The following is a 68305-nucleotide window of genomic DNA, read 5'->3' as shown; positions in this document are numbered from 1 at the left end:
ACTACTGGCACTGGACACACTTGAACATGCTGATTTTTCGTTTATGGACTGAGCATTTGTGGGTGTGGCTAGTGAAGCTTGAGGTGTGGATATCGAAGTAGGTGAGTTTGGCTCAGCCCCCCTTCTCTAGATTCACCAGTTTACTTTGATGTATAATTCTTCTGAATAAAATGACCGTCCATGTCTGTTTGAGAATCTGATGTAGTCTCTCAGTCCCATGGCTTACTTTCATTGAACACCACGTCTCTACTAACATGAATGGTACTTGTGTTTGGATTGTACAGGCGAAAAGCCGTCGTCCCTGGTTCTCTACCGAAATGCACCATCACTTGACTTCTGTCATCGAGCTTTTGGTATGTGCAGTGGGAATCTTCATGTAGGATGTACATCCAAAAAATTTCAAACAGTCTACATTTGGTTTCTTTCCAAATCAGGCCTCTTGAGGAGTGATGGTTGACAATGCTCGGGTTGACAGCTTGTTTAAAACATAGACGGCATGAGTGACAGCCTCCCCCCCAGTACTGTGCTGGTACGTTTCTCTCTTTAAGCATGCTCCTGGCCATGGCCACTACAATGCGATTACGGCGCTCTACGACACCATTTTGTTGTGGTGTGTAGGGCGCAGTGTAATGTCACAATATGCCATGTCCCTCACAAAATGAATTGAAATCTTTAGAGTAAAATTCTCCTCCGCGATCTGTTCTTAAAACTTGAATACCCTGTGGTGCACCATTCTCAACAAGTAATTTAAATTTCTTAAAATGATTCAAAGCTTCATCCTTCGTTCTATATAAACCCATATCATACGGCTATAATCGTCAACTAACAACATATAATACCGGCTTCCCGCTGGGGTAAGAGGGGATATAGGGCCACATAAATCCAAATGAATTAATTCTAAAGTAGCTTTTGCAGAAAAATTTGACTGAGTTGGAAAAGGCTTACGTGTTTGCTTTGACAGGAGGCAACCATCACAAATTTTATTTGGTTGGTTGACATGAGGCATTCCATGAGCCATGTGGTTCTTAGACATCAACTGCATTGCCTTGAAGTTTATATGCCCGAGACATTTATGCCACAACCAAGCTTTCTCCTCGCTCTTGGTTAACAAACAATGGCGTTCAGCTTCTCTAATATGAATTTTGTAAAGTCGGTTGACAGACCTTTTGACATAAATCAGTAATCTCCCACAACTGTCATAGACCACAAACTTTCACTATTCATAACCACTCGATTACCTTCTTCTGATAATTGTCCTAAACTTATGATGTTACTTCGAAGTGTAGATATATAGTATACTCTGTGAAACATCCTGGTGTGACGCCCTCAATCTCGGGGTTAGGAAATGAGGACTCACACACCTCTAATCTAATAATTAAATATGCATAAACCCCGATTAACTACTAACAGGATCAACAGGATAAAGTATGAGACAAGATTACAACTACCAATCACAAAATATAACTTACAAACCCAAAATATTATTAAATAAACAATATCAATTCCGGCCGGGAACCGACAGATAACCCATTATATCTTTAAACACTTCTTTCTAGGCGTGAGCTCACTCATAAATACCGCTACCTGCTCTGGCAACCGGAAGCCCTCAACACGGTAGGGACCACCAGGTACGCTCTTACGAGCAGTGTGCCTAAGTCTGGCCATCTTCTTGCTTAACTGTCATGGTTAGATTAAAACAAAACACATGAGTATAAAACTCATCAAGTAACTATATAGCAGTTCTACAATATCAAATCACAATATGCTTTACCAAACTCAGGGCATTTTACTTTATTTAATCTAGGTGGCAGATTTCCAGCTTTTGGGTTAAGGAAAGGTTTTTGAAGGATAATGTGGGGCTTTCAAGGAACAATGTTCAAGCAGGACGAAAGCCGACATTCATCATAAATCAATAAAGGATCGGAATAGATCTTTTCAATAGAGGAAAGCAACAGTATCTCATTACATGGAATCAATCATATGATCAACAAAATTCAAGAATCAGGGTTCTCGAGCTTTAAGCTTCACAATAACATAATCAACTATTTTCAAAGCAATATAAACCATTTCCATTTTCAAGAATCAATTTACTGAACAGAAAGTTTCAGTTCCCTTTTTAAATAATCATTTAGAACCCTTGATTGGATCACTTTATTTTTCCATTTCATTATATACGGGTGATCAGCTCGTATCGACCTCCATTCCGGTCTTTAAGGTACCAATCGGCATAATTTCAGCCTTAAGTTGGACTAGCCCCGCTAGCCTCTTACCATGACTGGACTAGTCCCACTAGCCTCTTACGTCCCAATCCAATCCATCAGGAATTTATTTGGAAAACCTTGAGTTGGAAAAACAAATAGGTTTTCTAAAATTCATTTTATCATTACCAAGCATTTGAAATCATTCGGACTCTTTCAAGTCGAAACTCATTCTTAATTCAGATTTTAAGGAAACAAAGTTCAGGGAGTGATTCAAAGATAAACAAGGAACAATTCACAAGGATTATGTATCAAGGATAACAAGGCACCAAATTAAAAGGATCAACATCTGTGTATGGATCAATAGGGTGATCGGGAAAATAGGGTATCATTAAACAGGGTTAACAAGGATAATAAGTGGGTTCAATATATTTCATGGCTCAATACATAATTTGAACAGGAAGGACATATTATCAAAGGGTGGAATCAATAAGCTTATCAATAACATATTATCAAGAACAAGGGTACTTCAAATCAATATCAGGGTTTCATAATTAAACAGTTCAATACTCTACATGGTATGAACAACATTCTCTTTATAACCATTTACACAAGTAATCAGAATTACTTTCCTGAATTTGCTTTCCTGAAGGTTGAACTACTGCCACCTAGTAAACCCTTTCCTTTCCTAGCCTGAATGCCCTCACGCTCCGAATCTACAATTAAACCAAACCTTAATTAGATTCTCAACTCTCGTTCCCGGAACGATCACTCTATACGATAACTCGATTATATCCTTGACTCGAGTATACGAATATAGCTTATACACATAAGCACATAACACATAACACATTCCTTCTCGTAACCTTTATATCTTTATATACTTAATAATCGAAGCGCACTTGCTTAATCTTAGCTATTTCTCAAATCACACTAATATAACTCTTACGAGTACATGATTTATTCACAACCAAACATTTACGACCATAGGTATCACCTATAGCTCTTTTTAATATCAAACGATTTAATTCCTCTTAATTCGAACCAAACATACAAAACACATCCACATATATTCAATTTCAATCTCACACATTCATGCACAACTAATGCAATTTACAAGATTCATTTACTCACTTTATTCTTATCCCTTTTAATCAAAAATCTGAATCATAAACACATTAAGGGTCAAAATCAACAACTTCTTTTAATCATCAAAATTCGAACACAAACACTACTTAATCTTTATCATGCAATCAAGCTCTCACTAGCCATTAAACCAACTTAATTCCACCTTTTTACTCCTAAGAACCCATTCGGGTTTTCCATAAGTCAAACATGCAAGAATGGATTTTGACATGCAAGGTTATATATCACATTTCCCACTTGTTTTAGTCCTTAACTAGATCATTCCATTTACTTAAACACCAAACCCTAGCATTACCTAGTGACTTTAGCTTTAATCAATTCATTTAGTCAACATGCATCCACTTAATCACCAAATTATCCCCTTTTTAGTTTATTTTCCATTCGGCAAGAACATGATTTACAACTCAAGGACTAATCAATGACATGCACATCTTGATCTTCTTTAAAACTAACATGCAATCACTTTTTAGGCCATATAAACTTAGTGTTCACCAAGATTAACTCACAAAATCAAATTCCTCTTCTTAATTAGCATAAAGCCGAATGATAAACTCACATGCAAACCTTAATTTTTGATTTTCTAAGCAACAATCATTTACACACATCCATTTACTTCCTAACACAATCAATACAACCATTTTATCAACCACATACTCAATTTTCAACAAAAGAAACAAAACCCTTTTTCAAGCTTTCAAGAAACCATAACATGCAAAGATAAAATCAAATGATCATATCATGGAAACTCCACCGGCTCTCCTTTGGATCATGGCCGGTGGTGGTCGAACTTGAGAGAGCCCATAACGGGTCTCTTCTCGAGTTTATGACCCCCAAAATGCTTGAATTCACTCTCATGGTTATGCATCAAGAAATGGTTTTCCTTGAACACCACCATAGTGATTAACCAATCAAACTTCTATACATACTTACATGCAAATAGGAATCGAAGAGTCTACCGAAAATAAAGACTAAAGGTAGCAATATCTTTGAGTTTGAGTAGGTTTTGAAGGTTGCATGCAAGTGAGAGAGATGAGAGATGGAGAGAGCCGAGAGAGAGAGTGAGAGAAAATGTTCGAGAGAAAGAAAAGAAAAGAGAAGAGAGGGGAGAGTGGGTGCACGGGAAAAGAAAGGAAAAAGGGAGGGGGAGAATGAATTTATACTCCACCAAAACAAGGGCAAATTTGTAATCTATTAATTCCCTTTTAGCTCATTTGTTCCTTTTCTTTTTACTCAAATGTAACAAAAATCAAATATAAAGTATATCTCTCTCGGGAAGTCCAGAATTATCGAAAAATGAAAATTTTAATACGTAGGTCTCGAAATTAGCTTTTTAACCATTACTCATAATAGATTTTTGAGCAGACGGTTGATTTTATATAAATTTCGCAAGCTTGCTTTAATAATAACATTTTTCACATAAAATCAATTAAAAAACACAAAGACCATCAAATAAATTCACTCATCATTTTTAAAAAGTCTTTGGGACTACTAAGAAGATATCAGAACAAATCCCATATTTTTATCTTGGATGATTTTATAAAAATGCGCGAAGATTAATTAAACCTTTATTTAAATCATATAATCCCTTTTACATTCATAGAAATGTCACAGAACACATAGCCATGTACACAGATAACAATCTCACATATATAATCACATAACGACTCGGGTCTGATCATAGAATTTATCCCTCTTTAATCTTTACCCTCCAGCCTGACGGCCCGACGCTCAGCGTTTCGATTACGCTTCTCATTATCTTTACCAATCAACACGTCACTTAGGACGAAATACTTTATTTATACATTCATTTCATTCACTCATACATAATTCACATTATATATTTCTTAATTCCTTATTAGGACGGGTTCCGTTCTACCTGACGGCCCGACACCACAGCTTAACTTCTAAGCTGACTCTTTAAATTGGAACATTTTTATTCACGCTCCTATATTCTAATATACAGAAAAAACAATTAATCAGCACTTAGTCACATAATTATAATCGCATTACATAACACATACTTTATTGACTTAATTACGTCACAAAATTCTCAGTCGTCACACCTGGTCTCCTTGTTCTTGCAAATAATCCTGATTGATCCCTTTCCTTCGATTTTCACCAACGAGCCATCACCAAACTTCACCTCCCCTTTCACTGTTTTGTCTAGTTTTTCGAACTTTTCTCGGCGTCCAGTCATATGATTACTTGCACCGTTGTCAAGGTACCAAGTGCTTTCTTCGACTTCTTTAATACTTCTTGTAGCCTTGTCTTCAGTAAGCAGAATTACATCATCTGCAACATTCTCACACAGAGCCATTAATAATGCTGGTTCGACATCATTCAATTATGCCAAATTTGCTTCTCTCATCTACTGTCTATTCTTCCTTGCTTTACGACACTCAGCTGCGAAGTGTCTGTATGTGCCACAATTGAAATATTTTACTTGGCTTATATCACGAACAATACGATTATCTTTTACCCGATAATCGCCTCCACTACTTTGTCTGCTTCTCCCAGACCTTTTCAGCCATTCTTCTCGCGTGAGAAGAAGTTTTCCCTCGTTATTTTCTCTCTTAAGCCATTCATCCTCTGTTAACAGAAGTTGTTGTCCCTCATTGTTCTCCGTTTGTCCATGTAAGTGCTCTTCGTGGGCCTTGAGTGAAGCCATCACTTCCTCTACTGACATGGTTTCTAAATTCCCAAATTGCTCTATAGTAGATGTAATTTGAAGAAATTTAGTTGGGACTGCCGGTAATAAATTTTTAACGACATACTCTTCTCCAATCGTTTCACCCAACGCCCTGATATTCGTGACCAGACCATTTAGTCTCATACAGAAATCATCCAACTGCTCTGAATTTTTTATCTTTAGTGACTCGAACTCTGATTTAAGGGTTTGAGCCTTGGCCTTTTTCACCTTATCTGCACCCAGACATAGTGTTTTAATCTCCCCCCAAGCCTCCTTGGACGTTTTCTTTTCTGCAATTGTCAACAACATTTCATCAGCGATGCCTTTGTAGATGATGTCTAGTGCACGCTTATCCATCTTATCCTCGACAGCGTCCTTAGAATCCTTAGGTTCAATCGCCTCCCATATCCCATGAGCTTGCATAAAAACTCTCATCTTTATAGCCCAAGTGGTGTAATCTGTTTTTGTCAGCATTGGGTAACTTAGCCCAAACGATCCCTCCTTATTTTTGTTCATCTCCATTTGCTGTTAACCCTAGATGTATTTCATAGGTGATTATGCTCTGATATCAGATGTTAAGATATAATGTGAATAAGCAAAACACAGCGTAGTTGATTACTGGTATGGAAACTCGTGATTGGATTGAAGTTTACAAGGATGGAATAACCGGTACATATAGTTGAACTAACAGAACATCAATAAATCAGGAAATCACGTCCTAATTTATCTCCCACTTATTTGTTTTCTAAACACACGTAACAACCTCAATCACCAAGTATGCATCACAACGTTCACTATGGCCAATATTGATTTATTTAGAAATAACCAAAATAGATAAATAAATATGTTTAGATTAATAATAATCCAACGAGGAGTGTCAGTTCTCTATAGTTTTGAAAAACAACAAGCCATTAGGTTTATTGTTTTTTGTCTTTAAAATAACAAGGCCTGGCCGCTGGGCAGCTAGTTAGGCCTGGTGATGAAATGCTTGTAGTGTAAAAATATAGTGCAACACTGCAGTACTTGTTGGGCTAAATAAATGAAACACAACAGCGAGTGAATACTCTCTACTCATCCTGCCATCTGACGGTGCCCGTGGATCGCCTGTATGTATCATAAATCTGACCCCTTGTGATGTGGAAAAAAGCACAGAGTACTGTGTGTTTTTGTGTGTGTTTTTTCACACACTTAAGATTTTTGTTTGTGTGTGTTTGTATTTTTATACGATTGAGAGAGACGAGTCGATGTCCCCCTTCACCATTCAACTATGGGCACTGAAAATCATGGCGTCTTTATAATCAGGCATTTATAGCCAACAGAAAATTTTTCATTACATATCTCTGTACACAGAATATATGTATGTCCATGTGTATGTATTATTTTATTTATATGCTTCGTTATGGTAACTTTGTAATAATGCAGCTGCTGTGCTTGCTGACCCTACATTTCCTCTTAAGATTACACTCTCATCTTTTCTCATTATCCTTATTTAAGATGACAAAAGTAGGTTTCAGATTTCACATGAGGATGTTCTTTTACTTTTCTTTTATTCCCCTTCCGACCATTTTTTTAATCACCCCTAATATGTATCTATAATTAATTATAGGGTCGCCTATCCATGTTCATCCCTAACATAAAAAGACGAATTGAATACAGAATAATGCAATCATGTAATAATATTGATACTATTCATGAAAATTTTTCGCTGATAGATGGTCTCGAGACATACACGCCTACTCTTTTAATTTTTGTCTTTATTTTATCAATGAAGTACAAGCTATATGCTAATTACTATGATTATTATGCTAAATATAGTTATGCATGGTAATTAACCTTGAGCTGCATGCATGCATGTGGCTCTACATATATACAATTGGGCAGGTCAAATTAATGTATGTGTGGCCAGTTTGAACAAGAGTCACAGATTTTGTTTGAATTTGTGATTGACTCGATTCCACACTGTTCTATACTGCATAAGCCTGAGACAAATCTTATTTAAATGTAATAGTATTTTGTTTTATTAATGAAACCCCAAAGGCTCATTCATTATGGTCAATTTCATTTCTTTTCTGATTTTTTTCTTGGGAAAATATAGCAGTCTGCATGGGGGTGATAGTTTCGCAGGATGTCGCAGGAGGAATCCGTTTGACATAATTATATGGATGCCTTTTTAATAATGATATATGAGTCCTGCAGAATGTTGGTATATGTATCTCTTTGAATAATCTCACTTCCCAATTGTTATCGTTTTTAAAATAGTATATCCAACACACATTTTAACATAAATAGAAAGTATAATTCTATAATATTTTTTAAACTTTTTTAATAGAATAAAGTTTAAACATTCTATTTTTATTCAGAAAAAGAAAAATTCTTTTAAAAAAATTATAGAACTATAATTTATATTCATCTTAAAATACGTGTCGAACACTCTGTCACAAACGATAACAATCTGCTAGAGCGAAATCAGGAATTTATTTTAGGGGATCGAATAATACAAATATCAAGAAATAGATTAAGTGCCCGTTTTAAAAATATTAAAATAAGTAATTTATTATTTAAAATAAATAAGTGACCTACAAATAATAAATAGATAAATACTTATAAGTTATATAAGTGTTTGGATAATTTTACTTACAAGTCGGATATTTTTTTTATTTAAATAAATCAAAATAAATAATTTTTAAATTTAATTATCTTATTTTGTGAATTTTAGATTAGATTAATATTTAAATTTTTTTTTAAAATTAAAGTTAATAAAAAAACGAAAAAGTACGTTGTAACCAACATTTAACTTATCTTATAATAAAATTCGACTTATATATTAAGTCGGACAAACACTCCATAAATACTGGTTTATAACTCAATAAACCACATATATGACTGTTGACAAACAGACCCTAATACTGTATATTTATCCCAATAAAGACAATAATCAAGAAACTAGTTACAACCCTCCACCATTCATCAAGGTATGGTTTGCAAATCAATCAAGGCAAGATACATTACTTACAATTTAACAAAAAGATGCAGAAAGAAATGAAGAACAACTCTTTCAGAAAAGTTAAAACAAAATGACATATTGATAATACTAACACTACAAATGGCCTTCACCTTCTGTGATAGCTGATGACATATAGCTCATACCAAGAGAAGTTTGATCATCAGCAACATTATTAACTGCAGTCCCATTATTTCTTGGTATTGCTGCTTGAAACTGTTGCTTACAAGCATGACAAGTTATTTCCAACAGAGTTGAGCTAATTTTCTTTGTAGCTTGCTCTTTCAAAATCTGAGCCTTTTCTAGCTCAGCCTGTGCTGCTTGTCTTATTCTTTTAGCATTAGCAAACTCCATTTCCGCCAATTCAATCTGTCTCTTCCCTTGTTTCCTTGCTTCTTCCGCTAATGCCTTCTCGGCCATCGCCTTCTTCAATTCCTCATTTCCACTTACTTCATCATTCTTCGTGTTCTCATTGGTTCTAGTACTGCATGATGATGTTCCTATAGAGAGTTTTAAATGCGTAGAATCGTTTTCATTGCGGTTACTGTAAAACGAACACGGCTGCACGTTTGATGATGATGGTAATAGTTGTAGTTCTAAGTTGTGTTGATGATCATGATCGGGAGGGGAACGGTCAAGATTTTCTCGATCTGACCGTGGGCTAACATTGTTTCTTGGAATTGAGAATGATCTCGACAATGCCGCGAAATTCGTAAAATTCGTGTCACTAGAAGGGCTTGTGCTGGAAGCTGTACGAGATGAGCAGGCCTGTTGCTGCTGCTGCTGCAATGTTACCTGTAGGTGATCAGGTCGGATTCTCCGAATATTGCAGGCATCTTGGTGCTCAATGAAACTCTCAACTCTAACATAAGACACAATTCAAAAAAATGTACCGAATCAAATTAATGTAATAATTCACAGTCTTGATTATAATGATGACAAGTAACTCATGACTTGACCTCTTTTTGGTATCTTTTAATGATGAATTTGTAGAATTAGTACAGTACTATTGCAAGTAGCTTAGTCAAATTATAATCAAAGCTTTCTTGTGTAGGGCTACTAATTAACTAACAAACAAATATAGTACTATAGAACAAGATATGATTCGGATTATGACTAATGTATAGAGTAATATTTTACTTAACAAACTTAACTGAATATAAAGATTTATACTAGCTAGATGCTAGCTACTAACTTTAACAAATTAATTACAATTGATACCCCTAGTACCAATCATAATAAGCATGAGGTCGTAGAATTATGTTAGTAGTTAGCACTAATTAATATAGGAATTTTGTTGTTGGGTTCATCCCAATCTGTACATAAACATCTTGAAAAAGTCTAAGAAAGCTGAAAAAAATTAATGCTTAAAGATGTAAGCTTTCAACCAGATGTAGTGTATTTCATAGGTATTTCCTGGGTTTCAGTGGTAATATATAGCAAATAAATAATTTACTTATTATAATTCGTTTAATTTCGGGAATGAGAATAAGATTTTAATACGAACGAGGAGGAGGATTAAGGTAGGAATTAACCTGGAAAAGACACGACCACAGTCACAAGAATGGCCTCGGGTGCCACAAGTTTTAAGATGGGCCTTATAATCAGATTGAACAGCATAGCCTTTAGAACACTTCTCACAAACCCACTGTTTGTTATTGCTGTGTTTTCTTCTAAAGTGCTTTTTAATCCCCACAAGATCTCCAAGTGCGTGGCATGGATCATGGTGTAAGCAACTTGGTTCAGGGCAAACAAACACTCTTTTTCTCACCTCTGGCGACTCTCTTTTTAGTAACTTCCACGGTACCTTGTGCCTCCTCCGGTGCATCTGAAGATTCTGGTCTCTTTGAAATCCTTGGTTGCAGATCTCACACACATATCTGTCTGATTCCAATAGTGTCTTTGGTGATAAGGAAACCACCTCAGCATCAGGATCTGCTATCATTAACATGTAAACCTAATTAACAATATACTTATGTATATGGTGCATATACGGATAAGGTACACCAATAGTCAAACGGACGAATATTTTACCCTGCACAGACCCTGCGACATGCTATGTCTGATTAAATAAATCAACAATATGTATTAGAGAGAATAGTAATACGAATTACCTGGAGTACCAGCAGGTCTTCTTTTTCTACGGGCATTTTCGGAGGAATTGGTGAAAGCATAAGAAGAAGAAGATGGGCCGGTAGAAGCAGTGGGGTTATTTTCTAACATGGAGGCTAAGATAGGTATTTACTTATTTTTGAAGTGGTCTGAAATAAACCTGAAAAGCAAGAGGAGGGGGATGGTGGAAGAACAATCAAATCTGAAGAAGTGGGAGAGGCTGTAGTTTGTACCAGCTTTATTCACATAAGGCCAGGAGGCACTAATGGTATATTGAGAGAGAGAGAGAGAGAGAGAGAGAGAGAATAGTTGAGGAGAAAGGGGGAGGAGGGGGAGTCAGCTTTCTTTTAAGGCTTAATTAGCTTAGGGCTGCTTTAAAGCTTTTAGCTTTTTCCTCTAAACTTTCTTGCTTTCTTTCATTTGACCCCCACCCCTTGAGCAGGTAAGGTTGAGGCAAGTCTTCTTCTGTATAAAGCTTATTAGCCTAGCTCATCAAAATTTGTGTAGTTGTGTTGTGTTAGATTACACTGTGTATATATGCTAGCCAGCCTTTCCTGCTCATCCAATCACCTTTCTTTCAACTACGACCCCACTTCCCATTCGCCTACTTTCTCATTTCAAACACTTCTTCTTTTTTTCTTGAATTTTCTATCCATTTAAACTTTGTCATTTATTTGTGTAATTGAGGCTCTGTTATAAAAATTGACCGATTTTTAAAAAATTGCCAATAAATCGTTCAAAAATCGGTCAAAAATATTTGTCCGATTTCCGATAAATCATCCGATTTTTTAAAAATCGTCCGATAAATCGTAAATCGTAAATCGGTACCTTAACCGAATAATTTCGATTTTCAAAATCTATAACACTGTATATGGGGTTACTCATTTTGGAAATCAGAATTAATCATTTTTATTTGTCAAAATCAGTCTAAGAGCATGTCCAATGGTAAAAATTGAAATGATTAGTTATAATGATTGACTATTATTATTTTTTAAAGTTTAGCTAAGAATTTTGATATGTAGTCCAATGGTATTATCTATAATTTTAAATATGTAAAATATAACTAAGGATTTTTTGATTGGCTAAATATAGCCGACGAAAAATGATTTTCTATATTTTTTGTTAAGGGCATCGAAGGTTGGATGGTTAGAAATTTTACATATTCTCAATAAGTGCCATTTACACAACACTTAGATGTCACCTAAATTATTTAGCTAAAATTTTTTTCCTAGGTCGGAGATACTCTTGGTTATCTATTGCTAGTACTAGTACTATCTTTCCTTGTTTATTAATCTAACTTGCAAATGTAATAAAGTAACGGTGGAAGCACATAAATATTTACAGAAAATTGTTACTCCTTCAGTTTCATTTATTATGTCCTAATTTTATTTTTATTGTCAAATTGAAATTTTTTTGATCTCAACTAATAATTTTACTTTTCGTGCTTTTATAAATTTTACAAAATTGAATCTGATAGTATAATAAGTATAATTCACGAAAGTAATTTTTAAAAATTTATAATTATCATATGACATAAATAATTTTATTTACAAAATTAGTCAATTTGGCCATAATTTGGTTAAAATGATAAAATGAGTGAGATGGAGGGAGTATAAACTAAATAACACTACGTGAAAAACTGGAATAGACATCACACTTTTTACATCAGTTACAAAACAATCGATGTAAAAACAATTTTTGACATCAGTTTCTCTCAAACTGATGTGAAACAGCATTATTCACATCAGTTTCATGGCCGACCGTTGTATATAACTGCTTTTTAAAAAATTAAAAAAACACGGAACAAATTGTTCCCCCTTTACAATTAAAAAAACACGGGGGAAATTTTTACTTAAACAAAATTCATTTCCCCCTTCTCTCTCACTGCTCTCCCTCCCCGACCTCTCTCTCGGTACACTCTCCCTCCCCGACTTCTCTCTCTCTCCGTCTCCGTCTCTCCCCTCTCAACTATCACTCCCCCCTCTCTTCCACCTCTACCCGTTACAAGCCCTAAAACAAAGTTAAACCCTCTAATTACAGATCGAGCAAGAAGGTTGACATGTAGCCCTGAGAAGTGTTCATACAACGCGAATCAAGCAAGTTTTACACAAATCGAGCTCTGTTTCACCGAAATCGAACCCTAATTTGTAAGTGTATTTTCAATTAAATTTGATTTTTTGGGACTTTTGATTGGTGTGTGTGTCTTACAGTCAGATTATTACTGAATTTGTGTATCTTTGTGAATTGATGTGTATGCATTATTTTTACTTGTGTGAAATGGGGCTTTGTTGATATATTTGTGCTAATGTTATTTAAAATGATTGTAATCCTCTTTCTTTTTTGATTGTAGGTTTTAAAATGTGTATGCATTTTAGTAATCCTCTTTCTGTTTTGATTGTCTGTTTGTGCTGATATGGGGCTTTACAATTTTTTTTATTTATATAAACTGTGCAATTTATGGAAGGCAGTTGTGTTGTGTATGAGCTTGTGAACAAGTTCACAAGCTTAATTAGATATTTGTTAAAAAAGGTATAAAATTAGTGAAATACAGAAGAGATGTTAATGATTTTGCGGAGAACTAGTCGTAATTGTAATTTAGGTATTCATTTTAAAAAAAGGTATAAAATTAGTGAAACGCAATGTAATTTAGGTAACCGTTTATATCCGGAAGGTTGTATAGCTGAAAGCTATCTCGGAGAAGAATCTGTAGAATTTTGCAGCGAGTTTATTCGGCAGAGTTGCACAACTACAGGTCTTCCGAAGGACAAAGCCAAACTTGATGGTCCAATATCTCCTGCAATAATAAAGTCAGTCGAAGAAAAAGAGCGAGATGAGGCACACCTACATGTTCTTCAAAACAACTCGGAAGTGTATCCATACATCACGTAAGTTAAATTAATTAACCCTTATCTCAATCTTCTTTTAGCGAGTATTTATGGTATTTCCTTATCAATACTTTTATTTCTAGGATGCACAAGGAATTATTAGAAGAAACCTATCGAGGGAAAAAAAAGACCGTGCAATGGCTAATCGGAGAGCACAATCGGTTATTTTCTAGTTGGTTTGAAAAAAAGGTAATTGAAATGATAAGGAATGGAGAAGATGTTCCTGAAACGATAAGATGGCTTGCAGGAAAACCGTCTTTTTCCGTATTGACTTATGAAGGCTTTCTCGTTGATGGGGTTCGATATTTCACAAAAGACCGAGATAATGCGCGGGTGGTCCAAAACAGCGGCGTGTCTTTAGTTGCTAAGACTGTCCAAGTGAGTAGTGCCAAGGATTTAAATCTCGTGGAGAGCGATATGACATTTTATGGCATTATTGAAGAAATTTGGGAGTTGGATTACCGTGCATTTAAGGCTCTGCTGTTCTTGTGTAGATGGGCAGATAGCGATAGGGGTGTCAAGGTCGACGATCTCGACTTCACACCTGTGGACCTTAGTCGACAAGGTCACAAAAATGATAAGTACGTATCGGTTGACCAGGACAAGCAAGTTTTCTATGTCGACGATCCAGTCGATATTACCTGGTCAGTTGTATTAACTTCCACAAATCGAGATTACCATGAGGTGTATAATGACGACGATTTAGGGGACACAACACTGGAAAATCCTCCACTGCTCTCAAATCCCTAAAGTAGATGTCCCGGTAGATGTAGATGATGCAGATGAGCCTAGTCTTGGAAATCAACGAGAGGATGTCGAGGGAATTTGGATTAGAAAATGATTACATTTTGAATTTGGATGTCGATGTATTTTTAATTAATTTCGATATTTGTATTATTGTGAGAGACAGAAGTATGTTTTTGGGACATGTTTAAAATTGTACTTTTGCTAAACCCTGGATAATTTGTCTTTGATTTTCAGTTGTTTCATAGTTACAATGCATTTTACATTTGTTACATTCGCGTTATTTCTATATAATTGTCTGCTCTTTATTTTATTTATTTTTTTATTTTTTTTACTATAATGCATTTAGAACGCTTATTCCCACTGTTAATTATTATATATAGCTAATTATGTACACCATGTATTTCAGGAATTGCAAGCACAAGAATGGGGAAGAAGCAACCCAGAACACTGATATCTAAAAAAGCAGTGACAGAGGAGGGCGATGAGAAAAATGAAGAAAAGCAACTGGAAGTGAAGTAATTGACACCTGAAAAGCAAACTGATGTGAAGCAATTGACACCAGAAAAGAAACTGGATGCCGCACATCCTACAGATGACCCTGGAGAAGATGGAAAAAAGGCAGACTCTGATGTTCCACAAGAGACGGTTACAATTACAGAATCTAGGAAAAGAAAAACTAGAGCAGCACGTGGTGTTTGTGCTATGCACAAGGTCGTGGCGAAGAAAGCTCAAGGGAAAAACTTCAAAATCAGATACAACAGAATCGGAATTCCCATTGGTGACACAAGGCACGCCTTGCTGTCTTATATTGGCATGCTGGCGATGACGATGGTGCCAATTGATCTTGAAAATTGGCTAACAGTGGATGAGGAGTTAAAAGCAAAGATATGGAGTGATGTGCAGGTAAAATAAATCATGTTTATTTTACCTAAATATTGTAACTTGTTTAGTATATGAGTTTTTACCCTGTACATGGTTATGTTTTCCTCTAAGGATACTTTCAAAGTAGCTCTCGAAAGTGATGGGTTGGTCTTAAAGTCAGCGGGTACGAAGTGGAGACAATTCAAGTCTGAATTAACCAGAAAATTTGTGAAGCCGTATATTGGAAAGAAGAAGAAGCTAAGCAAGCCCCCTCCAAAATATGTGTATGTTGGCAAGGACTGTTGGAGAAGATTTGTGGCTGTGAGGACCGATAAAAGCTGGGAGGTATATCTTTCATATTTATATCTTTCACATTTATCGTGGTATATTTGAATTAGTATTGAATTTAATATATCTTGTGTGCATGAGATTAGTAAAGTGCAAAGCGAGCGAGTTAGCTCAATGACGATTTTGAAGCTTATATTGCCGAACAGATGAATACAGGAGATTCTCGCATATTTCTCATGCCTCATAATGAGAAGTAAGTTTTAGCGTTTGCAAAATTATAAAAACTTATAAACTGTCTCTATATTTTATAATTTCTTGTTGATTTATTTAACATTAAACAGTTATCACTGAATTTTGATTATGATTTGGGAATCGGAAATCTTCATTCTCAACCCTTTGGCCCATCCGACAAATTTTCCAAAATTGGAAGCAGCATTAACGCGGTAGTGTTAATTGAACTTTTTTTTTATATATGTTTGCTGTCTATTTTTTTTAGATTTTTTTTATGTATACTGCATGTTTACTCTGTACAGAGCGGTGAGATCTTATAATGCTCAGAAAGGATTGGTAAACAAAAACCCCAAGATTAAGAACCTTAGCGTAAGTATTCATTTGTGCACATTTGACTATAGTAGGGTTTTTTTTATAAATACTTTCTTTTTTGGGATTGATTGATTGTTAATTTTTTGTTGGATTAGGGATCCCCGAAACAACCGGGTGAATACGAGTGTGGGTACGTTGTCATGCGTTACATGAAAGACATATTCGAATATTAAGAAATGAAATTCATTACCAAGGTAATAAATGTACATTTAGCACAATCTGCAAACACCTAGAATAAATGTACATTTATCAGGGCATATTTATATTTATAGTATAGTATGATAATTCGCTGTTTTTGCACTCTGTAAATTTCACAGTGGGCAGCTAAGACTCGAAAGTGCTATATAAGGGAGGAACTTGATGCAGTGCGATTCGAGACTCTTCAATATGTCCAAGAGTTTGTTTAGTTTTCATGTTACCAGGGAACAATATTTAGTTTGATCAGTACACTATCATCTAGTTGGTCATTCGTTCGTTTGGTTGGTCTTGTAATCTGCTTAAGTAGTCTGCTACCATGCTAGTACCACGCTTTGCTGGAAATGACTTGCGTAATTAGACTAGTTATGGCATATCATGAATTGTGGATATTCGGTCTGACTTGTTTAAATGATTGTTATAACTTTTGTTGGATGATTTTCAAGTTATTATATAACTTTTGTTACATTTTCGTGCTTGTTTGGTGCTTGATATATAGCTAAAAAACTTTTAGTATTTCAGTTTTGGTTTGCGATTAGTCAATTTCAGTTTTGATAGTTTTGGTTTGCGATTGGTTTGGTTTGTGATTGGTTTGCGATTGGTAATTTTTGGCTAGTTGAATATGTGAATAATACACATCACTGAAAATGTAAAAACCGAAGTCTATGCTAATCAAAAACAACAGGCATATTGTGTTCTTTTGTACCCAAAACTGATGTATATACAACTCAATAACATCAGGCAAAGCAATTCCAAACTGATGTTAAATCAAATAAACAACGGTTTTGAACCGATGTCTTTGATTTTAACATAAATTATATACTTTAGACAACGGTTCAAAACCGATGTCTTTGACCTTAAGAAAAATTATATATTTTTACATCGGTTACTAACTGATGTGTAAAATGTGTTTTAACATCGGTTGAATGAACAACCGTTGTAAAGTATAGACATCGGCTAAAAACTGATGTCTATGTTAATCTTTAACATCAGTTTTTAAACGAGGGTGATATTAATAGTCATAATAAACATCATTTTTTAGAAAAAAACTGATGTAACAGGTTATAATCACACTCTGTGTGATATCTTTAAATTGATTATAATCTCTTAGTTTGCAAAATTAAAATGCTGCTAGGTACTTATATAAGATAAAGGACATCAGTTTATTGCCAAAAACGATGTGGAAAGCTATGTTTTACATCGGCTAGAAACCGATGTCAAAGGGGGGACCTTTCTCTACACCGACGAAGACATCGGTCAGGATTATTTTTTACATCGGCTAATAACCGATATTTATTCTAGTTTTTCACGTTGTGTAACCTGACAAGTTTTGCACTATGAAATAATTTAATTTGTTTTATTTGTGTAAATGTGGGGTTCATTTTTATTTAATAAATAAATAATTTGACACATGATATTTTGTAACTAGTTTGATAAATTATTTTGTATTCAGAATTTTTCAATGTAATTTGCAATTTTGCATGAACAAATGCATCCTACTTTGGACTTCACGTGACATACACCGCTAACTCACGTGAGTTACCATCATCAACTTTACCTTTGTCTCTGTAAAGTAAAAGTCGAACTGGTTAAAAAATGAGATTTTTAAATAAATCTACCACGTAGCTAAGTACTGCACAGTGTATGTACATGATATGATATGATGACCCTCAAAGTGAATTTATGCATGATTAGTGTTTTTTGAGCAGCTTTTGTAAAGATACATGAACTGTATTGAACAAACCACGATTATTATATGAAACAAAGCTTAATATAATCATGATTTCAACTTGTTTAATCCACTACAGCTAGCTTCATCCTACAATGCATGCATCGCCGTGCCACCTCCAGCTCGCAATCCTCGCATATATGTTTGTGTGCTTGTATTGCTTGCTTGCGTTGCGTGTGTAAGGTTATGGTTCGGTTTATTTGTATTTCGACTAAATCGAACAAATGTTTAACATTTGATTAAAAACAATATTCATAAACGAACCAAATTGACCGACTCTACTTCTTAATTCCGTTATCATCTGATCATTCTTAATAGCATGTATTTGTTCGTCAATTATTTGAGTTTAACTTATGAAATATTCAAATTCGGATCTGAAATAATGTAATTGTGCTCGTGCTCGAGCCAGAGTTTGAGTTTTGAATTATTCGGCTCGTAATCGAGCTAGCTTCCATAATTTTTAATATTTTAAAATTATAAATTTTTTTTACATAAATATTCAATAATTAAAGAAGATTCATATATTTAATCGAGTCAAGTTCTATCGCAGCAACAGCTCATATTCGAGCTGTCAAACTTTTTAGCTAAAATTAAACTCAAGTTTAATAATGTTCAACTCGGCTCAACTTGCATTACTGTTCTAAAGATTACGGACTGCAAATTGCAACCAGCTACTTTGTAATGTCGTGCTGCCCATATTTAATTACCTTAATTGTTGTGTTATGCTGAACTCCGATGAGGCTGCAGTAATCACGCGCACTGCTCCTCTTCATTGTAACTCATAAGTATCTGTGTGTGTATAGTTTTACACCCACCAATTTAGTGTGTATAGACACACTCAAGGTAAAAGTAATTAAAGGTGAAAGAAAATGATGGTTTACCCCATTTAAGTGTGTTGGATCATTACATGATTTTATGATCATCTGCAAGGTAAAGCCATGCATTGTTTAACCGTTTTTATTTGCTGCAGAATTAGTTACCTGATTTGGTTTAATTTGTTCATATGCACAAACAAGATACATTATTTTTCTTGAACCCTAATAGAGAAATTAATTTACAACAAAATGAAAAAAATGGTATGGCCGAACTAGGAAAAAATAATTCTAATGAAGTTTGATTGTTTTAAATCACTTACTACCAATTATTTTCAAGACCTGACATGTCATATCTAATTTGATTAAATAATATAAAATATATCCTCACATATAAATATACGCTCTGATCCTTCGATATGATCTTCAAAGAATCACGTTTTATATCCATGATCAATTTATTGTTTTTAGAATTTTTGTTTATATACAAATAATTATTACGAACATATGATTAGTTAAGAATCGTCAAGTTTGACGGCAAAATATATTTGACATATACAAATATCTTACGTGAATAGGAATATTGTTTATAAAATTAGAAAAGACCCGGAGCCTGGTACTTAATTAATTGTTAATTGTATTCGCATGGGAGAAGTTGGATTCTCGACACATGACAGCATCAACAAAAAGGGACCTCATCTCTCTCAAATCTCGCCACTTCGAATCTAATCATTCGCAGTACTGCTTGCTTAATTATACTCTTTCAACTCAACCCTCACCATTAAGTATGTTTATATCACATTAATTAGTTAATTAATTCAAATGGTTTAATATATAAAGTTTACTTTTGACTTTACCATAAGTCCACATGCTAAGATACCTTATTACCTTTATAATTTGGCTTAGTTTGAGAACCTCACGCTAGTAATAACTAACTATAAATAGCTAGCTTTTAAATAGGATCGTTTATGTACACCTAGCCTCGACTAGAAACTTCCCGCGAAACTAGAAATTAGTGAAGTAACTATTTGTCTAAGCGTTTGTTTAGTGGGTGAACATAGAAACATTCTATAATAATGATTTTTGTTGTGTTTACTGTTCCATCGGTTCCTTCAAATTCCTTATAATTAGAATCTATCGGCACATATTTTAAGATCTATGTAAAATTTGATTTTTTATATTATTTTAAATATATTTTTTTAATAAAATATGTATTTTTAATTTTTATACAGAAACATAAAATTTAAAAATAAATTATAAAGTTATACTTTATAATAATTTTAAAATACATGTTGAGAAAAAATATGTAAAAAAATAAATGGGACGGAGTGAGTATCTTTTATTAAAATAAAAACTTTTATGAATTCAGAAATTTCATTGTTATTGCTACGAAAAAATCAATCAAAACTTGTCACTTTTTTTAACTGTCCATGCATGACACCCACAGAGAAATCAATTACTTAAGACCCTGTTTATTTATCAACTTCTAAATGACACGAAAATTTAAAAAAATCAAGAATCATGACACCAGTAATCTGTAGGTGCGGATCAGTTGTATTTATCTTTTCATCCATTCTTTTTGGCATATTTATATATGCAACAAAACATCATATAAAAAGTTTTACTTTAATCTTGGTTAAAAAACATACTATACCCACCGGTTGTTAAATTACCCATTGACATTCATGGGATCCACTAACCATAGATTTACTTTTGCCCTCGTCTGCTTCTCGATTTAGTTCAACTTTAATCTTCAAATCAAACAAATTTTAGATACATACATATGATCTCATTAAAATCTGTTGTAGCCCATTAATCGTCTACCTAATTGTTAAGAAATGTAGTAATTTTATAGCGCTAGTGCATATGCAGATGATGAACATGTCTAGCTGAATTTGAGAAAGAATTGGTAGCTTTCTAATCAATTCATATGTGGGGTGTCAAGTGCTAATCTAGTAGATGCATGATGTCGTTTAAATATTATCAATACGTTTTCCAGAAAACAAGGGTTAAAATTTTAAATATATAATTCAAACGATAAAATATTTTAGATTTTAGATAAACGGTTACTCTCTATAAAGTAAAACTGATGAGATGATCGAACATGGAAGTTTATAGTACTTCCGTGCTTGTAAATATTGGTGGTCAAGGGCCTACCCTAAGTTGTTGTAATTCAAGAATCAATATGGATTTATATATGTAAGAATTGAGAGCAACTACGGCGAATGTGCTATGCACATGACTAGGGTTAAAGAGTTATTCTTTCGGCCTCATTGAGCTGGTTCCAACTACTGTCGATATTATCCTTTTGTAGTATAATCTTTCAATTTTCATGTATGTACTTAGGGCTGCAATGGATCCTATTTTTTTTGATCAAATTTTATTTTAATTAATTCATATCCGCTCCATTGACTTTCGGATCGGATCGGATCGAATATCCAATGCATTGACAGCCCTAACCGTAATTGCATAGTTGCATACATGTCAACTTAAACAACTTATACTGCCTAGCTTAATTCGATTGTGTGCATGTACTTATACACATGGCTAAAGTTACAACACAACTTCTCTATTTTTCCAACTTAAGTCTAACTATACATGATTTGTAGAAATTTATATCTCAACTTGCAAGAATACGAAGACTACTACTTAATCGGATACTGCATCCATTATGTTTTCCGTCACTAAAACATTTAGAGCGCAAAATTAATAACCTTTATTAATAAGCGAAACCTCATTTCAAGTGATATTTGGTTTCACTTATTTTTTGTTACCAATACCTTTTGGTTTCACTTTTAATAATTCATGTTATAACTCTAACTCTAATTGTATTATTATTATCTTTTTTATTCCTATATGACTTATTATAATTCTATATATATATATATAATTTTTACCCGTTTTTCCTTATTAATAAATTTTTTAAGTGATACTTTGTTTTCACTTATTCTTTGGTTCTATCACCTTTTATTTTTTTTGTTTTTATGATTCATGGTGTAACTCTAAGTGTAATATATCTATACTATCTATACTATACTATAATAGCCGGAATAAAGATAATTTGGTTCAACGGTTTGGTTCAACGATAACTCCCTAATTTTGATTATTACAAAAATAGATAAATAGTGTTATATATCTAAAACTACTAAATTATTAAACTACTACTAAATATAATATACTTATCCTACTAAACTACGAATACAACTTATCCTATTATTAAAAGATATAAATAATAGTGTTATATATCTGTTAAACTACTAAATTGTTAAACTACTAGAAATAGTCTATTTATTCTACTAAATTACGACCACATGTTATTCTATTATTTTTATTATAAATTTATAATCATTATATATTTATATAAATATTTTAAATATATAATATAACTGGATAAATAAAAATTTAAAATATTAATGGCAACTCGTGCATCGCACGGGATTTATGCTAGTATATTTATTAATAAGCGAAATCTCTTTTCAAGTGGTACTTGGTTTCACTTATTTTTTGGTACCACCATCTTTTGGTTTCACTTTTAGTGATCAATGTTATAACTCTAACTCTAATTGTATTATTATTATCCTTTTTTATTCCTATATGACTTATAATTATATATATATATATATATATATAACTTTTACCCGTTTTTCCTTATTAATAATTTTTTTAAGTGATACTTTGTTTTCACTTATTTTTTGGTTTTATCACCTTTTGTTTTTTGTTTTTATAATTCATGGTGTAACTTTAAGTGTAATATATATATTTATTAATAAGCGATACCTCCTTTCAAGTGGTACTTGGTTTCACGTATTTTTTGGTACCACCACCTTTTGGTTTCACTTTTAGTGATTCATGTTATAACTCTAACTTGTATAATTATTATCCTTTTTGATTACTATATGACTTATAATTCTATATATATATATATATTATTTTTACCCATTTTTCTTTATTAATAAATTTTTTTAAGTGATATTTTGTTTTCACTTATTCTTTGGTTCTATCACCTTTTGTTTTTTTGTTTTTATGATTCATGGTATAACTCTAAGTGTAATATTTTTATCCTTTTTGATTCGTATATGACTTATAATTCTATATGTATAATTTTAACCTATTTTTCTTTATTAATAAACGAAATATATTCACTTATTTTTTAGTTCCACCACTTTTTGGTTTCACATTTTATAACTTCAAGTGTATTATTTTTATCCCTTTTTATTCCTACATGACTTATAATTGTATATGTATTATTTTTACTCATTTTTAAATTTTTATAAGTCATAATTTTTTATTATTTTATAGGTTTGAATCCTATTTTTAATTATATTTTAAAATAAATAAGTTCATAAATTGGCTCAACTAAATAGGTTCCGAGAAATATAAACCACGATCAAGTAAATAGGCCATGTGTTTAAATTGAAATTTTTTTAATTTAGAATTTTTTAATTTGTTGGTAGAATTCCATTTTAATAAAATGGTATGAATATTATAAAAAATTGTATTTTGGTTTCACCATTTGAAAATAATAAAATTGTTCAAACCGTAATATGATTACAATTCTATTTTCGTAGAACTCCAAATTATTTTTTGATAGGGTACATGGTTTTATCTTAGTACGGTTACGCCGTATTTTGATTTCACCCCTATAGTTCTCTTTCATGTAGAGTTTTATGTTGTTTTTAAAAAAAATATAGATTGGAATCATATAATAATTACGATATTTTTATTTTTTGTAAAATTCTTTTTTATTTTTTATTAAAATAATAAAATGGAATCCTTTAAACAGTGTTATTATTAATTAATAAGGAAATCATCTTTTAAAGGATACTTTGGTTTCACTTCTTTTCGTTTTTACGAACTTTTGCTTTCACCCTTTTTAAATCTTGCTATAGCTCTAAATATGCCATTTTTATTCTTTTTTATTCATATATGACTTATAATTCTATATGTAATACTTTACCCGTTTTTTTATTCTTATATATCACATATTTATATTGTTTTTATATAAACGAAATTGTATATACATATTGTAATTTCTAGATTCATACCTACAGAATGCTATTTTAGGAAAAATGCAAATTTATACATACATAATGAATATTTTATTAAAAAAAATTATGCAATCACAAACTATATAAAAACACAAATTCGGCTAACAATAAGATATTTAATATGCAATTACTTAGTGCTGTTGATTTAATTTTTTTAAAAATTATCCATCAATCGTGTCACGACTAAAGTTTTGATGTAAAATATTAGTTATGTCTTTTTGAACAATAGATACATAATAACGTTGAGTTTGTTATTATAATGAGATTTGAATTAATGAAAGCTACATATAATTTAAAAGTGAAAATTGCAATAATCGTACAATTTTATTTATTATATATTTTAATAAAAAAATTAAAATAAATTTTTATAATCATTATTAAATATTGATATTTTTATCTCGATCCGTGCTTCGAACAGGTTATGTACTATTATAAATAATTTTTAGAATATGTTATAATTGAATGTATGTATGATATCATGTATTCATTTTTCATATTATTTTTCCTATCATGATATCATGATGTATTTATGTGTATGTGCGTGTATAACATTAAAATCTATCATCCCCATAATTAAATTGAGGGGTTTTGTAACACAAAATGAAAATGACAAACTAATAGAATGATGAAGAATGTGTATATATAAAGATAATGGAAATTAATCAGGAGCCAACGTGGGTTGGGGGTAGCCAGCTAATCCAAAGCAATGAAACATTGCGGGAGGAAGCAATGTTTCAATGCGGGTCTTGACTTCCGCAATGTTTCATTGCGGGATGTCGCCATGCACAGGAAACATTGCGCACTCCGCAATGTTTCATTGTTGGGTAGGCTCCCAGTTTTTATTGTCCAAACTGCCCCTCTCTTTAGCTTATTCTAATATTTAACTTATTTATATAAGTATAAAAATAATATTAATGTTCAACAGTAATTAATTTCTTAAAATATGTTAACATTAAATATAAGTAGTAGTAATATTTTAAAATATTATCAATTTTAATAATAAATTTATCAATTTTATTTTTTTCTGTACTTTTTCTTTAAATTATCGTATGAATAATTTTAAATAATTTTCTTTAAATAAGTTTAATAATATTAATTTTATATTTTTTAGTGAATTGAGTTATTTTAGTTTAAAAAATTTATCAACAGTCAAACTTATTTTTTGTGCAAAACTTATTTTATGTGCCAATATTTAATAAGAATTGACTGGTCACACACCGCAATGAAACAATGCGGCAGTTTGGACACCCCGCAATGCTTCATTGCGGCAATTTCAACAGTCAAATATTAATAAGAATTGACTGGTCAACAGAGCAGAAGCTTGACGGATACACCGCAATGAAACAATACGGCAGTTTGGACACCCCGCAATGCTTCATTGCGGCTATTTCAACAGTCAAATGAATTTTTTCAGCAAAATTTTTTCTGTGCTAAATTTAATTTTGTGAATTTTAAAATTCAGATTTTCACCTATAAATAGTCCTGCCTCATCTCATTTTTTTCAACATTCTCTTCTCTATTTTTATTCTACATTTTCTCTTCAACATTATCTTCTCTAATTTCCGAAAAATGGTTTTCTACTATGATTATGACAATAATAAGGTAATTATCGATGGTGTGGCTTATGACGGGCCTGAAGGAGAAGAAGACATGGCAATAGCTCTCCGCCGTATTCAAATGGCGCTTGAGCGCAAGAAAAAAAAGAAAATGAAGCTAAAGCGAAGGCGGAAAAGTCGAAGAAAAAGAAAGACGACGATAAGGGTGATAAAGGCGGTTCTTCCAACACCGTTAAAGTTTGATCATTCTCGTCGACATAAAATGTTATTATGTATTTTTTTTGAAAAAAATATTTGAATGTACTCCATTTATGTTTGAATGAAATAAATTATTTAATGTTTTATTTTTCTTGTACTTGTCCAATTTATTTTATCAAGTTTAAATTTTAATAAACAAATATAATGCTAAAATTTGAAAATGTGAAAAACTAAACAAATGAAAATTTATCGAATTTTCGTTATCTATAAAAAATATAAAAATGGACACTTTACCTGGATTCTTTCGAAATAGAAAAGGACACGCATGCTTCTAATTTCTCATGTCCACTAATAATCTCTCAATATCTAATTCTTTGTTTAGATAATTGCATGAGATAATTGATCCGACGTTGATATTATTATTAAGTTACTCTTATAAACATTTATATTTTCAAAATAACATTTAACATATTAAATGAAATATAATAAGTCTAGAAACTATTTTTTATAATTATTTTTGATTAATTTTCTAATTTTAAAGAAAATAACAAAAATAAACAACCCAACCGCAATGTTTCATTGCGGTGGACACTTCCCCCCGTAATGAAACATTGCTGGGGTACGTTGTAAAGTTTTTTTTAAACTGCAAATATTTACAGTTGTTGGCTTGGGGGTTTGTACAGTGCCGCAATGTTTCATTGCGGCCATCGCAATGAAACATTGCGGCCGTGCATTTAATGCACACACCTACCTTAAAATGTCTGTATTTTTGAAATATTGTTGTTTTTACTGCTTCCTAACATTCTGCTCAAATTTATTCTTCTGAAAAAAAAGGTTAGTATTCAATATCCATGACTTCTTATTTATTTGATTATTCAAGTTCATCTAGTGATCATAACGATTTTAATTATGTTACCCCCCACACAAAAAAGAAGGTTTATCGTAAAATCTTTAATGATGATGAAGTAATAGATGTTGATAGTATTGAAGATAAAGTTAATGATCCGGGGAAGCGAAAAACACATAGTGATGATGATGTTGGTTTCGGTTGGAAGAATCACGATGTTCACGGTGATTCCGATGATAGTAATGATTCTTTTAATGGCGATGATGATGAAAAAATTAATGATGAAAATTTTATTGGAAATATGAATGATGTAGTTCCTTGTGTTGGTATGATGTTTGATTCGTTGGATGAAGCGGAAAGTTTTTATCGAGGTTATGGTCGAAGTATAGGGTTCGAGGTAATTATTCGAAGTAGTCATAAGCATTCAAGAAATGGTGGTATATCGTCACGTTTGTATATATATCGAAGGGGTGGAAGATTGGGCCCAAAACCCTTGGAAGTTGAAGATAGGGCTAAAGGGAAACGACCTCGAGATGTTATTCCTCGAACTTGTTGTCGTGCTCGTATGTGTGTTGCTCACAAAGTAAGCTCAAATAAATGGGAAGTAACCAAGGTCAACCTAGAGCACAATCATGCTATGGTTACATCGGATAAGGTAAATTTCATGCAAAGATCACGCAACATAGATCCGTTTACCCGATCTTTGATTGAGTTATTCAACAAATCGGGTATCGAGACCCCGAAAGTGATGAATTTACTTAGTGAGACGTGTGGTGGTATTGAAAAAATTGGTTTTTCCGCTCAAGACGTACGAAATGTAATACGTGACATTCGAAGACGGGTTTTTGATTCCGGTGATGCGGAGTGTGGATTGGATTTGTTACGAGACTTGCAAAAACAAAGTGATGGCAATTTTTTCTACCGAGTGGATGTGGATGAGGAGAATCGGGTTAGGGGTTTGGTGTGGGTTGATCCTCGTTCGCTTAACGCGTACAAGAATTTTGGAGATGTGGTGACTTTCGACTCGACATATCAGACTAATAGGTATGACATGCCTTTTATTCCAATTACGGGAGTGAATCACCACAACCAAAATATTTTGTTTGGATTTGCACTTATAAGGGACGAGAAAGAGACTACTTATAGATGGGTTTTGAAGACTTGGTTGGAAGCGGTCGATAACAAGCCACCTATTACCATTATTACGGATCAAGACATCGCTTTAAGTAATGCCATTTCCGAGGTTATGCCTAACACCAACCATACATATTGTACGTGGCATATTAGTAGCAAGTTTCCCGAGAAACTATCTACTTTGTATACTCAATACTCGGAGTTCAAGACGGATTTTAATGCATGTATCTACAAGTCATTGTCACCAACGGAATTTGAAGGTATGTGGGAGGACTTGAAAGAGAAATATGATCTTGAAAATCACAATTGGCTAAATGATATGTACGCAATTAGACGACAATGGGTTTTTGCTTTCACGAAACAACATTTTGCCGCCGGTATGACTACCACCTCAAGGAGCGAGTCTATGAATTCATTTTTTGATGAGTATGTGAAAGCGTCGACCGGGTTGAAAGAATTCATTGAGAATTCACAAAAAGCTTTGGACTCACAATAATTACGGGAGGTTCAAGCCGATTTTGACACCGAGTACAAGGAAAGGAGACTATTCTCTAACTCGTCAATGGAGATACATGCCTCCAAGATATACAGAAAATAGATGTTTAAGCGATTTCAAAAAGAGCTTCAAAAAAGTCAATCTTTTGTTGTGAAAAGCATGAAAGGTTGTGGAGATTATCTTTCAAAGATGTATTTGGTAGAAAAGTCCACCTTGCCGGAGATTAATAGAAGGAAATTTTTCTTGAAGGTTTCCATCGACGGGAGTTATTCTTGTACATGTAAAAAATTTGAACATTCCGGGATGATTTGTAGACACATGATCCGTTACCTTAACAAGAAACAAAAGACGATGATATCGCCAGATCTTGTAACAATGAGGTGGACAATAAACGGAAACAAAGTTACGGACCTCTACCGTGTACCCCTCGGATGCTTGGTAATGTTGTAGAATCTCAAACGGCAAGATATAGTGGATTGTGTAAAGCTTTCCAAGGTTTGTCCGTTGTTGGTAGTTGCTCCGTTCCGCGGTACAATTACTTGATGAGCGTGATCAAGAGAGAAAAGGAATATGTGATTAAGTCTTTTCCGGGAGAAAAGAGAGAAAAAAAATAAATGAGGACTATGAAAGTGATGAAGAAGATGATCCGTTATTAGATCCCCCAAGGTCACAAACAAAAGGACGTCCAAAAGCGGGTAGATTCAAAAGTGGTATCGAGACGTCAAGTTCAAATAAACAATTTCGAAAGTGCATTTTTTGTGGGGCGAGGGAAGAAGGCCATGATAGAAGAAATTGTCCCTCGAGATTATTAGGAAAAAAAGGAAAAAATTGATTGTAATTTCATATCATGTACTTTGAAATATTAATGAATTTTAATTAAATATTTTCAATGTTGTTAATGTTAGTACTTGTTGCCATTATTAATAATCCCAAAAAAAGAAGTGACTCCAAAAAAAAATTTGAAAAAAAAAGTTATTTTTGAAGATTTTTTTTTCCAAAATTGGGCAGAAAGTTTTCTGTAAAACAGAAAAAGTATTATATAAAAAATAAATCATTTGCAAGTGCAATGACCAATCTGCAAATTTATGCAAAACCCAGATTACCCCCGCAATGAAACATTGCTGCATCCGCAATGAAACATTGCGGCATCCGCAATGAAACATTGCGGGCCTAACCGAATTTTGCATATTGGTCAATGTTGTTTTACAGAAAACTTTCTGCCCAATTTTGGAAAAAAAAATCTTCAAAAATAATTTTTTTCAAGTACTAACATTAACAACATTGAAAATATTTAATTAAAATTCATTAATATTTCAAAGTACATAATAACAAATTCGGCATGACCTCTTTGTTTTTAAGTTAAACTTTACCTGTAAAATAAAAAAACCGGCATGACCTATTTATTTTTAAGTCAACCAAAAACCTGTAAAATTTCAAACCAAACCAAATTAAACTTAAAAATGAATGGCCTTGACATGCCAACTACAAACAAACCAAACCAAACTAAACTTAAAAATGAATGGCCTTGATATGCCAACTATAAAAAAAAACAAACCAAACCAAACTAAACTTAAAAATGAATGGCCTTGACATGCCAACTATAAACAAACCAAACCAAACCAAACCAAACTTAAAAAAAAATGACCTTGATATGCCAACTACAAACAAATCAACTAAAATAAATACATCTAACCAACCAAAATAAATACAACCAATCTAAATAAAATACAACCGGGCAAAATATGTACAACTAACTAAAGTAACTAGAAGTCACTAATCAAATAACAAACTAGTGTCCCGCCTCTCTTTGTCGAATGCCCCACTCAGAAATGTGTCTAGCAACCCCTTTTGATAACTCGTGCGCCATCCGATAGCGAAAAGTCTGTACATCAACTTTAGGGTTCCACACAGCTGATGGCAAGGAGATCCCGTTGAGCATAGCGTCCATGTACTTGGATACATACACACCACAATCATTGCCACCATCTTGCTTGGGTCGAGCATCAAGACCATGAACCCGGGTATATTTCAATGGAAATCGAGATGGATGCAAATAATTGAGCATATATGGGATCAACTTTTCCTGCAAATAACGGGAAATGAACCTAACAAGTCATTATTTAATTATTAATCTATTTAAAACTACTAGTAGGGAATTAAAGAATGATATTTCACGGGAAATGAACCTAACAAGTCATTATTTAATTATTAATCTATTTAAAACTACTGGTAGGGAATTAAAGAATTATATTTCACGGGAAATGAACCTAACAAGTCATTATTTAATTATTAATCTATTTAAAACTACTGGTAGGGAATTAAAGAATGATATTTCACGGGAAATGAACCTAACAAGTCATTATTTAATTATTAATCTATTTAAAACTACTGGTAGGGAATTAAAGAATGATATAGTTACCATAATGATATTTCACGGGAAATGAACCTAACAAGTCATTATTTAATTATTAATCTATTTAAAACTACTGGTAGGGAATTAAAGAATGATATAGTTACCATAATGATATTTCACGGGAAATGAACCTAACAAGTCATTATTTAATTATAAATCTATTTAAAACTACTGGTAGGGAATTAAAGAATGATATAGTTACCATAATGTAATACTGGAAGGGGTGAGCGATGTTCCCTGTTGTGTCTTTGTCGTCCCTAAGAGGATCAATGTTTAGCACTCTCATTTTGTTGAGATTAACAACAAACAAGAACCAATGAGAGCTATCACACGTGGGGGAAAATGCAAAGTCACAAAACTGAAGAGGCAAGCTACCCCCCTTGTTAGCATAATCTCTAAAGAACCTCTCCATTGACTTCTTGGCATCACCTTTTAGGGTACTCGGAGAAGCCTACAATTACAAGTCAAAAAATAGGTTAACATTTATACAGCATAATTGATATCTGTTTATAGAAAAGCAGGTTGGAGCATTGCTATTTGTTTAATAGAGTACCTTCAAGTTAGGACAAAACTCAAGTGCCATCGCCATGAAAAAGTTAGGAGCAATGAAATACCGCCTGGGCTTGAAACTTTCAGTTCTGGGAATTTTTTACCATTTTTCCCAGAGTTTATCCTCTCTAAGTCTCAAGAGCTCACCATAGGCATTGAGAACATCATCCTCCACCCAAAACTCTGGTCGCAAAGTTGTTACTTGGCTATGTGTAAGAGGATAAGTAATGCCCCGCTCACTGTGATCATGCCAAATGTAATTAACCTCTAAACTCCAGAAATGCCGATACAACCACCTCACTTTCCGATTTTTTAGTGGCCTTGTCATATCACCACGCCGCTCATGACCACCTCGTTTCGCCGCATCCTCCGCCAAATCTTCAATTGAGTCCATCTACAAAATAAACAAAAACACAATTAGCATATTTGGAACTAGTTAATCTAAGGCCATTTACTTTAAAAAAGAGTTAAGAGTTATTACATCAAACATGTCCCGTAGCTCACTAGGAACAGAAGCCTCGCCTATGCCCAAATGTACATATGGAGTGACAAGGGAGGAAGAGGCCTCTAAAGATTCTGGAGTAATAGGCATCTGCAATTCATAAATTAAGTACACATTTAACACTTAGTTTAATCCATTTATAACTAGTTGTAGGGAATTAATCCATTTTAATCCCATTTAGTTGACATAGTAGGGAACAAATAATACCTTTAGTGGAAAAGGTTGAAATGTCATAGATCTGTGGAATGGTGTTGGAGTAGTATAATCAACCTGCAATTGGAAGCCGATACATAAACATATTCAACACACGAAGCTAAAATATTTTAGGAGCATAGAATGACAATATTTGTTAAATATTTGTACCTGAGGGGGAATGGATACAGGTGTCGGAGCAGTGGTGGGTGGAACATCAGCAGGAGATTGAACCTCAACCTGCAATTTGAAGCCGATACATAAACATATTCAACACTCGAAGCTAAAAATGTGTAAGTGCATAGGAGGACAATATTTGTCAAAGATTTGTACCTGAGAGGCAATGGATACAGGTGTAGGAGCAGTGGCGGGTGGAACATCACCAGTAGACTGAACCTCAACCTGCAATTACAAGTTAATACATAAACATTATTCAACACAGGAAGCTGTAAATATGTAAGTGCACAGGAGGACAATATTTATAAAATATTTGTACCTGAGGGGGAATAGATACATGTGTAGGAGCATGGGTGGCTGGAATATCACCAGTAGACTGAACCTCCTGCAATTACAGCCGACACAGACATATTAATCGAAGTTCTACGATGCATGAAATGAAAGCTTTTGTTAAAAATTTATACCTCACATGGACGTTTAGGGGGGACAAGTACTGTGGTATCCTCCTCAGGACCACCAGTCTCATCCTGCCATTAATATAAATTAAAGACACACAGGTCATTTACATATTCAATAGACGAAATTAAAAAGATCACAAGTTCGTGAATGATAGTTATTAGTACCTCACGAGGACGCTTCTGAGAGATAGGGGGCGCTGTCTGTTACGAGCTACTAGGAGCTGTATCATGAATGTCTACCTCACGTGCATCTCCAGCAGGAGGCTGACGCTCAACAAGAGGCTGCTGAATATCTTTCGGTCTGATGAAAGCGGGCCTACTGTATCCAAGACCCTTCCACTCAGTCATTACCCGATCATAATGTGCGAGAAAATCGGGAATGACATCATAGAACCAGCTAGGAGGGCCGCGCATGTGGATCATGTATGTCATCTTCATAGCACTCTCTAACTACAAATAAATAACGATAATCCATTTTACAAGTAGTTGTAGGGAATTAACGATAATTCACGGGAAATTAACCTAAATAAGTACTTATTTTCATTTTTAATCCATTTTACAAGTAGTTGTAGGGAATTAATGATAATTCACAGGAAAATAACCTAAATAAGTCCTTATTTTCATTTTTAATCCATTTTACAAGTAGTTGTAGGGAATTAACGATAATTCACGGGAAAATAACCTAAATAAGTCCTTATTTTCATTTTTAATCCATTTTACAAGTAGTTGTAGGGAATTAACGATAATTCACGGGAAATTAACCTAAATAAGTCCTTATTTTCATTTTTAATCCATTTTACAAGTAGTTGTAGGGAATTAACGATAATTCACAGGAAAATAACCTAAATAAGTCCTTATTTTCATTTTTAATCCATTTTACAAGTAGTTGTAGGGAATTAACGATAATTCACGGGAAAATAACCTAAATAAGTCCTTATTTTCATTTTTAATCCATTTTACAAGTAGTTGTAGGGAATTAACGATAATTCACGGGAAATTAACCTAAATAAGTCCTTATTTTCATTTTTAATCCATTTTACAAGTAGTTGTAGGGAATTAACGATAATTCACGGGAAATTAACCTAAATAAGTCCTTATTTTTATTTTTAATCCATTTTACAAGAAGTTGTAGGGAATTAACGATAATTCACGGGAAAATAACCTAAATAAGTCCTTATTTTCATTTTTAATCCATTTTACAAGTAGTTGTAGGGAATTAACGATAATTCACGGGAAATTAACCTAAATAAGTCCTTATTTTCATTTTTAATCCATTTTACAAGTAGTTGTAGGGAATTAACGATAATACACGGGAAATTAACCTAAATAAGTCCTTATTTTCATTTTTAATCCATTTTACAAGAAGTTGTAGGGAATTAACGATAATTCACGGGAAAATAACCTAAATAAGTCCTTATTTTCATTTTTAATCCATTTTACAAGTAGTTGTAGGGAATTAACGATAATTCACGGGAAATTAACCTAAATAAGTCCTTATTTTCATTTTTAATCCATTTTACAAGTAGTTGTAGGGAATTAACGATAATTCACGGGAAATTAACCTAAATAAGTCCTTATTTTCATTTTTAATCCATTTTACAAGTAGTTGTAGGAAATTAACGATAATTCACGGGAAAATAACCTAAATAAGTCCTTATTTTCATTTTCTAATCCATTTTACAAGTAGTTGTAGGGAATTAACGATAATTCACGGGAAAATAACCTAAATAAGTCCTTATTTTCATTTTTAATCCATTTTACAAGTAGTTGTAGGGAATTAACGATAATTCACGGGAAATTAACCTAAATAAGTCCTTATTTTCATTTTTAATCCATTTTACAAGTAGTTGTAGGGAATTAACGATAATTCACGGGAAATTAACCTAAATAAGTCCGTATTTTCATTTTTAATTCATTTTACAAGAAGTTGTAGGGAATTAACGATAATTCACGGGAAAATAACCTAAATAAGTCCTTATTTTCATTTTTAATCCATTTTACAAGTAGTTGTAGGGAATTAACGATAATTCACGGGAAATTAACCTAAATAAGTCCTTATTTTCATTTTTAATCCATTCTACAAGTAGTTGTAGGGAATTAACGATAATTCACGGGAAATTAACCTAAATAAGTCCTTATTTTCATTTTTAATCCATTTTACAAGAAGTTGTGGGGAATTAACGATAATTCACGGGAAAATAACCTAAATAGTTGTAGGAAAACAGGTAAAGACTACAATTGGAAACAAGTGAAGAGTACCATACCGCATCACCCATCATCTGCTGAGGGTACCAGTCACGGGGCTGTATGATATCGCCCTCAGGGGGTACACAACGAGTGATCCTCATCTTACTTACCCGTCTATACCACTGCATATACTCGGCGAAATATACAAACCCGCCCTCAACAATCTCCGGCCCGCCCGTAGCCACATAACTCTCCCACTCGGCAACATACTGCTGATGCATAGCAAGACGGTGAGGCCGCTGAAAAGAAGACTGTCTCAACCTCAGAACAGCGTGGTCAAACGGATCATCCGGTATATGCTGGCACATCCCAAACTGTCTCAGTACCCTATCAGAATACTGGTACTCAATGATCTCAAATGCTACCAGCGGGATACGACCAAGAGCCATATGATGGCACACCGGGAAATGAGTAGCATCAACATCATCAGGATCAGCCTCTCTCTCATAAAGTCTGGCATACGGCTTCCATGTCACCCAGTGTAGCTGTAAACTGTCCAAATCACCCCGGTAGTTACGTGTATGGTGGTGGGGGTTTACTCTACTAACCTTCACTGGCTCGGCCCACGCGCACGCCCTCGGCCACCGAATCTCCTGCTGAGGCGCAATCTCCGGCCTCCCGGGTGCCAATCTCTCGTAAGCCCACAACATCAATAGCAGACTACACCCGTTAAAGGTGTGAACACACCTATCAGCCGACAAAGTCAGTGATCTGTACAAGTGTGCCAAAATAGCTGCACCCCATGCATAATCACGAATCTCCGACTCCTCCATCAGCAGCTGCATATATCGGGGATGCACCACGTCCCGCGAAGATGTAGGGAAAAGCACGCCTCCAATAATAAATAACATATAGGCTCGTGTATGCACTCTGCACTGCACCTCAATCTGAGCAGCATCCATATCTCTGGTATCAGCTCTCGCCCCGTACCGGTTCCTCAGCTGGTTAAAATGCAGCCCATCCTTATAGAACTCCCTGCGCTCCTGCTCTGACATAGACGGATCCTCCCAGTTCTTCATGAACCACGCCTTCGGGTGCTCAAGCTCGCCCTGGGTGAGAGGACGGCCAGTAACCGGTAATCCCAGAATCATATAAACATCCTCCAAAGTAATAGTCATCTCCCCACACGGCAGATGGAATGTGTTAGTCTCTGGCCTCCACCTCTCAATCAAGGCCGTAATGAGTCTGATGTCATTCTGCTGAACCACTCGGGGGTTGCCGAACGCCCCAAAACCATATGCATCCAACAGAGCCTGATGATCTGGAAGTATATGTCACTCACCCATCATCGCTGTCAGCTGTCTAACATCTACGGTATTCATGTCCCCGCCCTCCCAGATCAGACTGCTAATATGGCGGTCCTGCATAGTCAGCAAGGATCGATCAAGAGGTCCACACTCCATGTCCATAGTATCTGCAATATTTTAAACCAAAAAGCACATCAGTACAACTCCAAACAAACAGTAATTACGAAAAAGAAAACAAACATTCTTTCAGCTTAAGAATGATACTCTTCAGCTACTTCTGTGTTTTGAAACTCTAGTTTTCGATATGTCAAAATTCTGATTTTAGTTGGACTAAAACTGTGGCTCTTTCTTTAGCCATGGAACCAGCATTGAGAATCTTGAGTAGAAATTTCAATGCTGTCACTAACAACACCAATCCCACACCTTCTGAATGATAATATTATTTATATGGACTCTTATGACTTGAGTAGTAGATATAAGATTAGATAATGTAGCATGATTCCACAATTCTTGGTTAAAATACTGGTTATACATTTGTTTTAAAGATTCTCTTATTAGATATACATGAAGAAAGAAATTAGTGAGGAATGGCAAAGAATACTAGAATAAGATATTCACAATATTTTTGTATCAATCTGGTGTCTCAACAACTGCAGAAGATATAGGTAATGACAAGTTTAAGAATTCTTACTATGTTCTTATAAATAAATGACATTCTAATGAGTGGAATGTCATCTTGTAGAGTTGCATTATCACAATTTATGGACATAAAAACTCTATCCAGAATGCAACAAAAAACAAAGTTTACTGTCAGATAAATTGTACTTGAATTCAAGCAATGATCTTAAAATATTGTACTTCACACCTTAACAGTTTAGACAACTGATGTAAAAAATCTCAAGCTTAAGAATGATACTCTTCAGCTACTTACTAATGTAAAAAACAAACTAATTCTCAGAGGACTTTCATCAAACACTTCATTGACATTAATAAAAAATTAGCTTAAAATCAAAAAAACTACAAAATACACACAAAACCCATCTAAATTACCCCTAATTCGAAACCTAATTTAACCTAATTATTAACTAATTTACCCCTAACTTGAACCCTAATTATCACATAATCAACATAATTTCGAACAAATATCACATTCACATAAGAAAATCGAATAGTAATCGAATAAAATCGCACTCAAACTCAAACTCATTGTATAATCGTGTGTGTGTTGGTGTAATTGTGTGTATAAGTGTGTGCATAGCTATAAATCGTTTGTATACCTGATGAACAAGAAGATCAGTGGAGTGGTTGTGATTGAAATTGTCTCAAATCGCTCCAATGTCGCTGATGGTCGTGTTTGAGTGTCTGTTTTTGAGTTTCTGCGTGTATATGCGAGTATCTGTGCCTGAGTTTCTGTGTCTGTGTGTAAGGGAAAACGACTACCGCAATAAAATATTGCGGGCCCGCAATGAAACATTGCGGAGGTATAATATTTGTGTTTATTTGACATTATTAATGTTTAACATTATTAATATTTTCAAATATTCAAATATTTTCATTTATTATTAAAAATATTGAATAATTAAAATATTTAAATATCAAAAATATTTTCCTTTATTATTTTAATATATATTATTAAATATTTAAATATATTAATTTCATTTTAATGTTTCAATACTTTTAAAATATTGAATATTAAATATTAAATATAATATTTAATATTATTATAAAATATTTTATAATATTTTTTAAATATTATATTTTTAATCAGAAATATTAAGAATAATATCTTATTAAATTAATATTTATGTAGTTAAAAAAGCATTGATAAATGAATTAACATAGGAAAAGGGTAAAAAGGGGAATGGAGTATGTGGGCCACTCCCGCAATGAAACATAGCAGCAATAGCGGATCCTAGCCATTCGTTTTTTACTTCAATGGTCCTGATTTGTTGGTTGGATAGGGTCCCTATCAACTACGGCCGTGGATAGGGACCCAAAGATAATATGTAGTAATAGTATATAATATTAAGTGCATGTGCAGGTTCAATAATTCATGATGGGGGTGGAACAAAGGCAATGGCCCCCTTTCTTAGTGCACCGGATACCCAAAACTTGTCTGGTTTATTTTTGTTGCATTGTAATCCATTTGAGAATTAATAGTCGCATATATGTTAGAATAAAAAAATGGATTTATTCTAGTTCTTTCTTTTAACACCTTAAAATTTTTAAAGTCTTTTTTTTCCTTAACATGAATGAGAGCTTTGGGTCTCCCAAAAATGAGCCTACAAATGAGGAGAAATACTTCAATACTAGACTGAGCTCTGGAGTAAAAAGAAGTGTTAGAATATTACATAAAACTAGCATAAATCCCGTGCGATATACGAGTTTTCATTAATATTTTAAATTTTTATTTATCAAATTATATTATATTTTTAAAATATTTATATAAATATATAATGATTATAAATTTATAATAAAAATAATAGAATAACATGTGGTCGTAATTTAGTAGAATAAATAGACTATTTCTAGTATTTTAACAATTTAGTAGTTTAGCAGATATGTAACACTATTATTTATATCTTTTAATAATAGGATAAGTTGTATTTGTAGTTTAGTAGGATAAATATACTATATTTAGTAATAGTTTAATAATTTAGTAGTTTATTAGATATATAACACTATTTATCTATTTTTGTAATAATTAAAATTAGGGAATTATCGTTGAACCAAATTATCTCTATTCCGGCTATTATAATATAATAGAGATTCATTTGGGGACCTTACACTAACTGATTTGATTGAGATTTCAGAGTAATCAATTTCTTTAACAATATATTCAATTAACCACACAAATCTATAATGTATACACACACAAAACTATACTTATATACGACAAGCCCAAAACTGTACAGTACGGGAACAAATTGTACGTACCCGGCCTATGATTAAGATGCATGATAAGCAAGCTGGCGAGAAAAATTAGGGAAGATGAGTCCATATATATACACACACAAAAACACAAATATTTTGTAGTTTGTTTGTTAGTTACACACTGAATTCTTTATCTTAAATGATGGATTTTTATTTTTGTAATGTAGTTGAAAAGAAAGGAGAGAGCTGACAAGCTGAATATTACTGTCGGAGATTATATATGCCAGCTTGCCCTTGTTGATGCTATATTTTTGTTCTTCATTCTCTTAATGTCCCTAGCTAGCTCCATCATGATATTAAGGAGATTTTTTTTCTTATCAGATTATAATTGTATCTGCAATTCTTATATGTTTTGAACAAGACATTATAAAAAGCTCTGGTCTTATTGCACCTACTATGTTGTCCTATTTCCTCGGGTTCGTACTTCTAACTTATTCATGCATGTGTGAAGAATGAGGATGCATTGGTACACTTCGATGGATATTAGGGAAATACTCTTGCGCTCAAGTTCTGATTAGCCACTTAAAAATATTAATTAAAAAATAACAATTTTGACAATTTTTTGATATAAATACGGGGGTTACGTCCCTCTATCCACGCATAATCTTAATCTGTATGTGAAAATTTTCCGTACACATATGATTTATGGTTTGCCAACAAATACGAGTGGTGTCAGCTCTCAAATATCGGTTAGTCATTCAAAAATAATTTGACCCAAAGGTCACGTCTATCTATTGGTGTATAAATTATTGATTTTAGGATTTTTCTGATCCGCAAAAATGTTCCGCGAACATATAGTTTGTCAACGATTGATCGGGATATATATGAAGAGGATGTATTAGAAGTTTTGTGAAGAATCTATGATGAAAACATTTAAGATATATAGTAATAGTGTAAAACTATAGTTAACAGTTTAACGTTGTGTGCATGTATAGTGTATAAATATGTACGTACTTACAGTTCACAGAGACAAACATGCTCTATCAGAATCATCTGAAAGATGACAACCTTTCTAGTCTATCTCCTTGGTGGTTGGTTTGGTGCTTGTCGGAGACAAATATACCCTCTTCACCTATACACAACAATTTCACATGTACTATTATTATTACATTTTTAACCCCTTCTAATAATTTCCTCACAAACAAAATATGCCCATATTTCTCTCCTTCTGCACTATCTTACCTCATTTATTAATTAGCTGTTCAGTGTGCAAGTTCTACAGTTTGATAGATGTTAATCCGTGATTTCTATTGAAGAAGTCTACAACAAATCAGATTGTTAGTTAGTTAGATAAGTATTAGAATTTTGTTTAAATGTTAACTTAGTTAATTGAATAACTTTTTACTTATCTTTTCAAAACAAACTCTATATTAGATAAACCTAATCTATTTCAAATTTCTTATCTTTCTCAGGTTTATCTCTATTAAGAAACAAAACTAACGGATTACTTGTTTTACACTTTCAAATATTTCAAACCTAATCTTATCTTATATTCAAAAAAGTTTGAAATACAATCTATCCGTTACATGTTTTCTATATATACTCGACTTGATGTTTTTCAGAAACTACACAACTTTCTGCAATTTACATCTTATATCTTTCTGAGAAAAACATCCTCTTAATTATATTCATTGATTATCCAGTTAATTAAGAGTTTATAGTCGAGTTGTAATCTTTCACATTATTATCTTTGTATTTGAAAGATTTGTGTATTGTATCACTTGTCCCGGGTTGTGGGAATATTGATTACAAGATCAAGGCCAAGTAGTTGTGTGCTAGGTAGCTGTGTGCTAGGGAAAGGGTTCTTTCATTCAGGGCCAAGATTGTAATCAAGGAAAGTTTGTAAGTACTTTATTTAAGTGGATATTATACATTCTCTATGCTAGTTGGCATGGGGACTTGAAAGTAGGCCATAGACTAGGTATAGGGGCCGAACCAAGTGAAAAGATTTGGTGTTCTTGCATTAAAATATTTTCAGCATTGCATGTTTATATTTCTGCAATTTACATTCTGCTGAATATATAGTGTCTGTCACATTTAGATACAGTTTCTCTCATTTGCTAAGACAAAAGAGACTGTCTCATTCGTGAACACTTGCACTTTAACTAATTCGATTGAGCCTACGAATTTCATTTGGTATCAGAGCAGGTGCATTTAATTCTCTTTTTAGTGTTTATTTTGCTAGCGATCCATGGCTCAACCAGATAGGTATTCAAACAATTATCCGCCATTGCTTCATGGTGCTGAAAACTACAATGACTGGAAGTTTCGGATGAAAATCTTTCTTCAGCGTGATGCTTTCGAATGGGATGCTGTAGAAAATGGTTTTACCATTCCCATGAAAGAAGGGAAGCCAAAATCTCTCAAGGATCTTTCTCCTGAAGAAGTGAATGCAATGAACTCCAATGCTAAAGCTATGAATTCTCTTCTCAATGGCATGGTAGCTACAGAATTAAGAAAAGTATCAGCATGTACTACTGCCAAGCAGATCTGGGATATGATCAAAGTCAGCCACGAAGGCACGTCTAAGGTACGTGAAGTAAAATTAAGTATGCTAATGAGTGACTATGAAGGTTTCAGGTTGGAAAGAGATGAAAGCGTTCGAGATGCTCAAGGGAGGTTTCTGACATTAATGAACTCTATCTCACTTCGGGAAAGGATCATTCCTCAATCTGAGATCAATAGGAAAATCCTCAGAGCAATGCCAAAGAAATTTGCTCCAAAGGTTACCATTCTGCAGGATTCGACACTACTTTCGACTTTGGATACTCTAACATTGTTCAGTGAATTGGAAGAATTCGAGAACCAACTACGTAGATATGATGAAGAAGATGAAGCCCCCAGGAAAAAGACTCTGGCTCTTAATGCAGATGCAGGTGATTCTTCTGAAGATTCTGATGAGGAGATTGCACTTCTCACTAAGAAGTTCCATAAATTTCTGGCCAAAAAGAATGCATCTAAACGACCCATGAGGTCTTCATTTCCAAAGAAAGAATTCAGACCTAGTTCAAGTAAGGAAGGCAAAAATAATCAAAACAAGGATGCATGCTTTGAGTGTGGAAAGAAAGGTCACTTCAAGAAAGATTGCTACAAGCTCAAAGCCAAAAAGAAAGCTTTACTCACATGGAGTGATGATGATTCTAAAGTGGAAATTGACTCAGACGATGAATTAGCTCAACTATGCTTTGCTGGACTTGAATCTGACTCTAGTGATAATGATGAGGTACATATTGTTCAAATTAATAAAAATTCATATATATCTCAGGATGTACGAACCTTGCATGCTCAAAATAGATAGTTAAGAGAAAAGAATGCTTATCTTAAACAAGCATTGAGTGAGGTTCTCAAAGAGGTTGATGATTCCATCAAAGATGAATCCTTAGTAGAAGAAAACAAGCTACTATCTGAGAAGGTCTCTAAGCTGAAAGAAGAAGTCAACTACCTCAAAAATGAGATCGAGATGAAAGATGCATGTCTTGATGCATTAAAGAAGGAAACTTTTTATGCCGAAGCAAATGCATCTTCTGATTCTATAGTTCCTGAACTCGAGCAAAAGGTTGCCCAGCTGGAAACTGATCTAGCCAAATGTTTTCATGGAGAAGGAACCTTGAATGCTTTACTTGCCCAACAGAAATCTTCTCTTGACAAAGAAGGTTTGGGGTATGGATCAGCCAACAAGAAGAAGGTTTTTCAAAGTGGCTACAAAAGAACTCCTATGAAATACAAGATGTCTTATGAAAAATGTCAAGACTGTGGCAAATCTGGTCACACTAATTCTGCATCTCGGTTATGTGGTGTTAAGGGCCACGATACTAACTCAGCAACTAGATCTAAATCTGTGCATAAATCTGTTAATATTGTTCAAAAGTGGATTAAGAAATCTGACAGGCATTTGTATAAGATTTATGATACTAACATTCCAGGACCCAAAGTCACGTGGGTACCTAAGAGATAAAGGATCTTTTGCAGGTCTGTTTTAAAGTCCATGTTCCTCGAAACAAGTGGATTATTGATAGCGGTTGCTCTCGTCACATGAATGGAGATAAATCAAAGTTTCTCTCATTAATCGCTAAAGAGGGAGGCTTAGTTACTCTTGAAGATTCCACTACCGTACGCATTGTAAGTAAAGGTACCATAGGTAACGACAAGTTTGCTATTAATAATGTTCGTCTAGTTGATGGTCTAAAGTATAATCTTATTAGTGTAAGTCAGTTAACTGATGTTGGTCATAGTGTTAAGTTCGATAAAGATGTTTGTTATATTGGTAATAAAGCTAACGAGTTTGATTTAGTAGCCAAAAGAAAAGGAAACATCTTTGTGTTAGATTTTGATGAGCAGCAAGAAGAGATCTGTCTAGCTACCGTTCAAGAACAACAGAATCTGTGGCATAGGCGTCTTGGTCATGTTCATATGGATCTACTTCGAAAGATATCTTCACATGAGTTAGTTCGAGGTTTACCAAAGCTGAAATACAAGAAGTCAGAACCATGTTCAGCTTGCCAGCTTGGAAAACAGGTGAAAACTTCCTTTACTGCTAAGAATAAAGTATCAACTTCTGTTCCTTTGCAGTTGTTACATCTAGATCTTTTTGGTCCAGAAAGATATGTAAGTTTGGGAGGTAAGAATTATGCTTTCGTTATAGTAGATGATTACTCTCGTTTTACTTGGGTGTTATTCTTGCGTACTAAAGATGAAGCTTTTAGTGAATTCAAAGATCTTATTACTAACCTTGAGACTAAGTATTCTTTAAAGCTCAAGACTATTCGTAGTGATCATGGAGGAGAATTCGAGAAAGATTTCGTAACTTTCTGCAAATCTAGAGGCATTACTCATGAATTCTCTGCCCCACGTACACCTCAACAAAACGGAGTTGTTGAACGCAAAAACAGAACTCTATAGGAAATTGCTCGTACTCTTTTTCATGAAAGTAATCTGCCACGTAAATTCTGGGCAGAAGCGGTAAACACTTCTTGTTATGTGTTAAATAGAGTGCTTATTCGTCCTATTTTGCTTAAAACTCCTTATGAATTGCTTAAGAATAAAACGCCTAACATCAGTTATTTTCGAGTATTTGGTTCAAAATGTTTTATCTTAGATACACAGAACACTCGAGGAAAATTTGATGCTAAGTCTACGGAAGGAATTTTCTTGGGATATTCCACTACAAGCAAGGCCTATAGAGTTTATAATTCTATCAAGCTCAAAGTTGAAGAATCTATCAACATTGCATTTAATGAGTCTGTCTTGAAGATATCTCAACTTGAAGAAGATGCTGCGGATCTATCGTCTCATTCCCAAATGAGACAGTCTCATTCTGAAAAGAGTCAGTCTCATTTTGACAAATCAAGCAGTCAAGACTCTCCAGGTCCATCTCAGTCTTCTGATAATTCTTCGGGATCTACTCAAGCTTCAGATGAATCTTCTGGCTCTCCAAAGACTCCCGATAGTGTTTCAAATATGAATTCTGTTACTCTTCCGGATAAATCTTCACAAGCGGAAATGAGGTAGTCTCTTTTGAATGAAACAACTCATATTCATTTCCAGGCAGATAATTCTAATGAGGAAGAGATGAGTAATATTCAACTTCCTAAATCTTCTAGGACTGTGAAGAATCATCCACCAGATAATCTTCTTACTGATTTAGATCAAGGGATTTCTACGCGAAGCAGGCTTCATAACTTATGTGCATTCTGTACCTTTGTTGCTGAATTTGAACCGAAAAATGCTCAAGAAGCTGTTGCAAATGAATGTTGGTCGGTTTCCATGCAAGAAGAATTGAACCAGTTCGAACGTTATCAAGTCTGGGAACTTGTCTCTCCTCCTTCTAATGCAAAAGTCATCGGCACTCGTTGGGTTTTCAAGAACAACAAGGATGAAGATGGTAACATTATTCGGAATAAAGCTCGTCTGGTGGCTCAGGGATACAACCAACAGGAAGGAATTGATTTCGACGAGACATATGCCCCTGTAGCTCGTCTCGAAGCTATTCGGATTCTAATGGCATTTGGAGCTCACAAAGGATTCAAGCTTTACCAAATGGACGTTAAAAGTGCATTTTTAAATGGTCATCTTAAGGAAGAAGTTTATTTGAAGCAGCCTCCAGGTTTCATTCATGAAAAATATCCACACTATATCTACAAGCTCAAAAAGTCTGTTTATGGATTGAGACAATCCCCTCGATGTTGGTATGAGCGTCTCAGTCAGTTTTTGCTAAAGAATGGTTTCACCCGTGGTACACTCGATCAAACTCTTTTTATTTTTCATAAACGCCATCATTTTCTATTAGTACAGGTTTATGTAGATGATATTGTATTTGGATCAACTGATGAATCTTTGTGTAAGTGGTTTTCTAACTGCATGCATAAATAATTTGATATGAGCTTAATGGGTGAATTGCAATATTTTCTAGGCTTGCAAATTAACCAATCTGCTGCAGGTATTTTCATACATCAAAGTAAGTATGTGAATGATTTGCTTAAGAGATTTGCATTAGAAAATATTTCTGCTAAAGCTACTCCGATGAGTACAACTGTCAAGCTCAATAAAGATGAACAAGGTACACCTGTAGATATTACTAAATATCGAGGTATGATCGGCTCGTTATTATATTTAACTGCTTCTCGTCCTGATATTATGTAAAGTGTTTGTCTTTGTGCTCGTTTTCAATCTCAACCGAAAGAATCTCATCTGAATGCAGTTAAACGAATTTTTAAGTATCTTAAGGGAACTAGAGATCTTGGAATATTTTATCCTAGTTCTACTTCTTTTAACTTAATTGGTTTTTCAGATGCTGACTATGCAGGGTCACAGGTTGATAGAAAAAGTACAAGTGGTGCGTGTGAATATTTAGGTGATTGTTTGGTTGTATGGCACAGTAAAAAGCAAACATCTGTAGCTCTTTCTACTGCTGAAGGAGAATACATTGCAGCTGGTAGTTGCTGTGCTCAAATTTTATGGATGCAACAAACATTGCAGAAATTTGGTATTTCTTATAGAAATATTCCAATTTATTGTGATAATACCTATGCTATTAATATTTCTAAAAACCTTGTTGTGCATTCTCGTACTAAGCATATTGATGTTCGTCACCATTTTCTGCGAGATAATGTCTCAAAAGGTAATATTGAGTTAATTTATATCTCAACTGATAAGCAAAGAGCAGATATTTTCACCAAACCTTTAGGCGAAGATCGTTTTTGTCTTATGAGATGTGAACTTGGTATGTGCGCTATCTCTCATTAATTCATTTTGACATCCCTGCATGCATACTATTTAGCTTTTTGTATCAATTATTTGCATAATTCATCTTTGTGACTGAAATTGTATAATCGAGTGTTTAATTATTTGATTAATTTAATGCTGATTTATCTATGGAATTTATTGATGAATTTTTGTGAATTAATTGTCGTGTTTGGTTTAATTAGTTTGCGTGTTTCAGTCTTAATTATATATTTTATATGTAATTATTTGATGGAACTCTTGAACTTTGGAACTGAACCGAGTTGCATGCATTTTCGTTCAAGTCTTTCACTTTGATTTGACTACTCCATCTATTTTTTCTCAATCTTTGTGCGTCTCCTCGTTTTTCGAGATACACTCCACCTTTCTACTTCTATCTCACTTCTAACTCTTCATATTCTTCTCTTGTTCTATTTAATCTCAACTTCTTTTTCTTTTCCTCTTTCCAAACGTTTCTCTTCTTCTTCAACAATGTCGACCCCTCATACTCGATCCAAATCTAAACCCGCTAAAACTCCTAACCCATCATCTTCTTCTCTTAAACGCCAAAGAACTAATCCCGATATCTCTACTCCAATGTCACCCGAAAAATCTTCTCAGCCTAAAATCGTGTAAAAACCCATTCTTAAAGAACGTATTTGTGATCTTGCTCTGCTTCAGCGAGTGGGTGTTGTTGATTTATTCTCCGCTCTCGGTTGTGAACCTCTTTTATCCCCACCAGATGTTATTTACCCTTCTTTAGTCTGGGAATTTTATTCTAATTTCTCAATGATGAAGGAGGATATGGTTTATTCTGAGGTTCAAGGTGTTCCGATTGTGTTCAATGTTAATCTGTTGTCTCGAGTTTGTGGTATCTCGTGCTCCAGTTTCTGTCCGTATATCACGCATGCAGCTTTCATGGAGTTTCCAGGATTACGGTATGAAGAACAACTGAAAGTGATTCTTGGTGAGAACTTTATCGGTACCTCTCTTAAGCCCATGGTACATGATCTTACTCCACTTGCTTTATTGCTTTTTAAATTGTTTCATACAAATCTTTTTCCTCGAAAGAGTGGTCGTGACCGTGTAACTTATCAAGATGTTATTTTAATTTTCGGTTTTCATGACTAAAACTCCTTGTGATATTGCTTCGTTGATTATCAAATACATGAGTCATTGTGCGTCTCATAAGTCTATGAACTTGTCCTTTCTTGCTTTGTTGACAAAGATCTTTAGACATTTTTCTATTGTTTCTGATGATGATAACACTGAGCCAGTGTCCACTATGTTTGATCTGTCTGTCTTGTCTGCTAATAATATTGAGATTATTGAGTCTGGTGTTCTTATTTTTGGTGAGGGTCATAAGTCGTTTGGTTCATTTCCTGAGTCTCCTCACTATATGTCTGATCCTGATCAAGAGGACTTTGTTTTATTGAAATCGTTGTTGTCAAAAGTTTCTGAAAACAACAATCTCTTGGAGTCTCTTAAAACTCAGTTTGCTTCTATCGAGTCTTTGGCATCCCAGACTTCACAAGTCAGTATGATGCGTGCCTCCTATGAGATGTTTAATAAGTCTGTTACTGCTTCTCTTGAATCAATAAATGCTAAGTTGGAGATTTTACATGTTCATGATAAGAAGGTGAGTAGGGCTATAGATTTTGAGTTTGGTGCGCTACATGAGGGAATGGTTACCACTGCCAAGGCTTGGGAGGAAGAATTTGTCAAGCTTTTCTATAAACTTGGAACAGAAACCAAGTACATATCTCAGCAGGTCTCTACTCGAAGCATGCCATGGCACCAGAAAAAGGACTGGCTTGGTGATATGACTATGGCCGAGATTACTTCTCCTTTGCCCCTGCCTGCAGTTCCTCCACCCGAAGCTTTTGGGATGACTCGTGCTGAATATCGTTCGTATATCTTGGAATGGCTTCGCAAGAGGGATGTGAAAGCTCCAGATGAAGGCAAGTTGGACAAGTTGTTCTCCGAGTATGGTGATCCTCCAGTTTACCACAACAAGGGAAAGAGAAAGACTCGAGATTCTGCTCATGTCGACGTTGATGATTCTGACTAAGTTTCTTTACCCGCCTTTTATGATGTTGAGGGGGAGAATTTTAATGTGTTTGTTTGTTTTAGACGATTGCTTCATTTGACTTAAGACTTAATCTTGGTTTATTTATCTGGATGATTGGATGATTTTGTTTGGATAGCACTGGTTTATGTGCTGGATTAAATATTTAAGGTTTTATAACTTTAAGTACTGTTGGGTGCTTAGTTTTTAATCCTGGTTTTTAATCTTATTTGTTGTCCCATTTGTTTACCTGTCTCATTTGATTAGTCATATGTTTCATTTGCATATTCTATTAGTCATATGTTTCATTTGCATATTCTCATGATTATCAACTGATTGTTGCATATATACACTGTTACTATCTAACATATTGCAACAGGAGATTAAAGTATTTTTTGATAGGGGGAGCATAACACTTCTTTACCCTTGGCATCATCATAAAAGGGGGAGAATGTTAATCCGTGATTTCTGATGATGCATTGAAGAAGTCTACAACAAATCAGATTGTTAGTTAGTTAGATAAGTATTAGAGTTTTGTTTAAATGTTAACTTAGTTAACTGGATAACTTTTGACTTATCTTTTCAAAACAAACTTTATATTAGATAAACCTAACCTATTTCAAATTCCTTATCTTTCTCAGGTTTATCTCTTTCAAGAAACAAAACTAATGGATTACTTGTTTTACACATTCAAATATTTCAAACCTAATCTTATCTTATATTCAAAAGAGTTTGAAATACAAACTATCTGTTACATGTTTTCTATATATACTCGACTTGATGTTTTTCAGAAACTACACAACTTTCTGCACTTTCCATCTTATATCTTTCTGAGAAAAACATCCTCTTAATTATATTCATTGATTATCCAGTTAATTAAGAGTTTATAGTTGAGTTGTAATCTTTCACATTATTATCTTTGTATTTGAAAGATGAGAGTGAATTGCAGATTGCACCCTTTACTTTGACTGAAATTCAAAGTTGTATACCTGTTTTCATAAATTGCATAATGCACCCCCTAATTTTGAAACCCGTTTCATATTGCATCCCTTCCGTCAAAATTGACCGTTAACGTTAATGTGTTGAAGGGTAAAGTTGGCATTTTATTTTTGAACGGTAAAAACTTTGTGTGTATATATTGTGCTCATGTTTAATCAGTATATACCCAACAATTGTCTTCTTCATCCAAGTCACACACTTTTTCTTGAGTAATCATGGTAGAGAGGTGTAATTGTCGTCCATCGAAATGGGTGGCGGAAAGAACAGCTTGGACGAATGCAAATCCTGGTCGTCGATTCATCAGTTGTGTGGATTACAAGTGTAACTTTTTCAAGTGGGTGGAACCACCACTATGTAATCATGCTCAAGCCATTATTTCGGCACTGCTTAAACGGATTAATGCTTTAGAAGCTATGAATATGGAGTTATCACAGCAAATGGAGATGTCGCAACAAGCTGAGGTGTATTCGAAAATGGAGGTAAATAGTCGAAGATCTAGATGTCACTGTGGCAGAGCTTTGTACTTGCTCATTGTGACTTGGGTTCTACTTGGATTTTATGTATTGTGTAAGAGCAATGAAGTATCAGAAATGTAATGTTTAATATTCATTTTGTGCAAGTATTAAGTTTTTCTGTTATGAATGATTATTGGAAGTATGAATTGTAGTTTCTGTTATGAATTGTGTATTTTGTAAGAGCAACGAAGTATGCATGTTTAGTTTTTGTTATGAATAATTTCACGGAATAATGTTGAATATTCTAATTTCTGTGTTGTGAATTGATCACTATCAAATGCAGAAAATAAGAACATTAAACAATGTCATGGTTCAAACAAAAGATAGATTAACCAACATTAAACAAAAGTCATGGTTCAAACACATAGATAAATTGGTTCAGAGGGTAGTTGTTTGACCTCATTACATAGCGAAATACAAAACATACTTTCTTGTTACGAAAACTTAACCCTTGACTGACCAACAACATTACTTGATAAAAGATAAATTTCACATCTAAGGACACCAAGTCTTCTTCCCCACTTGCTGCTATTTTTTAACCTTTGTAGCTTCCAATTTCCTTAAAGATGTAAATTTTTGTCCATGCTTCCCAACATATGATTCAGCCTCAATGTCTAAAGGCCCCTTTTATTTTTGACCTGGTGGTTGAAATAGTCTTAAGGTTCCTCCATGTGTAGCACTTGGCTCCTGAATTCTAATTCCACCAATTTTCCCCACATTGTTACCATTTGCAGCTTCATTCAAGTCACTTGTTGTTTTTCCTTTTCCTTTCATATCTTTTGCTTTTGATTCATCCTTCTTCTTTCCTTCTTCATTCCTTAGTATAGTCTGTTTTGCTTCTTTCTTCTTTTGTTCAGTCTCATCCTTCTGCGGAATATTATTATGTTAAATTTTGGGGCCTCATCTAAAATAGTAGTAGGACTTATGTAAAAACATACCTTAGCCTTACAGGACTTAGCTGTGTATCCCTCGGTCTTACAATGATTACATGCCAATGTAGTTGTTTTTGAATTCATTTTGTCACCATCAGACTTAGTCACATTATTGTCCATATATCCTTCTTCTTCCTCTTTTGTTGACATGTCAATTTTCTGTAAAACAAAGATATATAAATTTTCATTCTTAAACAAAAAGGAAGTATACAACAGAAGTGACATACCCTTGTCTTGCAAGACCTTGTATTATGGCCCCATTCTGAACAGTATAAACACTGAACTGATGTCCCTTTCCTCTCCAACCTTGTAGGATCACTCTTTTTTGATTCAACCACCACATCTTTAGTTTTATCTCTGTTTTTCTTTGGTCTGCCAGGGGCTTTTCTCCTTAGTGGAGGTAGTGGTGGTTCTGCTTCAGTCTCATCCCAGTATGTTTCTCCATTAATTGGGTCTAGAATATGACTATAAACTTTTTAAGACAATTTTCCCTCCTATGACATTCATGCATGTAGTCTAGTGAACTTTGCTTCTTGAAGAAAATGCAGGCACATGCGTGAAAGCATGGAATTCCAGTCAATTGCCACTTTCGGCATGCACAAGTTCTTTCATCTAGGTTTACAATAATTTTGTGCCCCCCTGCAGACATTGTAACATGATATTTATCTCCTCCATTCCATACGGGTCTGGCATTTGCAGCCTTCTCCATAGCCCTAAATAAATAAGCATGGCACATTAAAAACTCAGTAAAGTTATAAGGTATGCATAAATCACATTAAAAATTTATAAACTTACTTGTGCAGTTTTTTAAGTGGCTTTGTGCAAAAGTCAGTATTTCTCCTTTCTAGTTTTATTTTCCTCCTTTGAATTCTTTCCATACATGTCAGGTGGAGACCCTTGAACATGCTTACAATTCCCATTTCTCTGTACTTATTAATGGCATTATTAAATACCTCACAACTATTGTTGACAAACATATCAGATTTGCAAATTGTCCTAAGCCCTGATCTACTCCATTGAGATCTAGGTCTTTTTGCCAACCACTCATATGCCTTTGAATGCATCTGTAGTGAATTGTGTTAGTCCTTCATGCATTTTTATGTATACCTAGCATTGATGAAATATGTAAATTAAATATGTCAATGTACCTTTTTAAGCAATCTCATATGTATTTTAAAGAAGTACTCATTTGTTGCCTTGGCAGCAGCCCACAGTTGAGTCCTTACACCAACTCCTTTGTACAGCCCAGCTAGATTCCTAAATAAATGCATTACGCAAAATCTTTTTTCTGCTGAGGGAAAGTGTGCCTCAAGAGCATTAACAAGGCCCTATAAAATTGGACATATTATTAAAAGGTGACAGTTACAAAAATAAATATCAGAAATAAAGAATTTTAAAAGTTGATATGAATGTATATATCTACCTTCTGTCTGTCACTAATGAAGGTGTAACCACCATCATTGACCACCCTCAAGTCATCTTTTAGTAAAGAAAGGAACCAGCTCCAGGAATCATTATTTTCAGCTTCAACATGGGCCCATGCCACAGGATACATCCCATCATTGGGATCTGTGGCTACTGCTGTGAGCAAGATACCTCCAAATGGCCCCTTTAAATGGCATCCGTCCAGACCTATCAGTGGTCTACATCCATCCATAAAGCCTTCTTTCAAGGGACCCAAACAAACATAAAATCTCTTAAATCTCCTACCTTCTACACCTTCTTATGCATCATCTGTCATTAGCTTCACTGTGGTACTTGGCATGGCTTTTTTCAGTTCATTCCCATACCTATACAACAACTTGAATTCTTCTTCATGTTTCCCTAAAATACTTTCTTTTGCCTTTTTGAGAGCTCTATATATCATGGAATATGAAACATTACATTTCAAGTCATTCACCACTTTGGAGTGAAATGCTTCAGCTGGCCAGGTAGGATTCATTCTTATCTGGTCTTCATATGCTTCTGCAATCCATGTGAATGTCACCTGCTTCTGCTCCCAAACAGGATTACATGTGTGCTTTGTGAACAATGTCTTAATTTGGATATTTGTTGATCTTTGCATCTTAATACCATAACATTTCCAATTACAACCTTCAGTGCATATCCACTTCATCTTATCAGCCAAATTCTTCTTAAAATATACTCCTCTTTGATGCACAATAGCATGTTTTCTAACAGCAGCTCTAAAAACAACACCACAACTAAACACCATTCCAAGCTTGAACTGAGGATCATCCATATCAGTTACTTCATTAAACTCTGGATATGCAATATCTTGTTCATCACAGGAACTAATTGTCATCCTCTCTTCATCACTATCAAATGCACTTTCAGAGCTTTCACTGTCGTAAGTTTGTTTGTCATTATCTTCTACATCAGCTTGTTCATCTTCCAATACACCTACTTCCTAATGAACACCATCATCAGTCAACCCCTCAACTTTCTCATGATCTCCTTTTATCACATTTCTATCATTCGCCACATCAGTGTCACTTGGTTGACTTGGTTGAGGTGGAGGTGGCATGTCAGCATCATCATCTACTACAAGTGGTGTATTCTCAGTATTTTTAAACAGCCCCTGTTACACCAAACACATATAATATCACATTACACATAATTTCACATAACAAGATACAAAATGACAGTGCATAAATAAAAAAACTTACTCTGAGCATTGAGTATCTTCCCCTTTTTCTAGTTCTAAAAGGTGGGTTTGGAGGAGGTACTCTCCTTCTCCTCCTTGGTGCAGGTGCTTCAGTTTCAGTAGAATCTATATTTGAGGTATCAGCCTCAAATGGTATGTCAGCAACAACATGTTTTTCTTCTTCCCCTTTAGTTTGATTTTTCACTTCACTTCTGTTACACTCCTCTATCATTTCAGATACTCTTTGTTCCCTTTCATCCAACTCAAGTTGAGTAAAGGAGAAATCATAGTCCTCAAAACCATCACTATCTCTCATTGGTTCCGTTGTGGCAATTGTAGTATACAATGTAACAGAATTACAATATCCAACTTCAATAAGATCTGTAAATATATCCACATCATTATCATTTATAACTGGCCGTAGTGCTCCTAACTCTAACAAATGGTCTGGAAGCAATAACCAGGTATTGTAGGTACCTATTTCTAACCCCAAAGCTCCAAACAATGCATCCAAGTCACATATTTTAAATTTCTTGCTATTACAATAGTCGAAGTACGCTATTTTACCACCAGAGTAATCCTTAAAATGCTCAGTAAATTCTCCATCATAATTTACTTTGATGGTAAAGAAAACAGAGCCAACTGAAATAAAAAATAATTCAATTACTAAACTCCAGAATGGAGTAAAATATAATAACATGCAAATGACCCACCATACATGTGACTACAGTAAACAATTTTAAAGTAACAAAAACGTAAAAGACCACTACATTCTTTAATCGAACTCATGTTTACTACAACGTAAAGGGACCACCAACAACAGCAACAACCTTCTTCAAAGCAAAGCATAGCATCCATAATAGACTACGACACATAATACATGCATAAAACGAATTGTCATAACATATATATACACATATTGTGCAAAATTTAAGTTCGAACTACTAACCTTCATCTTCAGTTACTTCACCTTCAGGTACTACACTGTAATCGGGAGCTTCATCGTCCACAAATCTTACTCTTCCCGTTATTTTACGCTTCCAATTGATGTCAATTTCGATTATCAGGTAATTAGGGTTTCATACTATAGGTAATTGAGGGTAAAAATGTCGGGTAAATGAGAGTGAGATTGGATGTAACTATGTTTCAGTTGTGCAAATACTAAAATACCCCTGCTGACTAACGTTAACAGTCAATTTTCACGGAAAATGATGAAAGGGGTGTAATGTAAAACGGGTTTCAAAACTAAGGGATGCAACTTGCAATTTCTAAAAACAAGTATATAACTTTGAATTTTAGCCAAAGTTACGGGGTGCAATCTGCAATTCACTCTTGAAAGATTTGTGTATTGTATCACTTGTCCCGGGTTGTGGGAATATTGATTACAAGATCAAGACCAAGTAGTTGTGTGTTAGGTAGCTGTGTGCTAGGGAAAGGGTTCTTTCATTCAGGGCCAAGATTGTAATCAAGAAAAGTTTGTAAGTACTTTATTTAAGTGGATATTATACATTCTCTATGCTAGTTGGCATGGGGACTTGGATGTAGGCCATAGACTAGGTATAGGGGCCGAACCAAGTGAAAAGATTTGGTGTTCTTGCATTAAAATATTTCCATCATTGCATGTTTATATTTCTGCAATTTACATTCTGCTGAATATATAGTGTATGTCTCATTTAGATACAGTTTGTCTCATTTGCTAAGACAAAAGAGACTGTCTCATTCGTGAACAGTTGCACTTTAACTAATTCGATTGAGCCTACGAATTTCAGATAGACTAGTTGTTATTTGTTGTTGAATTTTGAATGGATGTGTATTTTAGGGCTACTGTTCCAGTCATAAGTCTTAGAATTGCCCAAGATAATAACAAAATGTTGGCTACCAAGCACTTTGTTGGTAATTAGCATGTCATAGCTCATGTTGTAGCCTTTTAGAGAATCATGTACCTGGATTTTGAGAGCAAACTTTTTGTTCATTTCTTATCTCTTAAATAATTTTAATTGACTGAGTGTCTAGGACGTATCAGTACCAGTTGACATTGTTGGGTTTAATTAACGGATTCGCTTATCAATTCTTTAAAATTCAGATTGAATATACCACTCTCAAGATCGATGATGTCGAAAATTTTAAACCGGATCTTAAATTTTACGTGACACTTTCTGGTATAGTCTTATAGAGTGAAAACTATATAGCCACTGATTAATTTTGAAGTTGAATTATTTATAGATTTTGACATATTCATAGATAGTTTATAACTGTTCGAATTAAAACCTTCTTTATTTTATTAACTATAATATAAATATAAAATTCCACATGAAAAATTGAAGACAAACATATAAATTGCCAGGTAATGTGTCAACACCCGAGTAGGCAAAATCACTGTGCATGAACAGTGTACAGTAAGTTGTAACAAGTAACCTACTATTTATACATGTTTTTTTAATGAATAATTAGTCCCGATTTAAGAATACAAATGTATTAATACTGAATCTTGAATCATCACCTTTAATTGTTATCCAATTCTGGCGTTGGAACAGTATTTGGAGTGATGGGGGGGACTGTTTTATAAGGATGAAAGTGTACAAAGTTCGTATAAGGTTGACATGGATCAGCAGAGAATCTTTGTACTATTTTGTCCCTAAACTTGTAGAGAGCTAGGCAGTCTCTTTACCTATTAATTGCCTTGCCTTTGTTTTATTGAGAGAGAGAATGGGGGAGTTTCAAACTAATTTATCTTGACTCATTCTGCCGACATACCCTTCGTTCTAAAGTTGTTCAATAATCATGCATCTTCCTAGGTATATATATGATACATGATCATATTTATTTACTTATTCGGGTTATCGGTCCAGTTTACTGCATTTCTATTAATTTTGAACTGGGTTAGTACAATCCACTGTTATGATTCGTGTTTAAAAGAGAGGCCTAATATAACACATCCCTTTTAACCAACCATCTGAAGTGAGTAGGATCATATTTCGCATTAATCTAAGATTTTGTAAAAATCATGTAAAAATTTAAAACTCTCGATTCTTATGATGTGATGGTTACGCATCTCTCATTTGATGAACTCCTGACCCTGGCTTAGCAAAGGCAAAATTAAAAAAAAAACATTTACATTAAAACTTCGATAAATAAATATAGCTATAAATAATTAAATTCGTCAAATAATAACTTTTTCGATTCTAACAATATTAAGAATATCTTTTTATCTAGTTAAATATGAATTAATTTTCCCGTTATCAAATATATTCATTTATGGAGGTTTAATCGCATGTCATCTTCAAAAACAGATTATAAATATCTCATCCATCTTTGAATTTTGTATGATTACAATGTGCACGTTTGGGATCTCTTAAAATAAGTAACTTATTATTTAAAATGAATAATTGACTTATAAGTGGTAAGTAGATATATACTTATAATTTGTATAAATGTTTGAATAATTTTACTTATAAGTCAGAATTTTTTTACTTAAATAAACAAAATGAATAATTTTTCAAACTTTATTATCTTAATTCGTGAATTTTAAATTAGATTAACATTTCAAACTTATATTTTAAAACTAAAGTTTATAAAAAATGAAAATTCAAAATAAGTGGAGAAAAATAGGTCGTTACTAACATTTAACTTATTAACTTATAACTTATCAACTTATAAGTTAAATTTACAATTTATAAGTTGGGTCGACAACCACTCGTCGATAAGTGTGTTATTCTTAGTGGACTAACAATGAGATTTACAGAAGGGGGGTTGAATGTAAATCTCAAAACTTTTTTAAGTTTTGAGCAGTTTTAAAGGCTTTGTGTTCAAGATAAACAAGTGTGTGAATTGCTTTAAGCTAATACAGACAGATATATATTCAAGCACTAATGTAAAGAACACAACAGACCTTAAAAACTTTTCTGGTGGATTGTTGTTCCACCAGAGATGGTATTTCAGAAAATCTGTGATTCTAGATGTTGATCACAGCTGCATCCTAGTACAAACTAGATAATTTTTCTCTCAAGATTTTTCTAAACAGCACTGGAAAAATTCTTATCTAATTACTAGCTGCTACTTGGTTTATATATCACCAAGTGTACAAGTGAAGACAAAGATAAAAATACAATAATAAAATAAGTTCTCCACTTGTTTCTTCTCCATATCACTCAAGTACTTTGTTGACTATTGCCTCTTTGTACTAGAGTAGAACGGCTGCTTTTTCTGATGTTCCTGAAATTAGGCTTCCACATTTCAGTTATCTCTGTCAACCCATGTGCCTCTGTCTGCTGTTACAACTACCACTTATCAACTGCTATTTAACAGAACATCCGTTGAAGCCTTCATCCGTTGATGGCTTTATCCGTTGATGTGTTAGCAGTTGAAGCTCTATCCGTTGAAGCTTTAGAGACATCCGTTGAAACTTTGTTTCTCATCCGTTGAAGGTCTTTAAGACATCCGTTGATACCACTTCATTTATACAAAATTACAAGGCATGAAATATTTACAATTGGCCTTCCTATTTGCATATCTTCTAGTAGTCAACATGACTTATATTTTCTCTCAACTTCTAAGAATTATATCTTAAATACAGAGACTGAAATGTGCTACAACACTAGACTTATTTCTAAGTAAAGCTGCACCATCAACGGATAGCCAATGTGGTCTTATCCGTTGAGGCTACAAACACTAAACTTCTACTTAAGTATTTTGTTAAACATATCATCGAACTAATGCACATATATTCCTAACAAAGTGTTTACGGACTTATAAGTCAATAAGTTACTTATTCTTGGGAGCCAAACATGCCCAATATAACACCTAAATCCACAACTGAATGCGTATCGGACCCAATAACTCATCACAGATCAGTCCGAAAAAATTAACAATTTGGTATACATTAGCTTTTAATTTATATCTATAAAATATCTATAAAAAATATAAAAACTTTTATTATTATTGATACGGGATATTACATGCCGTGATTGACTCATATGTTTATTTTTGCAGTCTTGGCTGTTGGGGAAAATCGATGTAGCATTGTAGCTAGCGTAGCATGATAGCATAGTTTCCCACGTGAGAGAAAACTGATGAAATAGGGGCAATACAAAATTTCTGGCAGGAGATGATGTCAACCCTACCATTACTGTTGTCTGTTGGTCAAGGCAATATATTGTGTAGTACATGCATCAAACTGTATCCTTTTTTAAATTTTCTCTCCAGTCCTTCACCTGCATTTTGGAACATAGCTTCTTGTAATATTCTTATTTTTTACCTGCTTTCCATGTTCTTTGTTTGGTTTACTTTTGTCTTAATTCTTTGTATATCAAATTAAGACAAAATTAGTAAATATCTTTTTCTCACCGTGTCACAGGGACAATAGTAAACATGTCTTACATTACTGTTACATATTCATCAGTAAGAGTCGTTGTCGCCATGGGTGTATTAGTGGAAAATTAACACAAAAAATAAAGTGTACGTCACTCTCTCCGCACTTAAATTTTTGGTTAAAATTTTTTTAAGTCTTCGGGCGTTTCAGTTTTTAACCCTTCTCATCTTTCCTAGATTCACTCATCAACACTTGAAATCATACTCAAAAGTCTTTTTCTGGGACAAAGGTCTGCATAAAAGTAAATTAATTATATCCATATAATATCTGCATCAAGGGACATCTTTTTTTCAAGAAATTTTATCATCTAATCTAAAAAACATATAAATATATTTTCGAACATCTCGACAATAAAGCTTGAATCATCCAAAAGAAAATCCATATAGGCAAGTAGCCAATCTCCCTCTTCCGGATTTTGGTGCTTCTCCAAATTTACAACCTTATATACATTACAGTGAAAAAATTAATTAATCCTTGATATATTCCCTCCGTCCCCTTTATATTGGCCACATTTCGTTCTCAAACTTATTGACCACATTTACTTATTAAAATAAATAGGGATCTATGTCCACGCTACGCGTGCTCTTTTTATTAATTTTTTAAAAATTTAATACCTTGTATATATATGTGTGTATATATATGTATTTATGTATGCGTGTGTATAACATCATATATAATATTTTGTATATTAAATAATTTGTTTTCCGTTATTTTTAAACCGTCGAGAAATAATTAGAAAAATAAGATAGAACAAAATAAATTAATTAATTGGGTTTCAAGATATTGTTTTCGCGACATATAATAAAAATTACAAATATAATTTATTTCAAAAATGTATCATTCAAATTTATGTACTTGTCTAAAATTAAACTATGATTTCATTGATTTTCTTAATTATGACTTGAGATATAAACATCGTAGTCTTATATTAGATTTTTTAAAACGTATATCAATGAAATACCAGACGATTACTTAATGTATTAAATAATTTATTTAAAAACTATACATATAACATAGTATAATTTTAACAATTTTTTAAGTTTACTTAACCTAATTGTATAATATGTTGTCGTGCCTTATGATGAGTAGATAAGAAATTATTTATCATTTTTTTGGTGATTTATATTTAAATTTATTGTAAATGTCATAGTATCGTTTTGTTTACAAAAATAAATTAAAATAATATTACTTCGAATGTTGCGGATTTTCAGTTGAAAACAACTTCATTGTGCATTGCAAATTTCAATGCAAATTTATCGCAATTCACAATTGGACATTTACTCTCCTTTAAACTCATGTACAATATTACATATCAAGTTCTTCTTTGAACTCAATTGGTATATTATATGAAAAGAAAAAATTTGTTGAGTTTCATTATACATTACTTCATGAATCCTTTTTCAGTTGTATTTTTTTGGAGGTTAAATTAACCAACTTTTGATCGAAGATTAAAATTTATTTATTTACAGTATCTTGGTGCCACCAAAAGATATAAAAGAGGATATAATATAATTGTGAAATTAAAATAAAATTAAGATATGATATTTATTAATAGTTTGTCGGTGTTGTCTTCGAAGACGCCTCATATTCTAATACTAAAAAGGTATAATAGAGGATATACAATAATTTTGAATCAAAATAAGATATTTATTGATATAATAGAGGATATACAATAATTTTGAAATTGGAATAAAATCAGAATAAGAAATTTATGGACAGTTTATCGGCGTCATCTTCGACGAAACCTCATATTCTGCAACTAAAAAGATATAAAAGAGGATATACAATAATTTTGATATTAAAATAAATCAAATTAGGATATTTATTGACAGTTTCTCGGCGTCTTCTTTGACGACGCCTCGTATTTCGCAACTAAAAAAGTTTAAAAGAGGATATACTATAATTTTGAAATTGAAATATTTTCAATCAAAATAAGATATTTATTGTCAGTTTCTCGGCGTCGTATTCAACGAAGCCTTATATTCTAAAACTAAAATGATATAACAGAGGATATATATTAATTTTATGAACATAAAATAGCTAAAAAAACATATCCATCTTATAAGCTAAAAAATCCGGTATAAAATAGAATTAGAAAGCTTAAAAGTGGAAGAGATGAGTCGCTGAATCAAAGAATCATTTTCATTCAGTCCCCCTTATCTTTTACGGCTGTATCCTCGGACAATGCCTTTATGAATTCTGTTTTGGTAGCGTTTATGCAGTAAACATAATTAAGAGGCTATTATATTTTAGAATGATTTTGAAAATATAAAGATACTTACACAACGGTAGAGATTCTGTATCAACTGATTAGACCATACTTGATTACGTTTTCATCTTTAACAATTAAAACCACGAAATACATTCCTTATATTCCTGCCTAGATATGTTTATCATGCAAATGCGGTTAAAAAAATAAGTAAGATATATAATAATTATTACAGAAAATTGGTACATGCAGCATGTCACACTGAAAATTAACTCTCTATAAACATATATATTCATTTTAACGGAGGTGTTAATAACAACATACCTCTCTCCTTTGTATATCTAATTTGACAACATTGTAGTCAGGTGAATGGTTGAGCGATAAATTAAATGTTTTTTATATATAAGGTGCACTAATTTTATACAAAAGAGATTTAATACTCTTCTCTCCATGTATTATCATTGCTATCAAATCTTGAATATGGACTTTTGAATTTGCCTCTTCCCCATTAACTTTTAAAGACTATCGGAAAAAGGTTAGTTATAGAATTTGGATAAAAACCTCTCATTTCTTCCATTGTAGTGGGAGAAAAAAAGGAGTAAAATCATCCAATAAAGCATATAATGGAATTTTTTTTGTGTATTTAAAAATAAAGTAATCATATTTAAAAAAAATAAAATTGAGGAAAAAATAACAATAGAAAGTCATTTTACAGCCAAACACATACAACTATTGTTTATTTAGTGCAGATATAAATATTGGAGGATGAATGCACAAACTACAGTCCAAACTCTAGTACATGAGTCATACCATTGACTAATTCTGCTTCGACATTACTAATTTATCCAAATTGTTATTTTCTGCATTCTCAGCTGCTCCATTTATCTTAACAAAGTCGCCAACCACCATCTCCGGATTCACCAGTAGCCATACTACATGCTCATTTCCTCGTACATATGAAAAACATGTAAAAGATAAGTATTTTTCACTATGAAATTTAAGTTCGGTCGTAACTTTATTTAAAATCATCAAAATTACAACCAAAATAGTTTAAAGGCTCCAAGGCATACTAATATGCAATGCACAGAAAAAAAAAGAGTGAAAGGTAATTCAGTCTTTACCAAGGTATTCCCCTCATATCCAAGAGTTTATCTTTTTGGATTCATTTACCAAAGATCCAATACATGTTGTTCATATCTCCAACATAAGTAAGCATTAACCCATTAGTTGAAAGATTTGTAATATTAATTGGAGAATAAACTGAATCAATCTATAATAATATAGGTATTTCATGCCTAGATTGACACTTAATCAGAAATTGTGTCATATTCATTCTCGATGGCTCCTGTCATCAAAAATGTACACCCATAAAAATATTCATAACTATATCAAAATTTTTGTCAAACATTTAGTCTTATAAAAAATGATATGCATCAACGAATTGCTATAAAATCAAAATACAAAAGAGATAGCTGATATTATAAACTTGATATCATTGTTCAATATTTATAAACAAATACATGTTTTGATCGAATTTTTGCTTACAAATAATTACTCCACTGTTATAATACTTTTATCATTGAAACAAATATTTAAAAATAATAATTAAATATAAATCGCCATTATAAAACATATATATCGGATTTCACAGTTTGCTCATATAAATTTAAACGATGTAAGTAAGGAACAAATAAAATAGTTATAGGAAGAAGGAGGAAGGCGGCTGAAGATGAAACAATGAGAAAATAGAAAATATATATACACTTGGAAGATTTAAAATCGATTTATACAAAATACAACTAATCAATCACAAATTTGAATTTTCAGATTTCTATAAATATATATGCATATCATATATCAAAATTAAAAAACGACAATAATGAAAAAATTGATGTACTTCCATGTTAATCGAGTCTTGTATTGATATTTGATTTTGTTTAAAATTGTTCATACCACGATTTTAGGATCTCTGATTGATATAAATATCTTGATCTTTGATTGCAATTTTGAATGTTTAAAGTGTTGATAGCATAAAATTAGGATCATAGATACATAAAATCGTAATTGATCTTTGATTACGACTTTGAATGTTTTAATTGCTGATACCACAATATTAGGATCTTTGATTGATAGATACATAAGACTGCACTAAATGAAAGCAGGTAAAAGGGTCGGACTTGGTTATTTTGTTGGTTATTTTCACTAAACGGGTCAGAGTTGGTTATTTTTTTAATTAGTTATTTACTATACTACCCTTTTCTATCTAAAAATTGCATACCTTCGCTAGCATGCATTAAGAATATATTGATATTGATTAAGTGTTAAATATGTTAAATTTTTCACAATATGTTAATAATTCAGATCAAATTGGGTAACTTTTAAGTGATCGGTAAATACATTTTTTTTATTAATGGTCAATATTAATGAAACATAGATTAAATGTGTTATACTGTACATTTTAGTATAAACAGAATATTTAGAGTTAAAAAAAAATAATTAAAATCAACCATATAGTATGCTACAGTAAAGATAAAAACCTAACAAAAGGTATAAAAGGGTACCTTTGGTTGGACACGTTAAAATTAAAAAATTATCGAAAATTTAAGAATTATAACTATGTCTAACAACTCAAAATCTTGTTTAACAAGAAAATGCGTGTTAATTCCATAATCAATACTTTCACAATTTTTTTTGTGAGCTGTTAGTATCATTTAATGCTTGATAGCTCAATTATAGAAATCGACCGATTTTTCAAAATTTGCTGATAATATTTGACCGATTCGCTAAATCGCTAATAAATTATCCAAAATTTCAAAAATCGCCCGATAAATCACAAATCGGAATCTCAACCGATTAGTTCCGAAATTTTTAAAAACTGTAAAAAACTGTAACCATGACTAATAATATCTTTTTGCAAGTACAAATTATAAAAATATTTAATACCTTTCAAATAAATGTATATTATAAGACTTTTAATCTGACTGGTAATTTGTAACCAGAGTAGAAATGAAACCTCCATTTCTTTGATATAGCCCAATCTCAGTAACTTGTGTTCTAGAAAATGCTCGGAATAATCATATTAGGTTAGAAAGGAGTTTTCCCGAAACATACAGATTGTAAAAACGTAAAAACGGTTGAGGTTAGACGATTCCCGATTGTACAAAATAGTTTATAATTACTCGGAAAATAATTTATTAACTCCATAAATCCTTTACAACTATCACAACATGCGGGTCCTCCAAAGCTCTACAAAGAGATACATTTCCAGCTTCAAACAAATAAAAGGTAGTTCGACAAAAAATATATAAGATCAACAAAAGAATATCAATACAAACCATCTTCGGCATGCAGCCTCTCCTAAGCTGAATGAGAGGGTTCCTTAATCCATCACTATACCCCTAGAATGGGAATTTGACCCGTATACGAATTGAACCTAAACTACAGAGCATCCTTAAAGGACAAAACACCTAGTAGCTAGAACAATATAGATTTTTCAAATCGCAGGTTCAAGAATAAAATCCTTCCAGAATTCTCTCTTATATTTGTAAATGAGACGCCTGTGATTATCGAACCAACACAAAACTCTATCCACGCTTGCCGCAACTCTTCTCCCACACAATATATCTAGATGAATGGAAAGCCAAAGAAAAAAATAAGTATTTCAAAATTTGAGTAACAGAATCCTTTCTGCCACTGTAATCATGAAGGAGGTGCAGCTCCTGATGCTTTCTCCAACTTTTCTTTCTCGATCTCAACTCTTCTCTGCTCCGCATGCTGAAAAACAGCATTGGCTAGTGCTTGATTATGTAAATCAAGTGCTTGTGTAAGGGACTGAAATCTCGATTCATCAGATGCTCGTAAAGCTATACAAGGAATTGGAACCAAAAAAGATTATGTTTAGCTCAAAGAAAGATGCTCAAATGTTTAATTTAGATAAGCTAATGTCACTGTATATATACCTTTGGTTGAATCCACGAAGAACACAAAAGGGTCAACTTCATCAATTGGTGACTGCTGTTCCTCATCATCACTGTAGTCATCGTCTGTATCATCATCGTCTTCATCATTTGAACGGAAAGCCCTCGCCTGAATTAGCTTAAAATAAGTTATGCAAATATCAATGTCTCCTGATGGTTATGCAAATAAATTCCCATATGGCCATATTACATCAACTGACATAAATTCTGTGGTCCCATTAATGAGATCTTATATTATATATTTTTAACAAGTACAAAGGCATATACGTAAAATACAATTCAAAACTCAGCACATCCACAATTTAGTAACTACAGTTTGCCCATATGAAATGAAAAACAATTTCAATTATAAACAAAAACTGATAAATATGCTATAAACTAAATTTTAGATTTTGAGCTACTAATCCCTGGCAGTGTACCTAGTGGATATTATAACCTCTTCTCTTGCCTAGAGGATGTCGAGGGTTGAAGCCTCAGTGGATGAGCGGAGGCAGGTGTGAGGGTATTTTTTTTATGCAATTGACAAACAATATGATATTTTGAATACAATGTATATTAGTTTTGGAAAGACCAGCATTATGAATATTCCAGTTTCTTGTTTTAAATCAACTAAAGTTCTTACACACCTGTGCAGCCAATCTTTGAAGTGTTTTGTTATTATCTTCATCTCCGTCCTCGGCATCAACTCCCATTTCTCCGTCCTCGGCATCATCCTCCTCATCAGACTGCAAGCCATTCATATCATCATCATGCTCAGCCTCTGCTTCCTTTGCAGCTTCTACACACAATAAATCATATAGGATATGATCCTGTTTGGCTAAGCTTAAAACTCCCAGCTTTAAGTTGAGAGATGTTTGTTTGTGTAATAAGCTAGAAAGTGACTTGAAAATAGAAAAACAGCTTATAGTCGGAAAAACAGCATAAAGTCGGAAGTGGTAGGAGCCTAGGAGGTACTATTTTCAACAACTTATTTTTTCAATAAAAGGTCATATCATCAATATCATCATTCACATGTTCAACTTAAAAATATTATAATTAAATTTTAGTAACTCGTAATTTACACAACAATAGAATTAGTCAAATTGATGGTTAAAATTTTTACTATTAACTTTACGTCACAAGTCATTTTTTTAAGTTCAACCAAACAGGCTCCATAGTGTGACAATGAAAAAAAATTAGCTATTTTAGAAGAGAATTCATATAAAATCACTCGGAATGAACATAAATAAGAAGGGGGAAGAAAAGAGAGTATTCGTTCACCTACCTGCTACTTGATCTTTGTACGCAACAAGTAGATCAAGAGTGGCCTTGAAAACACGCTGCAAGGCCTCCACCGGTAACTGATCTACAGGAAGTGGGATTAATGCTGTTAAACCCAAACAGCAAACCTTTTTATCGTGTTCTCTGAAACATCCATATGATAAAAATTCCATGAGAAACAAACTAAGTGTATGTTTAAAGCAGAAAACTCGGAAACAGTTAAGCACCTCTTAAAATTTACTCGTACTCCACTCTTTTTAGTTTGTTGCAACATCTGAAACCAATGGTTGAATATTTCTGTAGCAACACCAAGTTTTTGCAGTATGTTGAGTGTCAAAGAAGCATTGTAGTAAAGGGCGTTGGCAATCTGCAAAAGAGCAGATGCACTGTTGATCAAGATAAGCTTCAGCACACACAGTATCTTGTGTAATGTGTACAATACTTTCATGTCAAGTGTAGGCAGATCTGAGTTTTTTATACAAATATCTCTTACATTCCTATAATTGTGTTCTATCTTATCGTCATGCACAATAAATAAATAAATAAATAATGCATCAATACAGATAAGTAAAAAGTTGGAAAAAGTTCACAGCCATGCGGAAATTGCATGAATGTTCAGACACAATTGTTTAGGGTTTAAAGGCATAGTCAAGAAAATTAGAATTTCTTCAACAATGCAAAGCAACAAGAGAGGCGCAACACATATTTAAGACACTGAAATCAGAGTCTACAAGCATAATTTATTTATCATTGACAGAAAGGAGACTTCATAATCATACCACTTGCATCAATAGACATTTCAAATATGCTCCCTCGGTTCGACGCAACCGATCGACGGTAATTCTTATATAAGGTTCAATCCAGTGATCCACCCGCTCCCTGCAGTTTTGGAATACCACTTCGATGAGCTTAGGTGCAGGCTCAATATCATTGTCCTCCATATTTTTATCAACCATGATCTACACAGCAACAAGGTACAAGTAAGGAGCAAGGTTTTAGGACAGAATAATTATTTGAGAAATTGTTTAATCAAAAGTCAACTCACAACTGAAATCACATTCCAAAGACTTTGCTGGTAGTCTGGTTCCTTGCAAGTGAGGTAATGCGCTGTACCCCTGGATATAAAATTGTCTAGAGGAACCAGGATATCTAAAAAAATAAAATTAAAACATGCCGAAATTAGAAAGAAATTATCTTGGTGTTTTAATGAATGGACAATATATAGAGTAGCAATTACAAGATACGCTCATCTTGATTATCCTGCACAATGGAAAACTATATCCCCCCGTTTAAATATACAATTATTAAGTCACTGGTTTGTTACATAAATTTCGCTTTTTATATATGATTGCACATACGAATTAAAAATTCTGACCCCGTAGATTACTTGAGACAAAACTGTAAAAGTAACGCATCAACAAATAGTTCAAGTATACTAATCACTACAATAAGCCTCCTAACAATGAACCTGACATTCAAAATAAAGATCAATAGCTACATCGTCTAAACATAAAAGTTCTGACTAACAGTTGACTTGTAGTGTTGTTCACTGGTTCCTCCAAGTCTGATTTTAAAGAGAACTTCAGACCTCATGAGGGGTGTAGAAAATTAACATATTGTATCTGAACCCTTTGAATGCCATGTACCATATGTGGGAACACAATAACTAGGAAACACGTGACTAAACCAAAAAAACAGGACACTTCTCATCAGCCCCATTAATCCAGACTATCTAGTATAACTGTCATCTATGGATCATGAAGCACCTTTGCTCTTGGAAAACGATTAAATAGTTAAAATTTTGTACAACAAGAAACAGAACTAATATAACAGATGAAATGGTAAAAT

General features: G+C 33.4%; 3 protein-coding genes across 4 annotated transcripts in view; 1 reads left to right on the top strand and 2 right to left on the bottom strand.

Annotated features, from left to right (window-relative positions):
- Window positions 1-8913: 8913 nt before the first annotated feature.
- Window positions 8914-11661, bottom strand: LOC141679053 (protein indeterminate-domain 16-like). Its single transcript, XM_074485539.1, has 3 exons — window positions 11149-11661; window positions 10570-10969; window positions 8914-9896 (listed from the first exon to the last, which is right to left on the bottom strand). The coding sequence occupies exons 1-3, from the start codon at window positions 11255-11257 to the stop codon at window positions 9131-9133; spliced, it is 1275 nt and encodes a 424-aa protein (XP_074341640.1). The 5' UTR covers window positions 11258-11661; the 3' UTR covers window positions 8914-9130.
- A 15258-nt stretch (window positions 11662-26919) lies between these two features.
- LOC141717795 (protein FAR1-RELATED SEQUENCE 5-like) lies at window positions 26920-28545 on the top strand. Its single transcript, XM_074519995.1, has one exon. The coding sequence runs from the start codon at window positions 26920-26922 to the stop codon at window positions 28543-28545; it is 1626 nt and encodes a 541-aa protein (XP_074376096.1).
- A 35843-nt stretch (window positions 28546-64388) lies between these two features.
- Window positions 64389-68305, bottom strand: part of LOC141679037 (importin beta-like SAD2) — a 9382-nt gene continuing 5465 nt past the window's right edge. The window contains exons 16-22 of one of the 2 annotated variants that reach the window (XM_074485522.1): window positions 67503-67606; window positions 67237-67416; window positions 66685-66824; window positions 66462-66601; window positions 65824-65975; window positions 65180-65315; window positions 64389-65083 (exon numbers count right to left, since the gene is read on the bottom strand). In XM_074485522.1, the coding sequence (XP_074341623.1) occupies window positions 64920-65083; window positions 65180-65315; window positions 65824-65975; window positions 66462-66601; window positions 66685-66824; window positions 67237-67416; window positions 67503-67606 (1016 nt within the window). In that variant the 3' untranslated portion in view covers window positions 64389-64919. The remainder of the gene's footprint in view (window positions 65084-65179; window positions 65316-65823; window positions 65976-66461; window positions 66602-66684; window positions 66825-67236; window positions 67417-67502; window positions 67607-68305) is intronic. The other variant, XM_074485529.1, reaches the window with a different exon arrangement.

The sequence above is a fragment of the Apium graveolens genome, chromosome 1 (genome assembly GCF_009905375.1).
Source record: "Apium graveolens cultivar Ventura chromosome 1, ASM990537v1, whole genome shotgun sequence".
Classification (NCBI taxonomy): Eukaryota; Viridiplantae; Streptophyta; class Magnoliopsida; order Apiales; family Apiaceae; genus Apium; species Apium graveolens.
Note: the sequence above shows the minus strand (reverse complement) of the source record. Positions and strands in the feature narration are given on the sequence as shown.

Bases quoted from the DNA above. Each gene is read 5' to 3' on its own strand.
- LOC141717795 (XM_074519995.1), top strand. From the start codon at position 26,920: ATGACTTCTTATTTATTTGATTATTCAAGTTCATCTAGTGATCATAAC.
- LOC141679053 (XM_074485539.1), bottom strand. From the start codon at position 11,257: ATGTTAGAAAATAACCCCACTGCTTCTACCGGCCCATCTTCTTCTTCT. The intron at 10,970-11,148 runs GTAATTCGTATT...TAATGATAGCAG, and splicing joins AAGACCTGCTGGTACTCCAG to ATCCTGATGCTGAGGTGGTT. The intron at 9,897-10,569 runs GTTAATTCCTAC...GTCTTATGTTAG, and splicing joins TGTGGTCGTGTCTTTTCCAG to AGTTGAGAGTTTCATTGAGC.